Raw genomic sequence first — 60,948 nt, forward strand, 5'->3', positions numbered from 1 at the left:
AACCTCATGGTTCCTAGTCAGATTTGTTTCTGCTGAGCCACGACGGGAACGCCTTCTATTATTTTATTTTGATTAATTTTTTTTTTTGGTCTTTTTAGGGCTGCACCCGTGGCATATGGAGGTTCCCAGGCTAGAGGTCGAATCAGAGCTGTAGCTGCTGACTACACCACAGCTCATGGCAATGCCGGATCCTTAACCCACCGAGAGAGGCCATGGATACTAGTTAGATTCGCTTCCACCGAGCCACAATGGGAACTGTGTGTATATGTGTGTATATATACATAAAAATTGCAGAAGCCAATTGCTTGTGATAAATCTATGTATATATGAGATTTCTACAGCATATAGTATATAATATATATTATTCGGCATAATGTTATATGATTTTTATGTATATTTGGAGAGAGAAAGAACGAGAGCTATTTATTACAAGGAATGACTTGCACGATTGTGGGGCTGGTCGGGTGAGGCGGGAATCCGTAGGGTGGGCGGCTGGCACCACAGTCAAGGGTGGGATGCCTTCTTCTTCAGGGACACCTCAGCTTTGCCACTAAGGCCTCCCACTGGTTGGATGGGACCCAACCACGTCATCGAGGGTGACCTGCCCTTAAAGTCGCCTGACTGTAGATGTTAACTGCGTGGACAAAACCCCTTTACAGCTGCCCCTAGGTTAGTGTTGAGTAACTGGAGAGGAGAGCCTGGCCAAGCCGACACGTCAAACCAACCATCACACCCAGGTGCCAAGAGCCGGGGAGGTCCTGGTGGCCAGGGGCCAGCAGCAGTCAGCCTCGGTGACAATGGCTTTCAGGGCCGAGCAGCCTCCCCTAGACCGTTGCTGGTTCTGCCCTCGCTGCTCTGACCTGGCTACTGTGTGTGTGTGTGTGTTGGGGGTGGGTGGCAGGGGGTGTTGGGGCTGCACAGCAGCTCCCCGGACCCCAGGGCTTCACACAGACGCGTGCCTTCACTCCTGTACCGTCCGGCCTGGGGGGAAGCTCCTGATCGGGGCTGAGCTAACAGCCTGTGCTCAGAGCCCGTGTCTGACCAGCCCTGTGCCGTGGCTCCGGGCAGCGCCTCGGTCTCATGAACACAGCCCGGCTGCCGCCTGCCCAGGCCTGCACCTGCCCACGCAGGAGAGGAGCCCAGTTCTCTTGCCCAGGGCCCCGCTTCCTCGCTGCAGGTGCCGTGCGTGACCCAAGTTCTTTCCCCGCCTGCTGCCCTGAAAGTGAGGCTGGGCGGGAGCTCTGGGTGCCCATGAAAAGACGCCCCTGGGCACACGTGTCTCCTGCCTGGAGCTCGCTCAGCTCCCCTCTCTGTGGGCCTCACGTGCTTGAAGGAGGAGAGCCGGCTGTGCCGGTGCCACCTCCCGGCCCGACTGCCCATCCTTTCAAGGCCGTTTACGGGGTCATGCTGTGGCCTGGCATCAGACATGGTGGGAATACATACACCACAGAAATCGGACAAACACTGCAGGTCAGCCCCCCACCCTCGAGCAGAGAGCTGTTTGTAGAGCAGCACCCACGGGAGAGACGCAGAGGGAAGGCTGGGGTGCCAGGGCGGGGAGATGTTTATCAGTTATTGAGTATCCTCCCCCGCCCCAAATACCGTAGTGGCTTAAATGACAGTGATTTATTATTTCTCACGATCCTTCAGGCTGAGGTGGTCCTGGCTGCAGTCACGCTGGCAGCGGCACTCAGGCCCCCGTCGCCAGCGGACAGCCTGACAGCGTGGTGGCCGGGTTCCCAGAGGGCAGGAAAGCAGAGGCTGCCGGGGCTCCTGAGGTCGAGGCTTGGGACTGGCACGGCGTCGCTTCCGGCACCTGCTGTCAGCCAAGCGAGCCGCTGGCCTGTCCAGATGCGGTTTGGGAGGAAACCCAGAAGATCACGAGGACGGGGAGGTGGGGTTCCCGGGGTGTCGGCCACTGGAGATGAGAAGAGCAGGTGTCAGCCGTGATGGGGGATTAGGGCTCCCAGACAGCCCACCTTGCGGCGCCGCGTCCTGATGACATGGTGCCGTGAGCACAAGGGGATTTGTGCCCGTCCCCCTGCTGGGTGCCCACTGTGGCCCTGGGAGGCTGGCAGGACGGGCTTCTGTCTACAGATGAAGAAGCTTCGGATCTGAAGCTTCAGATCCTTGCTCAGAGGCTGCCGCTTCTGCCTGCTGGCCGGGGGGGTGGGGGGGGTAGGTGGAGGAAGAGATTTCCAATCCGGGTGCCCCTTAGAGGGACACTGGGTCTCTGAAGGGAGTGACAGCCAGCTTAGGGAATGAAGAGAAATGGATGGAAAGAAGAGAAAACTCATGGAAGCCAGAGAGCCAGTGCTGCTCCCCGGCCTCCCGTCCTGGACCGCTTGCTCGGAGGGCCTCGGGCTGCGTCTCTGTCCCCGCCTCCTTGCACTCACAGCACAGAGAGTGGAGGGGAGTGTGCTCCCCGGCTGTGTGCGTCCTGCTGGGGGCCCCACGCCCCAATGTCAGACTCGGTCATCCACACCATGGGACCACAAGCCCCAGGAGCAGGCTGGTGGCCTTTGAAAGTCACCTGCCCCGCCTGGATCTCGGTTTCCCGAACCTTCAAATGAGAAATTTTTTTTAAAAAAAGTTAATATTTTTTATTTTTTTCATTACAGTTGGTTTATAGTGTTCTGTCAACTTTCTACCGTACAGCAAAGTGACCTGTCACACGCACACACACATACATACATTCTTTTTCTCACATTATCCTCCATCATGTTCCATCACAAGTGACTAGATAGAGTTCCTTGTATCAAAGGAGAAATTGAAATCACTGGTCTCTAAGAGCCGGCCCGTCTCCATATTGAAAATGGTGAGTCCACAGAGGAAGCTCCTCCAGTTCCAGACACAACGCATGTCGGTTCCGGCTTCCTCCAACCCCGTGTTCGCGACTCCCTTCTAAGCCGGCTTCCCTTACGTATTTACTTACCAGGCCAGCCTCCCCGCCCCCAGGGAATCTGCACTGGTCCCACCCACTACAGGGCCACCCCGCCACTGGTACCCACCTCCCAGCTGGGCAGGTGCCAGAACGCTGCTCACCTTGTCTGGGCTCTGAGAGCCGTGCCAATCCCCCACCACGGGGGTCCCCTTCGCACCCTCCACCTGGATGCTGCCCTCGCTCGGCTCTGATGCTGCGCCTGCGCTGGGCAGCCCCACCACGTGGCCCTCTGCCGGGTGGCCCTGTCTCACTGCTCAGGCCCCCAGCCTGCACCGGGCTGTGCCCCCCACCCCGACCCAACCACCTCCTCACCCACCGCACGGTGGCCCTCCTTACCCACACCTACACTAGGCCACCGTGTCCCCAACCAGGCACAGATACCTGCCTTGCTCAGCCTCACCTGAGCTTAGGGCCAGAGGTGAAGCGAGGGTGGCGGGGGTGGGGAGGGAAGAGCTGTTAGTTCTCAATAGGAGAGGCCGGGTGCTTTGCGCGGGAGGGGCTCCCAGAGCAGCCCGAGCCGAGCTCGCTGTGGGCCCCGCACCGCCCCCATCTCGCGCAAGCCCGCCAGGTCGGTTTTATCGCGACTCCTGTGTTCAAACTGCAGAAACTGAAGCTCAGGAAGAGGTCAGGGACCACCCCGCCGCACAGCCAAGAGGGGCAGCACCCAGGCATCGGCTCCCAGAGTGTTTCTGTGTGTTTGCAAACACCACGAGGGTCCCTTTCTCACCTGTCCCATGTCCCCAACTCTGGCCCGCCTCACCCGGGATGTGTCCTTTCAAGCTCTAGATAAGAAGGGCTTCGCCCAGGGCCTGCGGTCACCTCCCCCGGCCCATGAGCCCCCAGGGGCTGTTCCTGCAGAGACTGGAAGGCAGGGAGAGGCCCAGCCCCAAGCTGGGCAGGTGCAGGAGCCTGGCCCGGGAGGGGTGGACCCGGAGGCAGCCCTGAGGCTCTGAGTCCTCTGCCAGCAGAGTCCCCAACTGTCTCAGGAGCACCTCCCCGGCCCTGGGGGCCTCCGCCTGGCGATCACGGGGTCTGCGGCCAGGTCTGCAGGCACTAGACAAACACAGGAGATCTGATGGCATCCCACGTCCTCGGGCCTCCACCTGGATGGGGGACCTTCCCATGACCCCGCTGTCCTCTCCGGAGGCTGGAAGGAGCCAGGGTGACCTCCCCAAGGTCCCACCCAGCCAGGGAGCTGCATGGGCCGGAGGCAGGGGTGGGGCTGGTCCCTGCATCCTCTGGGGAGGTGGCTTCTGCCCCCGAGGCAGGTGTGAGGGGGTTGGGACCCCTGTCCTCCCGCGTCCCCCACCCCTGCTCTGAGCTCCAGGGCCCAGGCAGGGTGTGGGGCTGGGGTCACCAGGCCCAGGTTGTCTGGTCCCTGCTGACCTGTCTGTGCCGCAGGCTCAGGTGCCGGAAGACCTGTGTCCATACCTGGGCCCGACCGCGCTGCCGTGGCTCTCTGGCAAAGCCCGTGTGCCTGTGTTGTCACAAGCCTGAAGGGAGGAGAAGAGCCATCATGGTCTGACCTGAGTCCCCTTGACAGTTGGGGACCCTGCTAGCAAAGGGGTGTCTGGAGTGTGAGGGGTTGGGGAGCTCTGAGGGGCTGTGACCCTGGGTTTGGGACAGTGCCCAGGGAACTGAAAGCCGAAGACAGAGGCTGGTGCCACCGGGAGTGTCCCGTGAGGAGGACCACCCCCCAGGGGGAGACAGCGGGTCCCTGAGCCCCGCCCTCAGCCCCGACGGCCACGTGAGCAGGTGTCCAGGGCGGGGAAGGAGCCTGATGGTGGAGGACAGGGACCGCGGGCAGGCGCTGGGCTCAGGTCCCATCAGCCTCGCGGTGCCAAGCTGGCTCCAAGGTCTGGCTCTGGCCTGTGACACAGCCCTCCTTGGGGGCCCTCCTAGGCTCAAGCAAGGAGAGGAGGGGCCGAGGAGGGCCCCGGGGCCAGCGCATGTGACTCCCGCAAACTTGGGGACCGGGACTCACGTGGAGGCCAGGGCTGGAAGTGGGGGAAAGGTCACAGCGTCGCGCCAGCGGTGGCCGTGCGCCAGGGCCAGAGGAGGAGGGCGGCCGGTGGCCAGCTGGGCCAGACACCCACAGGCCAGCCCCTGCCTGGCCGTCAGCCACCCGGGGAAGGCGGCCCACGCCTGGGGGAGGCCTGGCCAGCATCTGCTCCCCGGGGGCTACCTCCACCCCCAGCGCTGCCCCTGACCCGGGATTCTCCAGGCTCAGACCCGGCTTCCCAGTAGGAGGGTTCTGGGAACAGAGCCAGGAGGAGGGGGCCCGGGTGGCCTGGGTAGGGGCCCGGTCCAGGTGTCCTGCCCTCTCCACTCCCCTGGACGTCCCCCTCCCGATGCCCCTGAGCCTGCCCGACTGGCCCCAGGGCTTCCTGCCACAGGCTGCCTTCCGCCACTTCACTTCCTCGGCCTCCGTTACCACTTAGGTTGTTTCCAGATGCTTGCTGAGTTTGTTTCAAGCAGCAGATGTTAAGCCACGCTTCTGTTAAGTGCTTCCCAGGGCCCATCTAGAGCCCACCTGCTCCTGGCAGAGGCAGTGGTACAAACAGGATTCCAGTATCAGGGGGTCTGGGGGGCGGTGCCGGGACCGGGAGTAGAAGCAGGGCTGCTGGGGGAGCACAGGGCGGGCTGGAACAGGCTGGGGGTTCGGGCTTAGCTAAAGGATAAGTAGGCATGAGCCAGCTAAAAGGGAACTGGCCAGTTGTGGGAGGGGGGCTGGGCCAGGTGAGCAGCGGGGTAGAGGCTGGGGGGCTGTAGGACTACTGGAGCGGGAGGGGAGAGGGAGGGCCAGGTCTACTGGGACCTGGCCAGTGGCCTGTGACTTAGATTCGCAGCTTGGCGTCAGCTCCTGATGCTCGTGGGCTGGAGCTGTGGCTGTGGTGTAGGCCGACAGCGGCAGCTCTGATTCGACCCCTAGCCTGGAAACTTCCCTATGTCGCAGGTACGGCCCTAAAAAGAAAAAAAGAAAATAAAAAAAAGAAAGTATGACTCATATAAAGGCAAAAAGACCAATCAATAGAAACCATCCCTAAGGAATCCCAGACCTCGGACTCAGTTATGTGAAATATGCTCACAGACCTACAGGAAGCCAGGTCTAAAGAACTAAATGCACGAGGCTGACGTCTCATCAGACAGCACCCCTCTCGCAGTGGGCTGGCTCGGGACCACCTGCACAGGTCCCCCCCTCGCATCCTCGGAGGGCTGCCTGGAGATGGCTGCCTTTGGAAATCAGGGCCGGGGTGGGGGGGGGTACTAGATGTGCCTCAATGCCCCCACCCAACTCGGAGGGATCAGGAAGGGAAGCCGCTGGTACCGACCAAGGGGCACTGAGCTGGGCACACCTGGCTTGGAGCACAGACTCCACAAGAAGAAAAATGGGCAAAGAGTGAGCTTTTGGGAGCAGGTGGAAACTGGAAGGGCACAGCCATCTTCAAACAGCCTGTTTTCTTCTCTGTGAAGTGGCGATAACGACCCCCGCCCTCCCACCTCGCAGTGGCACCACCGACTCTAAGGGCAGATTCCGCCCCCCCCCGCCCCATTTCTCCCCCAGGGCGCTCCTGGAGCGGGGCGGCTGTCCCCGACAGCGTGGCCCTCAGGAGCGGCAGCCCTCCCGTCTGCGTGGCTGGCAGGATGTCTGCGTGTCCTCCTCACCCTCCGCTGGCACACACAGGTGCAGGACTCCGTGAGGGCGCCTGGCAACTGGGCCATCGCGCGGCTGCCAGGCTCACCGGCGCTCCATCCTCCCGTCATGGCTCAGCAGGTTAAGAAACTGACTAGCATCCATGAGGACGCGGGTTCGATCCCTGGCCTCGCTCAGTGGGTTAAGGTCCAGCGTTGCTGTGAACTGTGGCATAGGTTGCAAACGTGGCTCAGATCTGGTATTGCTGTGGCTGTGGTGTAGGCCGGCAGCTGTAGCTTTGATTCAAGCCCCAGTCTGGGAACTTCCATATGCTGCAGGTGCGGCCCTAAAAAAAGAAAAAAAAAAAATCCTGTGCTCCACCTATTTATTCATCGTTCCCTTATAAACCCTAGCAACCACTGATGTGTTTGCTGTCCCTACTGTTTTGTTCTTTCCAGAACGTCGTACAGGCGAAATCACATAGCACGTAGCTCTTCCCGACTGGTATCTTTCACTTAGTTAAATGCATTTCGGGCCCCTCCGTGTCTTTGCAGGGCTTGGTAGCTCATTTCTTTCTCGTGCTGAATAATACTCGACGGTCTGGATGCCCCTCAACTGATTTATCCGTTCACCTACTGGAGGACACCTTGGTTGCTTGCAAGTTGTGGCGATGAAGAAGTTGCTGTGAAGGTCCATGTGTGGGATCTGACGTGGCTGTGTTTGCAGCTCCTCTGGGGAAGCGCCGAGGAGCACGACTGCTGGGCCACTTCCATGGTAAGAGCACAGGCCGGACTCTCAGGGTGGCTGTACCGTTTTGCAGCCCGACCAGCCGGCAGGGGCGTTCCTGTAGCTCCACAGGCTCGGCAGCATCTGCCGCTGTCAGTGTTCTGGATTTCAGCCTCTCTAATAGGCGTGCGCTGGTATTTCACGGTTGCTTTATTTTGCATTTCCCTGATGACAAATGATGGGGTGCATCCTTTCACGTGCTCTTTGCCATCTGTATGTCTTCTCTGGTGAGGTGTCTGTTAGGGTCTTTGGCCCATTTTCTACATGGGTAGTTTGTTTTCTTATTATTGAGTTTTTTCAGTTCTCTGTGCATTTTGAATAAGAGTCCTTTATGAGATGTGTTGCTGCAAATATTTTCTCCCAGTCTGTGGTTTGTCTCCTCATGCTCATGACCCTGTCTTTTGCAGAGCCAAAGGGTTTTTTTTTTCTTTTAGGGCTGCACCCATGGCATATGGAGGTTCCCAGGCTAGGGGTCCAATCAGAGCTGTAGCTGCCGGCCTGCACCACAGCCACAGCAACGCCGGATCCTTAACCCATCGATGGAGGCCAGGGATCGAACCTGCGTCCTCATGGATGCCAGTCAGATTTGTTTCTGCTGAGCCATGACGGGACCTCCCTAAGAGCCAGTTTTCCATTTCAGTCAAGTCCGGCTGATCAACTATTTCTTTTGCGGATCACACATTTGGTGTCGTACCTAAAAATGCCCACCCAAGGTCCTCTAAGTCTTCCTCTGCATTATTTATGTTCTAGGAACCTGATGGTTTTATGGTTTACATCAGGCCTGCGATCCCTTTGGCTCTAATGTCTGTAAGGCCTGTGTCTAGACTGTCTTGGGGGGATGTGCCTGCCTTTGTTCCAGGGGTGAAAGGTGAAGGGCCCTTGACACTTTCCTGCCCCTCCTTGAAGGCACCCCAGGCAGAGCCGTCTGCGTGATCAACTGCCGAGTTCTAAGCTTTGGGGGCCAGAAGGGGTCGCGTGTCACCCGTGCAGAGTCCTTCGCAGGGAGAGGCCGTCCCAGGCCTAGGTGGCCCAGGTGGCTGGGCAGCATGCCAGCTGGGACCCTCAGGTGGTGTCTCCTCCCATAATCCCCCTGGTCAGCGGCTGCGGTCTTGACGCGTGGGGAGGAAGGAAGGGCGGGAGAGCGAAAGGAAGGGCGGGAGAAGGAGGAAAACCCGCAAAGGAAGAGGGAGTGAACAACAACTATCTTGCACTAGTTCGGTCTTTATGGTCTACGATTTTCCTGAAAATTAAGTGTGTATTTTTCAGGGGGCCACGCAATGAATGGAGAGGTGGTCAGATGCGCCTGCGTGACTCGCTGACGGCCTCGGCGGCTCCCGGTCCAGGCGCTGCTGTGCACTGGTGTGTGAGGTGGCTCCCTCGGGCTCTGGACTTAATTTCCTCTGAAGAGTAACAGGGGAACCCGCACGGCCAGGGGGAGAGGCCAGAGGGGAACGTCCATCCAGAGCCTTGAAACGCTCTTCCTTTGAGCGCCCAACGGAGCAGGTGCACGCTGCCTGGGGCTGGGAACACTTCCGGGGAAGAAAGCCAGATTTTCTTTCCTAATCACTGCAAGGAAACCCACCCAACCCAGCAGGCGCACTGCCCTCCGAAAAGGCTGCACAGCCTTGCACTGCGTTTTATACTTGAACGAGAGTGAGGTTATTTTTTCAAAAAGGGTGATTTCCCAAAATGGAAGAACGGTATGGTCTAAAGGGATGGTCTGTGGCCTCTGGGGAGTTGCACCTCACCCCTGAAGGGGCAAGGAGGTGGTTCCCGTCCCCAAGGGCACGTGTGGGTGGGGGGCCTCACGGATCCTCCTCCCAAGCCCTGCGGCTGCCCTGTCCCCGCAGGTGCACCCCGGGGGGCGGGGGGGAGGTGAGGAGGAGGATGCGTGTGGGTCTGAAGTGGCCGATACAGGTGCCAGCCTTTTCTGGAGGCCTCTGGAACTCACCACTGAACAAGTCAGACGAAACCCTTGTTCTGGTAAAAAGGAACATTCTAGCAAGGGAGGTGAACAATAAACAAAAACAATAAGCATTGTAACCAAGTATATGGCAGGTTAGGAAGGAACACGTGCTATGGAAAAAACCAGAAATCCTAATGGCTTACGATTTTTGCTTTTCTTTTCTTTTTTTTTTTTTTTTTTGTCTTTTTGCCTTTTCTAGGGCCGCTCCCTTGGCATATGGAGGTTCCAGGCTAGGGGTCCAATCAGAGCTGTAGCCGCCGGCCTACGCCACAGCCACAGCAACATGGGATCTGAGCCGTGTCTGCAACCTACACCACAGCTCACAGCAACGCGGGATCCGAGCCGCGTCTGCGACCTACACCAGAGCTCACAGCAGTGCCGGATCCTTAACCTACTGAGCAAGGCCAGGGATCGAATCCGCAACCTCATGGTTCGGATTCGTTAACCACTGAGTCACAACAGGAACTCCACAATTTTTTCTTTGGATGTGTCACATTTACAAAAAAATTTAAAATTTGGCTAAAAGATGTGAAGGGGGTGATGGCGGAAGGAGTTCAGGGCCAAGGGTGTATAGGGTGTGAGAGACGGGAGAGACCTGAACAGAGAAGGAACAGCCTGCGGGCCTGTGGTTACCCCACAGCTGCCATGACGCCCTCGCAGGAGGTGGGAGGTGTGGGTTCAAGGTCAGCTTGTATTCGCTGTATACTGGTGACCAGCATTTGCAGGTGAGCTACAAGATTTGCCAACATGAGATGACACAACCACGCTGTCCTTGCAGGGTGAACAGCGCCTGGAGGCCCCACCCCAGTGGGCCGCCTCCCCCCACCACTCACCTTCTCCTGTCACTCCTTCCCCATGACGTCCTGTCAGCCCCTCGAAACCACCTGTCCTGGGCACCATCAGGGGCTCTGCTCTCTGACTGCTGCCAGGTCGCATGGGTCCAGGTCCAGCCGCACTCATTTCTGAACTTCTAACTTCTAAACTGCCTCCCCGCTGATGTCTTGCAAGTGACAGGGCTCCAGGGCACCAGCCTGGCCCTTAATCACGGGGACAACCTCTACTGAGCACCTGCCAGGGGACTAGCACGAGGCTGGGTGCCAGGGATCCAGGGAGATGAGAGGCTGTGGAGGGCGGGCAGGTTTTGGCCTCATCGTGGGCTGAGTGCTGGGATGGGGCCCGGGCTCATCCAGCCGGGGGTCAGCGGAGACCCTGGCCTCCAGGGCAAAGCCAAGTTTTGAGGCAGAAGAGCTAAGGAATGGGAGGGGTGCAGACCGCGGGAAGGCAGGCAGCATGAGGGGGGCCTGTGCAGTGGTGGCGAGGAGAGGCCCTGGGAGGGGCCACACCCCGTGTCCCTTCTGGAAGCATTGGGTGACCGGGAGCCGAGGCTGCCCCTCAGGCGTTCTGACTTGTGGCCCAGGGATTGGAGCGAAAGGTGCACAGGTGCCACAGGAAATCCCTCAGGGCGCTGGCTTCCTGAGTGTGGCCTTGCGACGGTGAGACACGTCTCTGAGCGCCTACCACATTCAGGTCCTGGATGACCTGACGATGCAACAGCCGTCTGCCGTAGAAGTTCTGATGGACTGAAACAGTACTTGTAGATATTGTTCGGGGAGTTTTTTTGCTTACATCTGCAGTAAGCAACTAGAAATGAGACATCCTTCGGTGGCCCTCCGGGGTATTTACATTGCTTTTCTCTTCTAAGAAAGTTGATGGTTTTTTTTTGGCCACACCAGGCAGCATGTGGAAGTTTCCAGGTCAGGGATCAAACCTGAGCCCCAGCAGCAAGCTGGGCCGCTGCAGTGACATGCCGGATGCTAAACCCACTGTGTCGCAATGGAACTCCTACTGGTGCATTTTTATTTTATTTATTTTTTTGTCTTTTTGCCATTTCTTGGGCCACTCCCGCGGCATATGGAGGTTCCCAGGCTAGGGGTCTAATCGGAGCTGTAGCTGCCAGCCTATGCCAGAGCCACAGCAACTTGGGATCCGAGCCGCATCTGCGACCTGCACCACAGCTCACGGCAATGCCGGATCGTTAACCCACTGAGCAAGGCCAGGGATGGAACCCGCAACCTCATGGTTCCTAGTCAGATTCGTTACCCACTGCGCCATGACGGGAACTCCTACTGGTGCGTTTTTAAACCAAACATTTTCTATTAGGCTTTCAAAAATTAAGAACACTAAGATTTTTGGTATGAAGGCATCTGTCTTAAGCTTTAGTGGCTCAATTTTGGTAGCAGTTCAAAACATACTCAGGGTCCCCTCAGTTAAGCACGACTTGCAGCATTTCAGAGCCCTTTAAAGAAAAATTAAAAGGAGGGAAGAGACCCAAGCAGGCACGTTGGGGAGAAAAGGAGAAAACGCCAAGGTGGTTCGTTTCAGCTCTTCTGTTTTAGGAACTCGGATTTTGCTTTACTGAGGAATGAAAGGAAAAGGCCGACTGAGGAACAGGAAATGACATCTTACGAAATAGACATATAAAATTTAATCCCTTTGGTTTAAAATATGTCTTCAATGATACAATTAAAAACACATAAGACAAAATCGATTTCATAAAACACAATATAAAATATTGTTATATGACCCGTGTCCCATATCTTATCTTAGAAAACCAGCGATTGAGTTCACATACTTCATTCGAATCTTTTCATGGAAGAACCTAACTATAGATCCTACTTAGACAAATAACCTATTCTAGCTCTCTGAACCGAAAGATACCTGCGATTTTATTTGTTACAAAATTACACTTTTGCGTTTTCTATATACTGAACCGTGTACAAAACGTTCTCCTGCCATCCTAAGAGTCTCATAAACCCACGCGTGCTTTCGAGACTTGTTCTTAGCACACGAGGTCATCAGAGCTTGAAGGCTCTGAAGCATGAGAAAACAGGAACCCCTTCTCCTCCCGGGACGATGGGGAAGACGCCCCTGCGGCCGGGGCCACCTGGTTCACGGCAGCATCCCAGGGACCTCGGCTCCTCCGTCTCGCGCGCACACGGGGGACCCACGCGCGCGGACAGGCGCCGCGGAGGGTCTGTTTCTTCACTTCCTGCGTTAAGCTGGGCGGACCTCCGAAAGGTCACCTTCTCGGCAGTGCCCAGGGCGGCCGCTCGAGAAGGTTCTGCCCTGCGACGTCCACGGGCCGGCTGCCGAGCTCGGGAAAAGGCCCAGGAAGCGTCTGAGCGGGTCCCGCGGGCGCCCGGCGCGGCGGATGCGAAATAACCTCTCGAGAAGGTCTCCCGGGCAGACCCTGTCGCGTCCCCTCAGCCTCTGTACAGACCCCCGAATATCTCACCTCTTTAGCGGGGCAGCTATGTACACATTTACAGACGCGGCCCTCGCCACCTATTGCACTGACGCGCGCGCGGCTGCGGCTCCGCAGACGCACGCGGAACCCCCGGCGGCCTCCGGGACGGAGGGAGGCGCCTCGGCCCGCCCGCCCTGCTGGAGTCACCACCGACGGCGCCGAGGGGCCGAGGGGCCGAGGCCGACGACGGGGCGCCCTGGCCCCAGCCCGCGGCCCCCCGGGACGGCCCCGGGGAGCCGGCCGGGCCGCCAGCGCCGAGGCCAGAATGCGCTTATAAATAATGGAGCAGATACCCGACAGGTTCCCAGAGAAGCTATTAAGTCTCGGAACAAAGTTGTCCCCTGTGATCCTAAGCATTTCTATCAAAACGTTCAAATAGCAGAGTCTACGGTTTCTCGGTCATCGGCAAACGCCAATGCAACGTGTTCAAAGCCGTCTCCGGGCCAAGGGCAGCGCCACCACCGGCCGCAAAGGGTCCCCTCCGCTGCCATCCACCCACAGCCGGAAGGCGGCTGGCGGGGGCCCCTGCGGCTGCCCGAACCCAAGGGCCCATGGGACACCTTCGCGGAGCCCGCGGGGAGCGGGCCCAGGGCGCCCTCAGATCTCCGTGAGGGTGAGCCTGTAGGAGCCGGCGGCCTCCTCGATCTGCAGCTGGAAGGTGTCCTCGTTGGAGTAGTGCTTCACGATGTTGTCGTCCATGTTCACCAGGATCCTGCAGGACGGGAGGCCACACGCGTCCACCCACCGCCGCCCGCTCTGCAGTCAGAGCCAGACCGCCCCGCCTCCCCGCCACCTACCCGCTGTGCCGCGGGAGGCAACCTGTTTCAACCCCTCCACGCCTCAAGCTCCCCATCTGAGCGACAGGTACAGTAACGCTTTCTGTGAGTTCCCGTTGTGGCTCAGTGGTGAACAAATCTGACTGGGAACCATGAGGCTGCAGGTTCAATCCCTGGCCTCGCTCAGTGGGTCAAGGGTCTGGCGTTGCCATGAGCTGTGCTGCAGGTCACAGATGCGGCTCGGATCCTGCGTGGCTGTGGCTGTGGTGTAGGCCGGCAGCTGTAGCTCCGACTGGCCCCCTAGCCTGGGAACCTCCATATGCTGTGGGTGCAGCCCTAAAAAGACAAAAAGCCAAAAAATAAAAATAAAAATAATAGCTCCTATCTCACACGATTGTTGTAGGAGGAGGGATCCCAGCAAAGCGCTTAACACACTGAGCACACGCGTCCCTCAGCGTGATAAAGAAAACACACTAGCTTACTTGTTATTTCAGCACACGCGGTAGCTGTTCAATAAACAGTGTCTATTAAAATGAACAAAATAAGTCTACGGAAGGAGCACTTCGCTGGTCCAGCTTTCGCAAGCACATCGATGAAATCAATCCACGGGATCTAAGTTACGGCCGCTGACAAATTACCTTCCCTGGCAAATAACCCTCCGGGCTGAGCTGAACTACTACCGAGTCCAATCCCTGCCACTGGAAAATCCCAACTGCTTTAGAATTAAGCCACAAAATTCTTATTCTATACTCTGCTTATTCATGCCAAGCAGCACAGACACTCAAGTAAAACAGTGTTAAAAATAATCTCTGGACAAAGAAGCAACATCCTGCGACTGAAAACACGATCCAGGGCAGGAGGGCAGAGTGGACCGAGCAGAGGCTGGGCAGTTGGTCACGAGAGACCTTGAATCATGGCTCAGCACCAACCTACTCCCTGACCTTGGACAAGCCACTGAGGCTCTTTGTGCCCACCTGCCTCTCTATAAACGACGAGTCTTAGGGCAACGTGAAAATCAAGGCCACATGGAGCACCTGGTTTAGTGCCTGCCTCTAGATGAGGGCTCAGTAGGACAGGTGGCGGCTGCTGTCACCCTCAGAGAATTTCACCATGTGCTCTGGAATCTGGGGCCACTGTGCTGCTGCCAAGCATGGGGAGAACACAGAGTCCACCTGGAAAAAAATCCACAAACGGGAGTACCCATCGTGGTGCAGTGGAAACGAATCCGACCAGGAACCATGAGGTTGTGGGTTTGATCCCTGGCCTGGCTCAGTGGGTTAAGGATCCAACATTGCCATGAGCTGTAGTGTAGGTCACAGACATGGCTCGGATCCTGCGTTGCTGTGGCTGTGGTGTAGGCTGGCAGCTGCAGCTCCAATTAGACCCCTAGCCTGGGAACCTCCATATGCCGCGGGCGCGGCCCTAAAAAGACAAAAGACCAAAAAAAAAAAAAAAAAAAAAAGAATCCACAAAGGTGTCCTAGAAAGGCAAGTCAACTTTAGGTAGATAATTTCCTAAGGAAAAATGTCTTCTTCCCCCCTGTGCAGCCCAGGGAACAGCTGTGACTGGGGCGCCGTGCTGCACAACAGAACTGGACCAAACGCTGTAAATAAGCTGTACTTAAATAACGATGATAATCAAAGAAAAAACGTAAACTTGCATTGATGTTTCTATAACCGGTTCTCGACCAGACACAAATGCGCGTGAGAAACATCAGTGTCTCGTGATAGTAACATAACTGAGAGGCGGCGCTCAGCATGCCAGCCTGTGCTCACCCTTTTTTACACTTCTTGAATATTTTCCCGATCTTGTCTTGCGGAACATCGTATTTGTCTGAGATCTAAAAGAACAAGAGAAAACACTTACAAGATGCTGTTTTCATAGCTTGACAAAGACACACACATATTAACATAGTGGAACAGTCACTCCACTTTCCGCTTTTCACACAGGCACATGCAAAGCCACAGAGAGGAGCCCGGCCGTGTCCTGGGGAGGGGGTGCCGCCCGCCTCTGGGAGAGCTGGCATCAGGCGCTGGCAGAGGTCAGGAGGCTATGACACAGCCATGTTTTTTTTGGAATCAAGACTTCAGGAGCAGTTTCACGTTTAGAGAAAGCCAGCAGAAAGCTCGGCGCTGCCCGGCCCTCCCGCACAGCGAGCTGTCCTTGGGCTATGAGCCAAGGCTGCTGCTACAGGAGGAGCCTGCCCTCCCTGTCGGGTCCCCTCTCTGAGCGGCCCATTCCTGGGACCATGACACTTATCCGACCTGTCACAAGCACTGCGACTGGTGCAGAGGCCTTGACTGGGTCTCAGACAGCTGACCCGAAGGCAGACGCTGGCTTCACTTCCAGCTGGCAGGTGGCCTTTAAGCCGCAGCCTCGGCTGTAAGACGGCGAGACTCTCAGCTCACCCGCCACAGGGCGGCTGCGGGGTTGGAGCGCACGCAGCCAAAGCAGGAGTTAATCTCCCACACAGGGCGACGGGGAGGACAAAATTATTTACTATCCAACCGCCCAGAAGGAACCTCAATGGCCCTGATCACAGCAGGAGCCTCTGCGGGTCCTGCCCACAGCCTCTTGGGGGGGGGGGCGGCAGGAAGGCAGCCCCTCCCCCTCGCATCCAGGGGCGGCCCCAGGGCGTGATGACGTCAGCGCCTGTGAACTCGGGAGGTCTTTAAAAGTGGGAGAGGGGGCTGCTACAGGACCAGCAGCTGGTTCAGCCTAGATCAGCGCGTCATCAATCCTGGTCCAGACCCCTCCCGTGCTGGGGGCACCACGCCCACCCTCCCTCTGGAGAGCTCCCACTGAAGATGGAGTTCATTTCTTTTCCGTATCCCTGGGTAATAACTTTTTTTTGTCTTTTTGCTATTTCTTAGGCCGCTCCCGCGGCACATGGAGGTTCCCAGGCTAGGGGTCCAATCGGAGCTGTAGCCACCGGCCTACGCCAGAGCCACAGCAACGCGGGATCCGAGCCGCGTCTGCGATCTACACCACAGCTCTCGGCAACGCCGGATCATCAACCCACTGAGCGAGGCCAGGGATGGAACCGGCAACCTCATGGCTCCTAGTCGGATTCGTTAACCACTGAGCCACGATGGGAACTCCGATAATAACTCTTTTTCTCTTTATGAAACCTCGCCCCAGGAGACGCGAGACTGCAGTGAATTCCTTACGAGTTGTGAACAAGATGTACTTGGCACAGTAAGTCTCCATTTTTTTCACACTCTCCCCTCCCTCCGCAGTCAAGAGGCTGCATGATGCTTAGGAAGAGAGGAAGGCTTGTCAGAAGACAAGGTAAGAAAGGGGCGAAATCACAGGAAATGACAGAGGGCCGGGTGCTGCCGGTGGCGCTGGCTGCTGCGCAGAGGAAGGGCCTAAGGTGACCAAGCGGTGGCGTCCCCTGGCCGCGGCCCCGCGTTATTGTCCTTCGTGGCGTTTCTTAGTACCTGGCAAATTACACAGGACTCTCTGCTTATTTATGGTCTCCAGCTTCCCAACTGGAACCCAAACTCCACCTGGCACCATGTCACTGACTCCTTTAACCAGTGCCCAGAGTGGTGCCTGGCCTAAGGCAGGCCCTTAACAAGGATTTGTGAAATTTGCCGTAGTCCGGGGAGCCAGGTGACACCCACTTCCAGCCCAGTCTTGTACCTGCTTTGATTCCAATTTACAAGGCCAAGGCTGACCAACATCAAGGCGGAATGCTGATTCCCTGAACTTCACCCGGGGCAAAGCCAGAATGGGGAACCAGCTGGCACCCCTTTCACATCTCTCATGTCCCAAAGGGCAGGCTGGGGTCCGTTTACTCGCTGGCCCTTTGCTGAGATCTCGCTGGAGGGGCTTCTGGTCATTTCGGGTCACACCTCTGAATTCTCACAGACAGGCTCTGGGCGAGATCTTGACCCGAGCACCGTCATTCCCCAAGAACAAGAGTTTCAAAGGCAGACCGAGCAGCCACTGTCTCTACGGAAGTTTTGAAGATTTTATTTGACTGTTCACCTCTGAGAGTTTATGACGTGGCACTCTCCCTTCAGCCCTGGATGTGAACAAGAAACTATTCCACAGGTCATCACAAAGTCACTCCGTTCAGGGGACTGGACACAGCAGAGTGACTGCACCCACCTACCAGGTGACTCGGGGGGAGGCAGCGGTGTGAGATGGGGCGGCCCTGCTACCACCGAGGACCGAGTCGGGTGCGGCAAGAGTGGACCACGCCACAGGCGCAGACAAGGCGCTGGGGGGACTCAGGACGAGAATCCGGTGGCCAGGTGAAATCTGTTCCAACCAGATTCTACCTAAGTGTGATCTGACTTTCAAAAGCGGATCATAAAGGTGCTGCTACTTACAGCCTCCATCAAGCCTTTCAAAGACGGAGTCCTGAGCATCAGGGCATCAAAGACTTCTTCCGACTCCTTCCGCACATAGAGCAGCACTGGTCCCCAGGCAGGAGGAAGCAGGGAAAAGAAAAGCACAGCTTAGTGACCAGGAGCAAAACAGAACAGACCGTGGGTGCTGGTTAAAATGCAGAGAGACGTCCACAGCCAGGACAGCAAACACGAGCCAAGACAGCGTCCGTCTTAAGGAACGGCTTCCAGCTTCTTCTGCCTCTGCTCCAAGTCCCAGCTCGAGCCAGGGGCTGGGCTGACGGAAGGAACACTCGGGAACATCCGCGAGGACAGGACCTGTTTGAGCAGCTTACGCTTTCGGCGGATTCAGAGCCCACCTCCAATTCCAATCTCCCACTAGGACGCGGACACCAACGCACCTCGCTTTGGTTCTTCTATCCGGGAGAGCTTCGCGGGAGGCGGGATCCCAAAATCGTCCTCGGACCCGTACGGCCCCCTTTTCAAGTTGGACCTGTCAGGGACCCAAAGCACAGAGTGAGGGACCTCACCTCAAATCACTCGCAGAAACAAAAGGAGTTTGGGGCTGTCTCACGGAATTTTTTTTTTTTTTTAATGGCCTTCATTCTATATCTGGTCGGACTTCCTTATTCTGTGGATGAAAATCAGAGGCCTAAGGAAAGATGCGGACCGAACCAGGCAGGTGCCACTGGATGGCAGAGCGGGGACCACACTCGGGTGCCTGCCAGGCCCCTCCCTGCGCTTACACGGCTCAAGCTGCCCTCCCAGGAAAATGCGAATGGAGCAGGTGGAGCCGAGACGCACCAGGAGAGGGCCTGCCAAAAAGGGAGGGAAAAGCAGAGCCGGGCTGCCTGAGACAGAGCGTTCCAGGGGAAGTAAATCTAATCTGGAAAAGCCTGATCATTCAGCTCCGAGGAGTTTAGATTTTAGGTTGCAGATATCGGGGAATCTTTGCAGATTCTCCTGAGACAAGGACGCTGTGATTAGTGTGTGGCAGAGACCAGAGGGAACTCCAGGACCTACAGGTAGGAGAACCAGCTGGGGACTTTGCAGACAATCCCAGCATACAATTCCAAAGGGTTACAATTCAGCAGTGTCAGCAGAAGGACGAAGGGGGGAGTGTTTACAGGCACGTCGGAAGAAAGACACAAAAAGATCAGAGTGATTGGCTGTCAAAGGCACAGTTACAGCGTGTTTGGTGCTGTGAGGTTCAGAGGTGAGCAAGAAAATGGTAAAATAACTGATAAGGACGTTAAGTGCTTGTTTTTGAGCAGAATCATCACTTCCAGGACAGAGGTCTGCCTCAGCTTCCAGCACATCACCCGCCGAGGATGAAGGCACTGGCAGAACGTTGGCAGAACACAGAATTAAAGAGGCGGTGGTGAACCCGCCTTCCGAGAGGCGGCCGTGGCCGGCGTGGGAGCAAGGCTGGCCCGCGAGGGGGACCAGACCCTCTACGTGGCAGAGCGCAGAGCGGGAAGGCTGCCAGGGTGGGCAGTCGGGGCTAGGCGGGCTGAGGAGGGTGCCCACGGGTGTGGGAAGCAGCAGCACCTCAACAGCAATGAGCACCCGTAGGGGCTCAGTTTCTAAAGCCCAACCTGCACCCCAAGGAGCCAGGGCTCCCTGGAGAAGAGGCCGCTTTCGGCTGGAGAAGGGAAAGCACAGGTGCCTGGAACACATCATGCCTGAAAGCGAGGACGTGCTGGGGGCAGGGGGGCATGCCCAGGGCAGCCAGGAGCAAGCCTGAGGGACTCCGCAGCCCTCAGGGCAGTGGGAGCAGAGGAAATGATGATGCTGGGTCACGGCGGATGGAAGACAATGGGCACGCGTGCGTCCATGCTGAGAGGAACGTGTACAGAAAGAAATGCCACGTCATCGAGGACTGAACCACTGACAAAGCTGCGAAGCACTTCCTCGGGGAGGAGCCTGGCAGGCAGCACCTCAGTCAAGCCATCAGCGCCCGAGTGCTGTCAGCAAAGGCCGGGTGAGGCTCCACTGGGCCCTCCTTCGCCCAGTCAAGGAAATTCCTGGGACAACTGGCCAAGCCTGGCTGGGGTGAGTGGACTGGCTGGTACCAGGGTCGCAGTGGTAACATCCTGACTTTGCTCCGCAGGAGAACATCCTTGTCTGTGGGTACAAACCACACACCAAGCTACTTGAGGATGAGGGGTCAGCAGTCGACTCTCGCACGGCTCAGGAAAAAGTCAGTTCTTTGTGCTGTCCTTACTCTTTTTTTTTTTTTTTTTCTTGTCTTTTTGCCTTTTCTAGGGCCACACCCGTGGCATATGGAGGTTCCCAGGCTAGGGGTCTAATCAGAGCTGTAGCCGCTGGCCTATACTACAGACACAGCAATGTGGGATCCGAGCTGCGTCTGCAACCTACACAGCTCACGGCAACGCCAGATCCTTAACCCACTGAGCGAGGCCAGGGATCGAACCCACAACCTCATGGTTCCTAGTCGGATTCGTTAACCACTGAGCCATGTCCTTACTCTTAAACATTTGAGATTGTTTCAAAGTAAAAAGAATTTACTAAAAGAAAACAAAACATAAATCTTACCCTTCACCCTCCAATTCTTCCGAGGTAATGGGAAGGACCTAAGACCAAAAAAAATAAATAAAAAATAAAAAACTGCTGTTCAAGCATAGGCTCAAATACCTCAGACCTTAAATGAATTCTTCCTAAAATGAAAATCCTTTTTCATTTGACCGATCTCACATAAAACCCTTTAGCTGTATTTTTTAAGGACCAGATGCTTAGGGGTGTCTTAAACTCCTCTGGCAAACTTCGGCCCTGGGCCGAGCCTGGCCCAGTGCCCGCTGAGGCCAATCTGGTCTTTACGGGCACACAGCCAAGCTCACCAATGACGCGGTGTCTACGGCGGTTTTGGCAGAGCCGCAGAGGCGGGCAGTTGCAACAGAGAGCACCCGACCCCCGCAAAGCCCCAAAGATCTACTCTTTGGCCCTTTACGGCACAACACTGCTGACCCCTGCTCAGCCCAAAGCGTCTCTAGAAAGGGAATACCCTGGTGGCGGCTTCCTCCAGGAACTCAGAAAGTCTGCAGGAAGCCGCACAGAAGGGCAGGGCAGACGCCTTTGGGGTATTTCTTAGATCTCAGCCTGGAGGGGATGCCCCACCCCACCCAGGCCTACTGAACTTTGGCTCCAAGCAGAGTGGGACTGCGGATTTGCTAAATTTCACATCAGTTGCCAAGACGTGGCCAAACGTGTGCCAAGGAGGATCCACTATAGGAAGCCATGAAGCCGCCCGGAGGCCCCTTTTGCCACTGAGGCTCCCGCCCCACGTGTTCCTTGGCTTCCCATCCTGTCCAGACCCACATAAGTTAAATTCACAAGATCACAGACTCAGACTCCAAGTCACGTTACTATTCCAGTGTCTTTTTTTTTTTAAGGCCACACCTGTGGCACATGGCGGTTCCCAGGCTAGGAGTCGAATCAGAGCTGCAGCCGCCGGCCTACACCACAGCCACAGTGACGTGGGATCCAAGCCGCGTCTGCGACCTACACCACAGCTCAGGGCCACGCCAGATCCGCATCCCACTGAGCGAGGCCAGGGATCGAACCCCCAATCTCATGGCTACTAGTCGGGTTCATTACTGCGGAGCCACGACGGGAACGCCCCGGTATCTTTGAAATGAGCTGAGACATGAATAAATAAGATCACCCAGAATTAAGCTGCCGGGCCTGGGACCGCGGTTCCGAGGCCACAGCGCTCACACACCTGACTGCAAGGACGTTGCGTGGCCCAAACCAGGTACTCCCAAGAGCTGGCCCTGACACTGGTCATGGATAAGACCGAAGCCCTTCTCTCTGCGCAGCCGTCCTTCCCTGCGGCCACCCTGGGATCCTGGTTACCTACGTGAGCGCCTCGCTGGAGGTTGGCGAAGTGCACGTCGGGGATGAAGAGGACCGGCTGGGTGTCCAGGTCAACGAAGGGCTTGAAGACCGTGACGTCCATGCGTTTGTGCGAGGGAAGCAGCGGCACTTTGACGTCAGAAACTTGAAAAAGAATGAGGGCACCACAATCAGAGCTTACACACACAGCCCGGCGGCGGCCGCCACCCGGCGTCTTCCTCCCTGTTTGAGAAACTTAAATTGCAGCAGAAGACGAGATACGGGCTGAGCTGCCGGAACGGAGAAAAACCACAGCTTGTGGGAAGGAGTGTGCCGTTTGTATTTACACAAAGATCAGCCGCGGATCTCCGCAAAAGCGGGAGAGACAAAGCCATGTGTCAACACATACGGTCACGCAGAAAACCTGGATTGGAAGCAAAGCATGTTTGGGTTTTGTCCGAAAAGCAAAAACACAATTCAGAAGCAGTTTCCGCTTGGGCCTCCGAACTAAAGCACCTGGACAGTCCGCTCCAATTCAGAACACGCCCCTTAACCTCGGCGCTTCATCTGCAGAACCCAGCCTCAGGGAGTTAGGAGTTAGCACGACCGCCCAAGTTTTAATGTCCAGAATCACGGACTCCATCGTCCCGCAATGTCTGGCCCCGAAGGGCTCAGTGATGAGCCGTCTGGGCCAGTTAGCTCGGAAGTGACATGGCGAGGCTGGCCTGCGATGCCAGCAGGAGGGCCCATGGACCACTCACTGCCCACAAAGGGCAGCTTGCTTTTCCTCCATTAGCTGGGAACTAATGGGATTTTTGACCATGAATAATGGTCATTTGAAAAAAAAAGAAAAGAAAGAAAGAAACAAAAAAGCTTTCCCGGTAAAATGTCGAAAGAGAGGCCCTATAGATTCTACAAACATTGGAATATTTGAGCACAGAAAACTACACTCATTGGGAATTAATTAAGACCACCCAAATTCCAAAGGGTGCTATCATCATTCTTAAAATTCTAGACATGTTCCAGTTTCATCATCGGCTATCTGGGTGGAACTCGTAGTATTTTTCAGGACTGGAGCCAACGACCTGGGCCGCTGAGCCCGACCTCCGGGAAAACTCAGAATCCTTCCCGCAGCTCCCCAAGCGAAGCCCTGCGCCTCGCCCCTCATCTGTCTGGCGTCTGGCTGCGGTGAAACCTGTCCCCACGCCCCGTCTCTGCTCGAACCCGCGCCTCTGTCCTGCGGGGAAAGGGCGAAAACCCCTGGTGGGAACACTTCTACTTACAGGCGTTCAACTGGGAGCTGGGGTCAGTACACTTGCCTTTTCTTTTGCTCTGTTTTCGTTCTTCATCCCTGATCTTCCGCTCAGCTCCCTGGGTCAAGAGAAGACGAGACAGGAATTTATTTATCTGTGCACGTGGCCCCCTTGCAGACGGAGCCCTTCTCCTGCGCCCCCCACCCCCACCCCCGCCCCTGTGCGGGGGGCTCGTTTCTGGAGATGCGCTGCACCGCTTGTGTCATCCGTGGAGCTTATCGCAGTCGCCTCCTCTCAAAAGCCCATATGCTTAAACCATTTTTAATGACATGACGTCCCAGGAAAACAACACTCGTTCCAAGAACAAACAGACATTTGCAGCAACACGGATGGACCTAGAAATTATGCGAAGTCAGCCAGACAATGAGACACCGACATCAGATGCTCTCACTGCCACGTGGAATCTGAAAAAAGGACACGATGAACTTTGCAGACCAGACGCCAACTCACAGAGCAACTTACGGTGTCCAAAGGGGACAGTTTGGGGGGTGGGGGGATGCGCTGGGGCTGTGGGACGGAAATCCTATAAAATTGGATTGTGATGATCATTGTACAACTATAAATGTAATAAACTACGAAAAATGAACTAAAAAAAAACAAAACAAAAAAAGAACAAACAGACAGAGCAACCCCCCCGTCAGCGACAGCTACGGTTAAACGGAAACCTACCAAGATGGGCTGCTGTGACAGACGCTGGCTGCAAAGACACCAGTGACTTCTCCTGCGAGACAACCCAAAGGGACCAGCTCTGCGTGTATTTCCCTGTGTGGCCAGCGTGGCCCGAGAGCTGTGCCGCTGTCCAAGGACTTGGCACTACGTCAGTGACAGACAACGGCCAGGACGCCCCAAAGCCAACACCGAACTAGAAATCCGCAGTGAAGTCACTTGGGAAAGTGTGCTCCCAGGCCTGTAAAGACGACACACGGACACAGCCGGCTCCGACCAGACAAGGAACGGCAGGGCCACACGACTGAAGCCACAAGCGTGTCGGAACAAACACGACCTGAAATTAAGTAAGCGCAATACAAACAAAACGACTCAGTCGTCGCTCTGACCGACCTATCAGCCTTTATTTCTGGCACAGGTTTCTTTACCGAGATGTCCAGGTAAGCACGAGCCGGTGACCTTATTTTTCTACAAATAAATTCCCTGATAGCAAGAGAGCAGACAAAAACACCAGCCCACTGATTCTGGCGCGATCACACAAGAAAGCCACTTGCACAACGTGGGAAACAAAACCACCTCCTGCCTCCTTTAAAAGGGGTTCCGCTGCGGACGCATCAAAACCACACGACCTGCTTACAAACGCTGCTGTGTGGTAATGACAGAAACGTCACCTCCCTGACAGAGGACGCGCAGGTGTCGGCAATCGCCTAGCCAACCAGAGACTAAGTTCACGTAAGCGGTAAGTTATACCCCCTCGGAGGTATTTTTACAAAACAGGACAATTCCTTCCTTACTCATCAGCTGTATCTGCGAAGAATGAAAAGGGGCTTCTGCCTCCCCAAGGATGGATCACCCCAGGCCACACGTGCCCTCCGCTCAGAAACAACTGAAAAAAGACCCCAAAACACCTGCAACAAGGATGTTTAAGGCCCAGCCGCCAGGCAGCAAAGAACAGCAATTCCTGAAACAGGAAGCAGGCTAGGTGAGCCCTCCAGGTGCCACGGCCCTCGGGGGGCATCTGGGAGGTTCCTGGCCTGAGGACGCAGGGGGGCCACGGCAAGGCCATGGCCAGGCCGGAGCAGCAAAGGGAAAGGTTCGAGACAAAGCAGCCCAGAGGCCTTCGGAGGGCCCCGGGGACCCCACGGAGCACAAGGACGCCACCCGCAGGGGGAGTGAAGACACCCAAGAAGCCAGGAGAGCAGGGCCTGAAACTCACACGGGCCCACACAGTGCCTGTGCCCAGCGAGTGCCCGGGGCAGCGGTCAGAGCTCAGGATGCCGGGCCTCGGTACAGGAGTGAAACTGCCTGATGCTGAGCCCTGGCCCAGGCCCACCGGCCAACCTGCACACAGGAGACCTGAAAGGATGACACCGCGCCCAGGAAGATTCTCGGGGTTACAGAAACATCCAGCACCGACAAGGTAAACCTCAGAGGCAGCAGAGGGAAATGAATTTGACGGGCACAGGTCCTGGTGCGTCGGAGCTCAGGAAGGAGAGGATCACGGAGCCAGGGGACAGGGCCGCAGAGAAGAGGAGCTCGAGCCCGGAGAGACGACGCGCTTGGAGGCAGGAGCTGACAACCAGGGGCAGGAGAATCTGGAGTGGCTGTGGGGTCCCAGGGGCTGAAAGGCTCCAGGACCGTGAAAATTCATGACACACAGTATACACAGAATATTTTCTTCTCGTGCGGGATTTCACATGAACCCTAACGGTGGAGATAAAACGGGGGCTGGGGTGTCTAACGTCACCTGCTCTGTCCCCAGGGCCCCAGGGCCCCGGCTACTGCACGACAGCGCCACATCCTCAGGCCGGGAGGGCTGGGGGCGGGGAGGAGACCCACCGCCTCCCCCCGACGGGGCCCTCTCCTCCAGCCAATGCGGGAGGCAGGCAGGGCATGCTTGCAGGGGGCTTACAGAGAAGGCCCCCCAGAAGGCTGCAGGGAGCACCCCCACACGCAGGCACCTGGTTCCAGCACGGCTCTGTGGGTTCTCCTTCCACCACCACAGAGCTCACACCCCAGGGATGGAGACACAGCGACAGACTCTGGCCTGCTCACGGGACACGCCGGGCGAGACCCTGGGGAGTGCAGTCCCATCACACGCGCCCGAAACTCAGCGGCGGCCCCCAGACCTCACCCCTGCGACCCCGGAGAAAGGGCATCTGCTGCACAGGGCACGTCGGCGCCCGGGCACCCGGCACAAGGCTGGCTTCTACCCGCTGTGTGCCCGCTGAGTAAGAGGATGACGGGACAATTCCCGAAAGCTCTCCAGCTCTCCATTTCCTAAATCAGTACAGGGGTCCCCCTTGAAAAGGCTTCATATTAAAACCGAATTTGCTTAAGAGCCTCAATCAGTGCCGTTCCTTCTCCTGAAAACTGCTTACTCGGTTTTGACTGCCTGATGCGGGAAACTCGAGTCTCTGCTAACTTGTGCTGAAATCCCAGGCAAATCCCAAGTGTGACCGGCTCAGTCCATGAACGGTCAGAGTCTGAGGAAAGACACACCAGAAACTGGGCAAGCATTTGGAAAACAATTAGATTTTATATCTGTTGAGGCAAATAAAAAATCGGAGCCTATAATTTGTATGACTTCACGTTTCATTTCCTTTTTCTAATAATTCATCTGAATTTTTCTTGTATTTTATAGAAGCAGAAGCAGCTCACGACAGATGAGAAGTGAAAACACGGTCTCTAAGACGCCGTCCTGACCCCTGAGGACAGGCCCTGATGCGGGGCTGCCTCTGGGGGGCGCTGATGCAGGTGCAGGTCACGCCGGCCTGAGGGCCCCAGAGCAGGCCTCCTCCGTGGTTCCCATGTGAGGCCTGCCCAGTCTCGGCAAGAACAAACATCTTCAGTGCATTCAAAAAATGAACTTATGGAGCTCCCATTGTGGCACAGTGGACACGAATCCGACTAGGAACCATGAGGTTGTGGGTTCGATCCCTGGCCTCGCCCAGTGGGTTAAGGATCACAGCCGCGGCTTGGATCCGGCATTGCTGTGGCTGTGGTGTAGGCCGGCGGCTACAACTCTGATTAGACCCCTAGCCTGGGAACCTCCGTATGCTGCAGGTGCAGCCCTAAAAGGACAAAAGACAAAAAAAAAAAAAAAAAAAAAAAAAAAAAAAAACAAAAAAACCCAAATAGCAGATATGAAAATTTTTTAATTAAACCAATAAAATTTTAATTTCCCCCTAGATTTTTAGAAAAAGAACATGGATATTCAGATAGTTTTTCTTTGACTGAAAAAAACAAAAAAAGAGTGTGGTATGAAGGGGAGAAACCTGAGCTGCAGCCGCAAGCCGCGCTCCACCGCAGACACGACCTGGCATCTGCAAATCTGCGGGTGTAGACTAATGCCCCCCAAAGACGTTCATGCCTGATGCCCAGACCGTCTCCTGGGTCACCTGCATGAACCCAATCTAATCCCAAGTGTCCATCGACGAGGAGGGCCCGAGAAGGGGGGCGAGGACGGCCCTGAAGCTGGGGGCCCCGAGCCAAGGACTGCGGGCAGCCTGCGGAAAGCAGAGAGCAGGCGCCGGGTCTCCCCCGACAGCAGAGGGAGGCGGCCTGCCAGCAGCTCGGTTTCAGCCCAGAAAGACCCGGGACCTGCAGAACTCTAAGATGACGGGCGCGCGCTCTTCTGAGCCTCTGAGTCTGTGTCATCTGTTAACAGCAGCGAGAGAAAGCTACCCGAGCACGTCCGGGCACAGGGCGGGGCTGAGCCTGGCGTCTGGGGAGGCCTGGGGACCAGGCCGGTCTCAGCTCAGCCCCGGGGCCAGGCCTGTGCTCTGCGTCCCCAGAGCTCGAGTCGGACACCGGGCCTCTGACGGCAAACACCCGTCCAGCTTCCCAGTACCTCCGAAGGCACCCGAGTAACAGAGGGGTTTCAGCAGGATGAAGAGGGGCCGGCAGTGGGAGAGTCTGAGAGGGAAAAGTCGGTTCTTCCATCTTAGCTCTGGGACGGCTCCGCCCAGGGCGAGGCCCCGATGTCTCCAATCCCCAGGAGCCCGAGGGCCCCCGAGCGTCTCTCTGGATTTGACCCAGCTGAGCCCCTGGCTCTGCACCTGCCCAAAGCGCCCATCTCTCTCCTCTGCACATGAGGGCAAAGACCTGTCGCCAAAACCACGCTCTTGCCCGGCCTCCCGGCCGCTGTCAGAGGCCTGCGACCCTGTGACTCCTGCCCGCCGAGCTGGCTGACCACCTGCCGAGGGCCGGAGGGAGGTGAGCCGGTGGTGACTGTCCGCAGGGCCCGCGGCAGAGCTCAGGCACAGCTCCTCGACCCCGGCCACTGCCCGCAGGGCCCCGCGAGGGCCGGGGGCAGCGGGATGTCGCCCTCATTGGACCCGCCCAACAAAATGTGCTTGTCGCCCCTTCTGGCTTTTCAGTCGGAAGGAGATTATTTTGTTCCCCTGTGGGACCTAACTTGGCGTGGCCAGAACACATTTGTAGCTCATTGGCAAGAAGCTGTCTGTGTGACCAGCCAGACGTCCTTAGGGACTCAAACATTCCAAAGACGCTGGCCTTTTCCCGCGAGGAAGGCCCCGCCCGGCCCCTGCCTCACCTTGTCACAGAAGACCTTGATCTGGCAGTAGGCCCGGTGCACGGGCTTGTTGCTGCGGTTGTTGTAACTGTAGGTGTCGATCTGAATGTTCAGAGGCAAGCCCTTCACGCCCTTCTGAGAAGAGAAATCTGTGCTCAAGCAGTTCACCGAGATGAAAACCTGCAAGGGAGGAAAAGCTTCCGTGAGCAACAGGCCCCGAAGGCCGACTGTGCACAGCTTGTAAAACACCGGTGTCACCAACACTGTCCCCACGCGCCCTAGATGAGAGCTCGCTTCTCATTCAAGAGGAGGGTTTTGTTTTTCGGTTTTTGTTTTGGCTGCATCTGTGGCATGTGGAAGTTCCCAGGCTGGGGTCGAACCTGTACCACTACAGCAACCTGTGCCACAGCAGTGACAACACTGGATCCTTAACCTGCTGAGCCACCAGGGAACTCCAAAAGGAGGTTTTGAAAAGAGATTATAAAAGGTTTATTTTATATATTTGTTTGTCTTTTTAGGGCTGCACCTGAGGCATAAGGAGGTTCCGAGGCTAGGGGTTGAATAGGAGCTGCAGCTGCCGGCCTACCCCACAGCCACAGCAACTCCGGATCCTTAACCCACTGAGCAAGGCTGGGATCGAACCTGCATCCTCATGGATACTAGTTGGGTTCATTAACCACTGCGCCACAACGGGAACTCCCATAAAGGGTTTATTTTAAAACCACCTTTGATCATAGGAATGGCAGACTTTAAAAGGGAAAAATTAGATAGCAGCTTTGACTCCTATCATTCTCCCCCCCAGAATATTTATTTAATATCACACAGTAGATGAGACTGCTCGTCTTAACGTCATTTTAAAACGTTCCAAATGGCCTAGGTTCTCTTTACAGCTGTTTTATAGATTATTACAAATTGTTTGGGAATCTGCCTGTATTTCTGCCTATACCATCTCCTAGGAGAACCTGTAATATCTATGTTCTCATATTCTGGAATTTGTGAAACTAGTCTCAGTATTAAAGTGGTAACGAAGGCTGGTACTGAGACCCAGGTGAATCTTGTACGGAAAATGAACGTGCTCCATCCCCGCCCCCACCCCCAGATTTGTGATTCTAGATTCTAACCTCTGCACACACGGTCTCCAGGCCACTGAGCTCCCCTTCAAAGCTTTAGCGTTAGAATTTATTTCTGATGCACGCGCGCCACATAGCGGGTACTGCTGGAATTACAGTTTTAAAAACAGGTTGGCACGTTTCCAAGACCCAAGACTCTGGATTCCTTTGAGCCCACGAGTCGACAACCCTGTCGCCCTACCGACCAAGGACAGATCGACCACCGTCACGTGGAATGCCAGGGGCTGAAGTGAGACCCAGAGAGGGAGAAGCTTACGTCAGAAGAGGGGAAAACCTATAAAAAGGCAGCACAGAAGGGAGTGGGAACAGAGGGTGACGAGGAAAAAGTTAGGGCCACGAGGACAAAGAACGCGCTCTAGAAGGTTCGCAAAACGCCGAACCAGGGTTTCCCCTCTTGCTCTGGTCTCTATGCTGTTTATGAGGAGGAGGAGACCAAAGCATCCTGAGGGGCTGAGACCTCGTCCAAATGCACAGATTTAGATTTAAAAGTCGCCTCTCCCCTGCTGTCCCTTCACCAGCTCCACTCAGCCGGGTCCACGCACCGCGCCTCCCCTCCGTCCTCGTCCCTCTTCCTCCCCCGCGGCCTCCTGTCCCAGTCCTGTCGCCTCCACAGCTCCTCTCTGCCTCCGCCTCCAGGCCCTCGTCCAGAAAGTCCCCAAGCATCCCGCACTGCGACACGGGGCCGACGGCCGTGAGCGCGTCCTGTCTGGGGACCTGCGCCGGGCCCCCCCCTCGCACACACCATCCCACCGCACAGCCACCGCCCGGGGAGGGCGTGCTCTCCTGAGTTTACACGTGAGGCCTGGAGAGATTTTTTTTTTTTTTTTTTTTTTTGTCTTTTTGTCTTTTGTTGTTGTTGTTGCTGCTATTTCTTGGGCCGCTCCCGCGGCATATGGAGGTTCCCAGGCTAGGGGTTGAATCGGAGCTGTAGCCACCGGCCTACGCCAGAGCCACAGCAACGCGGGATCCGAGCCGCGTCTGCCACCTACACCACAGCTCACGGCAACGCCGGATCGTTCACCCACTGAGCAAGGGCAGGGACCGAACCCGCAACCTCATGGTTCCTAGTCGGATTCGTTAACCACTGCGCCACGACGGGAACTCCTGGAGAGATTTTTTTAAACCGTCCCCGGGTAGAGAGCAAAGGGCTGGGATCCACACCCAGGACTCTCGCGGCTCTCCTGCCACCTCTCTTCCCAAGGCGAGGGCTCACCCCGGACAGATGCCCTGGCGTTGCTTTACTACCTGGAATGGCTTCTCATTTTCAGTGTTTTAAAATTTTTATTTATTTATTGGTTTTTTAGGGCCATACCCACGGCACATGGAGGTTCCCAGGCTAGAGGTTGAATGGGAGCTACAGCTGCCGGCCTACACCACAGCCACGCCGGAGCCGAGCTGCATCTGCGACCGACACCACAGCCAAGGCAACGCCGGATCCTTAACCCACTGAGCGAGGCCAGGGATTGAACCCGCATCCTCATGGCTCTGAGTCGGGTTTGTTAACAGCAGAGCCACGACAGACACTCCTGGCGTGTCATTTTCAGAGGGGCTGTGTCTTATATCCCCGACCGGGCGGTAACTACCGAGCAGGCTGCGTCCATTTTCTCCCTCCTTTCCTGGTACTCGGCAGGGCTCCTGATTTCGGAGGGCCTGATCCAGCCTGATTTTTCTTGCCACTTAACTCATTTTCAGCAAATAAGCAAATTGCTTTACTTTTTAAAATACCTAAATCTAGCTATGGAGGCAAAAGGGACACATGAATTTCAAATCTATTACAGAAACTTACTGCTTTAACTTTATATCGTTTTTCTATTTATTTTTTTAAGTAACCTTTCAGGAGTTCCCTTTGTGGCACAGCAGATGTGAATCCAACTAGGATCCATGAGGATGCGGGTTTGATCTCTGGCCTCGCTCAGTGGGTCAGGGATCTGGCATCGCCGTGAGCTGTGGTGTAGGTCACAGACATGGCTCGGGTCCCCTGTTGCTGTGGCTGTGGTGTAGGCTGGCAGCTGCAGCTCTGACTGGACTCCTAGCCTGGCAACCTCCATATGCTTTGGGTGCGGCCCTAAAAAGCCAAAAAATAAAATAAAATAAAAAATGAAAAACATTTCATGTACGATTCATAAATTGAAGTTAAAAGACAGCAGACAGAACAGATGAAAAGAAGGACAGAAAGGCAGACAAAAAGCCAGAGACAGAAAGACAGACAGAGGGCCGGCAGTCTATGCAGACAGCTGAGCCCACCCACGCAGCCACACCACCGCCTTTCTCATTTCACAACCAAATAGAAAGCCGGAACGGTTCCATCATTCTAGGCCCCACGGCTCCATCCCTAACTCAAAAACAACTGCCCCCCGCCAACAACTCCAGGAGGTCTCTGCCCAAAGTGAGTTTCCCCTCACCAGAGGATTCCATGGTAATCCAGCCCCACACCTCCCCTCCCCTCGCTCCCCAGGGTCAAGTTTCTAGTCAAAGCAGCAGGAAGCAGGAGGCAGACCCCAGGAGCAGCACAGACTTGGAGCCTTCGGAGAGACGTGAACGCCCCTCGCCGCGACTCAGGATTCTCTGCGAGGCGTTCTGTGCGTCTAGGTCTCATGTCAAGTCTTTCCAAACGGGGCGGGTCTCCACCTCTATTAGAGACCTTGCCAGCATCGAAAAGCGCCGCCTTGTCTAGACAGACGCGCAAACCCAGCGGTGAGGAGTGGCAAGACGTGTGCGGTCCAGGCCCGGGGACGGGAGGTCCAAGGACAGTGGGCGGAAGGCCCACAGGAGAAAAACAGGGGGGGACAAGAACAAGCCGGACACTCGCAGGACACGCTGGCCCGGAGGGGGACGCGCGCGCCGTGCTTACGGCTGGCAAGGCTTGCGAGGTCTGTTCCAGCCGGAGTAAGGGGGCCCGCAGGAAGGGCTTTGCTCCGAAAAGCAGCACGTCTAAGTTCTGGTCCCAGCCCGGGTCACCGGGCAGGTTCGCCTCGTGTGGACAAAAGGAATGCTCAGGCCGTTCGCACCGGGCAGAGGCCACTTGAGAAGGAGATCACGGGACAACCCGGTATCGCCTCCAGGGAGAGGGTGGGAAAGAGAGGAAGAGAAAGACGGGCCACCTCACGGGCAGCTCCTCTCACCACAGGTGCGTGTACGCACACTCGTGCACACGCACACACACACGCACACACACGTTCTCAAGTCTGAGAGGAGGCTCCTTCTCGGAATGATGTAAAGAGCTTTAGGAACTCAAACGATGCCCTCTCTCTATTTTCATGCTTCCTCGCCACTGATTTGGAGGAAATGTTTGATTTCATTCAAGCAATCGGAACATAAACCTCCAAAGATGAGCAATTACTGTTCCCACCCAAAACCACTAGACAGAAAGAAGCTAACCACAAAAAAACAAAACAAAACAAAACAAAAACCTTGCTAAGCAGGTGGGAGACGCTCAGCAAGATTCCTCTTTAAATGTCCAGCCCGTTTTGCTAAGACGGTTCCTCATTCTTGGCCAGGAATTCATGCCCTCCGAACTCTGCGAGAGATTTCATTTTGTTTGCACACCTCAGTTTGGAAATGCGAAGAAAAGAACAAAACGCAGACGTGCACCGTCAGAGGATGAGCCTGTACGGATCGTGCGAGCGCGGAACCACGGAGACAGCAGACCGAGAGCTCGTTTGCGGCGGTTCTCCCTGGAGCCACGACGTGGCCCACAGGCCTGTTCACCCCGCTGGCTCCTCCTCAGGTGGAAAAACAAACAAAGAAAACAAGACGGAAGGAACCAGGACACGCTCAAAACACAGGCGGCCATCGCGCTTCATCTCCCAGCCAGCACGGCAAGAGCAGCCAGGAACCAATTTCGTGGAGCCCCCCAACTTATCTCCGCCAACCTACCTGCCCCTGGGGACTTTCCTTCCCATCAATACCACAAACCAGGGGGTTCCCATCACGGCGCAGTGGAAACAAATCCGACCAGGAAGCAAGAGGTTGCGGGTTCGATCCCTGGCCCCGCTCAATGGGTTAAGGATCCGGCGTGGCTGTGGCTGTGGTGTCGGCCGGCGGCTGTAGCTCCGATTGGACCCCTAGCCTGGGAACCTCCCTATGCCGCAGGTGCAGGCCTAAAAAGCCAAAACAATAAAAAATAAAAAAGAAATAATAATACCACAAACCAAGGCCCAATTCCAGTAAAACCTTTAGACTAGAGGGAGGAATCGGGCATGTGGCTTTAACAAGTGCATTTCACCCGTGGGGAGAAATCATAGGAGCATTTTTCACCCACCTAATTCACAGAAAGACAGCACTGACAAAGCGCTCAGAATTCCTCGGGCAGAAGTCGCAGCAACCATAAGCTGCGGAGTCAGAAGCCAAGTGACGAAACCAACTTACTTAAATGTACTGTATTAGGGTAATTTTCACGAACAAAAAGGCTGTTCCTTTTTGCAGATTTACCACAAGAGGAATACTTGTTCTGTATTATCATTCACGTTCAAGAAAGGAAACTGACATCAAAATAAGAGGCTTCATTTTCTTCCCGCTGAGAGATTTAGGTGGAATCTTACCCAGTATTTTAACACTGTTGTTATAACGCGTAAAACACTTGACCATCAATACATGGTTTTCTCAATGAGGGGATGAAACATTTTACACACAAACAAAAAAACGAAGTTCCTGTTGTGGTTCAGCAGAAATGAACCGGACTGGTACCCATGCGGATTCGGGTTCGAGCCCTGACCCTGCTCAGCGTGTTAAGGACCCGGCGTTGCCCTGAGCTGTGGGCTAGGTCACAGATGTGGCTCAGATCTGGAGGTGCTGTGGCTGTGGTGTAGGCTGGCAGGTACAGCTCCGATTTGACCCCTGGCCTGGGAACCTCCATGTGCCGCGGGTACGGCCCTAAAAGACAAAAATACAATTTTTGTAAATAAAATTAAAAACTTCTTCCAGGGTTGAGTATACTTTTTGTGATTCTCCAAATGCCCATTACTACTACATGGGGCTGCACTGAAAGCTGGTCATGAGACCCCGAAACACCAGGGGTAGAGAGAAATCCACCCATCGTTCCAAATCCTACCTTAGGAAGTTGCGAATCCTCACAGAACGGTAAACACCCACAACCGTGGCCCTCTACAAAATCAATCAAAACACTCGATAACAAAAGAGCTCATGCAAATGTACACAAACGAACCCTTCTTTCTTCCAGCTGGAGGCGAGGGCCCTCTACACAATCAAACGGCTACAAGCCGGGCGACAGCATGGAAAGGGGGCAGGACCGCTTCCCTGACGTCAGGCACTGGCCTCACACCAGTATCGCCACAGACACAGTCATTCACTCTTACGCCGCAGTTTCCCATCACTCACCACGGTCTGTGTGATGGACTAAATTCTCAGCACTCACACACAGCACGCGACACACCCCACCCTGTCAGCCCCAATTCCTACCACCTACAGCAGTGTTTCTCAAAGGAGAATAATGCAGACATCCTTTTTCAAAGAGAAAGAAAGTGGCCGAACCCACAAAGACATATCCAGATCCTAGTGTGAGAAATACTACTCTAGGAGTTCCCGTTGTGGCTCAGTGGTCAACAAATCCGACTAGGAACCATGAGGTTGGGGGTTCGATCCCTGGCCTCGCTCAGTGGGTGAAGGATCCGTCTTTGCCGTGAGCTGTGGTGTAGGCTGGCGGCTTCAGCTCTAATTAGACCCCTAGCCTGGGAATCTCCATATGCTGCGGGTGTGGCCCTAAAAAGACAAAAAAAAAAAAAAAAAAAAAAAAAGACAAAAAAAGAAATACTACTCTAGTCAAACAGCCACATAACATTGGCTCACACAGCATTGGCCTTTATCGGGCTCCAAGCTAGCACCTGAGCATAAACATTAGCAAGGAAACCTGCCAGCAAGTGGCAACCAGAATACACATGTGATTTTTAAGTCTTATCACTGAATTGAAAACAATATGAAAACTCTCGAAGAAACTCTACCCCCTTGGTCCACAGATGCCAAGGGTCTGAGACGACCTGCTGGCGGGGCGAGGGCATGACAGGGCCTCGGGATCCGGGCCCTGCCTCCTGCCCAGGCGTCCAGCTCCCCTTTAGCTCTGCGCGCACACAGCTGGGGTTCACAGGCGCGCGCGCGCGGGGCTCTGGGTGCTTGGCTAGGTCTTCCCACCCTGAGGAGTCACTCGGGGTCACCTCAAGGAAGTGTCTCTGATTCTCCTTTTCTAAAGTGCCTTTTTTGTGTATCTTTTTTTTTTTCTCCTAGGGCCGCACCCACAGCACATGGAGGTTCCCAGGCTAGGGGTCTTATCGGAGCGGTAGCCACAGCCACGCAGGATCCGAGCCGCATCTGCGACCCACACCACAGCTCACGGCAGCGCCGGGTTCTAAAGGAACGTCTATTCTTCATGTTTACGTCTGTCCCTGCAGGTGCCACAGCGGCCACCTCCTCCGCTGCATTTTGAATTTCCTGAGAAGGGGGCCGTGTCCTGCTCACCTGCAGATTCCCAAAACACCCTGGCAGTGCCTGGCCGCTGAGAACACAGGTTCGCTGAATGAATGACCCCAAACTCCAGCCACACGAAAACGCAGGCTGCCATGACATCCGAGTTCCGTCTGTCGACTCCTACTACCGTGGACCTGACTCCTCGGCCCTCAAAACCACCCATGCGATTGGTCCTATTCTGACCCCACTTCCCAGATGAGGCTCAGAGGTTAGATACTGTGTTGCCCACGTTCACAGGTTACTTACGTTCATATCTTTCCTCCAAGCAGACCTGGACACCTCAGTCACCCTGCTGAAGCCCAGACATCGGCCTCAGCAGCTTCTCTCTTTTTCTTTTTCTTGGTAGAGCCATACCCACAGCACATGGAGGTTCCCAGGCTCAGGGTGGACTTGGAGCTGCAGCTGCCGGCCTACGCCACAGCCACGCCAGATCCGTGCCATGTCTGCGACCTACACCACAGCTCAGAGCAACACCGGATCCTTCACCCACGGAGCGACACCAGGGATCGAACGTGTATCCTCATGGATACTAGTCGAGTTTGCTATCGCTGAGCCACAACGGGAACTCTCCCAGTAGTTTTACACACAGGGGACATTACAGAAGTATTTGTTGAATAAGTAATTAGGGTGGCCACATGTACCCCTCAATCTGGAAAAGACCATGGTAGTGAGAGGCTCACTGATGCACCTACAGAGACCGCCGTGCTAAGTGCCAGGGCACAGGCAGGTCCCCGCGGCGAGCCACGGGGGAATATTCTGCATCCATTCCCTTTTGTACTTCGAAACGTCAGCGACAGTGACCAGCCTTCCTTTACAGGAATGTCAGGCACCTAACAGTCTGTATTTAATCATTAAGCTTGTCATCCTTTCACTCGTAGCTTCGGGTCGTACGGACAGGGGCAGTCATTCTACCACGTTCTTGCAAGATTCAAGTTTTGCAGAAGACAAGTCCCAACCCTGTTCCCTGCACCCCAGACACCAGGACCTCAAGGCATCAAAACGCCTGCGTGGACAAAGCTGTTCCAGGCACCTCTTTCCCACTTAAATTCACAACAGCTACCCTGTGGAGGAAAAAAGGTCCAAAGAGCCTTTGTGGAATATTCCACAGCTGCAACCTCCCAAAGCCGGTGGCCAGTGTCATCTCTTCCATGAAGCCTTCGACTCTCAGAGCTGGAAGCACCGCTTTTCCCGGAAATCTCAGGCGCATTTTTAAACCTCACTTGTGACCGGTACCGCCCCACAGAGTGTCGCCTCTTCTAAGGACAGCCTGGATGCCCGCATTGCTTTTCACTCCCTCGTGGCACTTGCGGGGAGCAGCACCGTCGCTAGTGTGCTGAAGGAGTGAACAGCTGAGAAAGCCAACGCTCTGCAGCGGGCCTTCCAGGCGGTTCTTCCGCACGGTAGCAACACAGCATCTGCCTTGCGCAGAATTTCCTGGGAGGACGTTAGAAATGAACTGAATTGATCGATAATGACAGGAAAAATTTTTCAAGGGAGAATGGTGTTCTGTCCTTTTAAGACAGATGATATACACCAGGCTCTTGGAAGTGTCAGCACACAGGGCCGCGAGCACGCCTGACCACCTGTGGCAACTTCACACGCGGTCACTGGTGTACCCTGGTGTACAATGAGACAGTTCAAGTGAGTTCTAACTGCCTGGTAAACATGTGCAAGAAAAAAGAAAAGAGATGGGAGTTCCTATCGTGGCTCAGCAGTTAATGAGCCAGACTAGTATCCCTGAGGACATGGGTTCAATCCCTGGCCTCGCTCAGTGGGTTAAGGATCCCGCATGGCTATGGCTGTGGTGTCAGCCGGCAGCTGTGGCTCCAATTCAACCCGTAGCCTGGGAACCTCCATATGCCACGGGTGCGGCCCTAAAAAGACAAAAAAGAAAAGAGATCTAATGGAAGGAGGAAAAGAAAAATGGGCGGATGTCATTACGAAGACGCTTCAGCAAGGTGGGAACTTGTTCCATGTACACGGCGAACGTCCCGCAAACATTTCCCTTTAACACGAGCATCCCGCGGTTCGGAATCTGGAGACTCGACAGCTTCCAACCCAAGAGAGACAGCGTCCAGCTGCGGCCGAGAGCCCGTCAGTGAAAGACACACGGCAAACAGACCACGAAGCCAAAGCCAGGCCTGTGCCTCCTGCTCCCCGTTCACGCTCTCGAACCCACAACGACACAGAAAGCCTGAAGAAGTACCTAGCGCCTTCCTGGTGAAGCAGGAAAGCGGAACACGGTCACCCCCAGACGGCTGTGGGCAGCAGGTTCTTTTCTGATCACGAGGCAGGAAGGGAAAGGTCCCGATATTCCAAATCAAACAGGAGTCTGTGCCAATGTCCCACCTGACTTCCTGTGAGTCACGAGATTCGCTGTCGGCTCGGCCCCGTTAGACGGCGGCGGCCCAGGTACGGTCCCCGCTGCCCCTGGGAGCATCTGTCACTTTACCTGTTCTCCTGTCAGACTCCCACTTAGTCCAGCAAAGAGATCATATGCACAACCTCTTTCCTGGACTGTAACTGATCCATTACACTGAAAGGAGAAACCCTAGAACAAATCTGAACTTACCCCTCCTCCCCATCAGCCAACAAGACCGCTCTAAAACACGTCCAAGTAGCTTTTCTGAGTTAGAAACCCCTGACAATGGAAACTACAACGGGAGGTCAGTGCCAGTGTCTTCTCGCACTAATTAAAGGGAATAAAATCACCATTTTCCTGGTATGTTCACATGCAGTTATGTCAGCTGAATCCGATGCAGCAGGAGACACTGCAAAGGAAGGAAGGAAACCAAGATCCAAGTCTGAAGTCTAATTAGATGGCAACGCTTACTCAGCACTACACGGCAGACCCTTTAAACATTTTTTCTATTGTAGCTGACTTACCACGTTCTACCAGTTTCTGCTGTATACAGCAGAACCTTAATCAACATTCCTGGAGTTCCAGTCGTGGCACAGTGGTTAACAAATCTGACTAGGAACCATGAGGTTGTGGGTTCGATCCCTGGACTCGCTCAGTGGGTTAAGGTTCCAGCACTGCTGTGAGCTATGGTGTAGACTGCAGACATGGCTCAGATCCCATGTTGCTGTGGCTGTGGCGTAGGCCGGCGGCTACAGCTCCGATTAGACCCCCAGCCTGGGAACCTCCATATGCCGAGGAAGCGGCCCTAAAAAAGGCAAAAAAACAAACAAAAAAAAAAACCCCCAAAACAAACAAACAAAATTCCTACCTCCAAAAGCCAAAAAAAAAAACCAAAAACAAAAAACCCAAATCAAACAAACTGTGATTATCTTAGTTGTGTATGAGCCTCGTCTTTCCCCTACGAACTCCCGGGAGGCAGGCCTCATTCACTGATGAAGCCCAGGAAGGTATCGGAGACCCAGGCACAGACTCAGAGGCGGAACCTGACTCCACCACTGACTCAGCGGCTGATCCCAGGAAAGTCGCTTCCCCTCTGCTGGGGATGGGAGGTGATTAGAAAACCCCATGACAGAGTGACAGTGGCATGAAGCGAACGCCTGCCAACGGGCAACGGCGACGTGCGTTCTTTCTCAGACGATCAAGCTGGAAGGCGGGGGCGGCGAGGGCGTGGGCAGAGGGAGCGCCCCGTGAGATCTTCTCACACCAAGTGGGGCGTTGCCCTGAGGAAATAACAAGGAGCCAGTCCAGTCACCAGCCTTCCTGCTGCCACGGTGCTGCCGCCCACACCGCCCGCACGATGGCTTTAGTCTCTGCAGGGAGCTGGGGACAAAGGCCCCAGGAGAGATGGGGACACTCTGGAGGACCTGCCTCCACCTACTCTCTGCCGCATCCTGCCAGCGGCACCTGGGGAACTTAGGGACACTTGGCGGGTACGGTGCTCTGGCACCTGTTGTCCCAACTAAGGAGAATGCTTGTTTGCAATATGCAGATCGGGACGCAGATGTGACACCAGGAAAACACAGACCTCCTTCCAGCATCTCCTGGCCCAGGACAGGGGGCGCGGGGGGTCACAAGGGGACGACCTGGCGGGCGTGCTGACTTCCAGTCAAAACGTCCAATTAGATACTATGACCTTTCAGAAACAGCTCCAGAAAAAGTCCCAACTGAGTACAGAAGGCAGGGCGCGCTCGCGCTGCCCGCAGGACTTGGAGTCTTGCATGAAGCGCTGCCCTTTCACACGGAAACCTCACTGCCCGGCGGACTTGACCACAGCTAAGGACGTCTGGTCGGGGTCAGGGCTGTCTGGTCCGGCTTACAGGGGGCCACTCTGGCGGAAAGCACAGAAAACTGCTCCAAAAGGAGACCCCAGGAAGGCCCCAGGAGAAGGACAGTTCACGGGACAAACTGTCAAAGAAGAAAGTTCTAGAGAGAGGCTGACTGTTTCATGACCGTGGCAGCAGGGTGGTGGGGGAAGGGGAAAAATCTGACCGACCAAAAAAAGAATAAGAAACACGTTGAAGTGGCAGCACAAGTGGTGACCGCCTGACTAGACGCGGTGCCTCAAACCCGTGTCACCAGGCGCAGGTTCCGCCGCCCAACGGAGACGCTCCTCCGCTGCCAAGTGTCCCGCGGGTCCAACGGAAAACTGCCCGCCTCGGGCCTGCGCGCGGCACACGTGGGCGACTGTCACCGCAGGCTCTGCGGTCCCCCGCATGCAGCGCCTGTCATTTCCTTCGGGGAAGGACCTCCGCCCAGACACCGGCGGACCCGCCAAACGCTTCCGGCCCGAAGCCCCAGAGCCCCGGCCTTCAACGGAAACCTGAGGAGGCGCAAGGAGAAGCCTCCTCCTCGTGATCAGACCCCGAGCCCTTCCTCCAGGGCGGCTGCCCACGGCCAAGCACGCGCCCTCGGCTCCCGCTAATCACAGGCGTTCTCCCAAGTTCCGATCCAGAAAGATCTCCTGGCACCAAACCCTCTCGCTCAAGACCCTTCGTTCCCTGTAAACGAACGTGACTATCTTCCTGGCGCCACAATGACTCTTCTTCCCTTTGACAAATAGGGGAAGGACACCCACAGGAGGACAGCCCTGGAGTCGAAAGGGGGTCAGCGCAGAAGCCTCCTGGGCCACCTCGCGTCTCCCTGGGGTCCGAGGACAGGACCCCCGGGGGTGGGGAGGTGGTGGCCAGGTCGGCGGAGTCAGCCTGCACCTGTCTGGTCTCCAGCGTCTCTTACCTTCGTTTGAAAAGTAACGACGCTGCCTGGCTACCTGGCTTCCTTTTCGACGTAGGCCAGGGAGGATACGCCTGCGTTTAGACCTCCTGCCCACACTTAATGGCAACGGCAAGCAAGACGTTTGACTCACCTCCCTCCTCCCATTCACACTGGAAATTTAAAGTTGAGAAACAAACCAAACCTGTCCCTGCTTCATGCAACCAAACTGGCAACACCTTCTTTTACTGGAGCCCTTGACTGATGCTTCACCAGAATGGAATTCCTATAAATGTGAGCAATACGCTCAGTGCAAACAAATTAAAAATTACTCTCACAATGAATTCCAAATATTATGCTTACACAAAACAACAAACTGTCATTAAACTCATAAACCCGAAGCCCGCAAGCACTCACTCAACGTCTGAAGTTCAAGTGCCCGGGATGGTCACACCACCCCCGCCTCAACCCCTCGACTCAACTCTGCGACAGGAGCTCCATACACTTGGCTGAGACCGGAGACCACGGGGAGACACCAGGGCTCCGACCCAAGCCAGGCGCTCGCGCTAAAGCCCCTGGGTGTTGCTGCCGCCTCCACTTTCTACTTTAATCCTCTTTCTTGTGTAACACGAGCCTCTCCACGACACACAAAACGTTCGGTCCGAGGGGCGATCCTGCAGAACAATCCCCCTCGGAGCCGACGGATGATAATGAAAAGCGCGGAGTCCTCCCACTGCGAGTTGTGTGTCCCAGTGCGTGGAGTCACGCTGCTCCCAGGGTGTCCTCGCCCTTCCCACAGGCCCAGGCACCGCACTGACGGCGCGGTGGGTGAGGGAACAGAACCGGGAAGAGACACGAGTGCACGGACACTGGTTCTCTCGCCCCAGAGCCCAGAGGCTGCCACGAGGAAAAGACGCAGGTGCACCTGCCGGCGAGAACGCTGACCACACCGCAGCGCCTCCTGCTGCAGGTCTGACCAAGGCACCAGAAAGCACGCGGGGTCCACAACCGCACCGCCCGCCAAACACCCAAATCCTTAAGCCACAGACGTGTCATCCAATAAACGAACTCAGGCTCCACACGGAGCGGCTGCCCTGATACGGCTCGCTCCCGCGGGAGCCTGGTGCTGGTCTGCAGGCACGTTCTCTGCTGTTAATGTTTAAAACACAAAACGTGCGCATCCAAAGGCAGCTGTACCCCGATCCACCATCCAGGAAGGACTCAGGTCACCTCTGGGAAAGACGTGTTCGATAGTTTGTACCCCTGGGGTTTCATCACATCTTTGGAAGGTTGGCTTGATGTGCACGAGGTCGCAGCCGTGTTCGAAGCAGCAAGGACACCGTGCGCCCCGCTCTCACTGTACCTGTGTTCCCGGTTCCCTACTGTGCGCTTGGCGACACCAACTGGTCCCTACACCCTCAGCGGACTCCCCTTCCACTGGCGTTCGCCTGGCCCACGGGGCTCCCTCACAGCTGGCGGCCCCGTCTTCAGCGGAGGCCATGCAGCTGTTTTTTGGTTTCTACCTTCCACTCCTCTGCAGATAAACCTCACTCACCCAACCACCAGTGTCAAGTCTCCCTGTAACAGGGGTGCTCGCCTACTAGAGGGATTCAGAGCGACTCCATCCTGCTGCTCTATGAACGAGGACTTTTCAATATCCTCCCCTGTCAGCACTTTCCGTCCGTTTCAAGGGGGAGTCTTGCCTCCCCCCACCCCGTGACCTCGTTCCCATGACCCAGCGGCAGGTGTATTTCTAACTGGAGGACTAAATGCTTCCTCCTGGGTACTGAGCACCAGCACTGCCTCGGTAAAAAGTGCAAACCCAGGGGAGGCATCTCAGCACAGTGCCTGGCGTCAAACTGGCATTCCAAGGACTAAACTCTCTCTCCCTGACTTCCTTTTCTTCTATTTATTTTAGCTCCTCAGGGTCTGAGAGGCCCTTGCTTCATATCGCCCACTAAACGTCACGCTGTTGTAAAAACCCTTGGATTTACAATCTAAGCAAAAAAATTAAGCCCTAGGCCCTGGAGTGGAACCTACTCAGAAGTACTCACTTGGTTCTGGAAACACTGAGACTAGCGCAGAAGAGATAGCCCAACCTCTAAGTTACTTGTGTCTCCAAAGTTTATCTGTACAAGCTTCCTCTCCTTAGAAACAGGATGTTACAGACTTAGCATGTCAGGCCACGAAAGCCTACTTAACCCACAGGACAACCGACCTCCAACACCGGTGTCTCGGGGCAGCTCTAGCACAGGCCACGGGCACAGCCAGCGCGTGGATGTTTGCTGGACAGCGCCCTGAACGCCTGCAGGTGGGGGCAAGGTGCGCAGCTGGCCCGGGACGAGATCTTTGCATCGTCCAAGTCCGCGTTTACCTCCCCCTCCCCATCTCCTAACCCTCGCTCCCCAGCTGACTGGTGTCGCCCTCCAACAAATTCTGAACGTCAGCATCTCACCAGCGCGCCACCTTCCAGCGTCGCAAAGGAAACTGCTGCTTCTCACCGCCAGAAGGACCTCAAGCAACTGATCTCAGCTGTGAACCAGGAGGGAAGACATCGACTGGCTTCTCAATGAGATGGGAGTGTCAGGAACCTGAATTGTCTATGGATTTCTGACCCTTGAAAAGACGCCCGACTACCCAAACAAACCTAATTTTGTGAGGAGTACGGCAAAACGAATGAAATAAATCAATACAGTGGAGCCATCAGGGCCAGTGGGGGGACGCTTCTAAGAAATTTTTGCTTTTCAAGGCAGCTTCCTTCTCCCCTGCTGCTGTAAAACCTAATGATTTTTCTTTTACAAGTTTCATACCGGCTTCAAGTTTCCGTGGTGACAACAAGTATGCGATTATTCGGATACGTGGAGTGTTTATAGGGACAGGATGATTCTGGCCTGGACGGCGCTTTTCCCAAACGGGAACACGAGCCAGGTGTTCAAGATTCAACCCGAGGAGTTCCCGTCGTGGCGCAGTGGTTAACCAATCCGACTAGGAACCATGAGGTTGCGGGTTCGATCCCTGGCCTTGCTCAGTGGGCTAAGGCTCTGGCGTTGCCATGAGCTATGGTGTAGGTTGCAGACGCGGCTCGGATTCCACGTTGCTGTGGCTCTGGCGTAGGCCAGGGGCTACAGCTCTGATTCGACCCCTAGCCTGGGAACCTCCATATGCCGCGGAAGCGGCCCCAGAAAAGGCAAAAAGACAAAAAAAAAAAGACAAGATTCAACCTGAGATGTCCTAAAAGCAGTCACCTCCAGAGAGTGGCAGAAACTACAGATGAGATTCTCGTGTTGACACGGGGCTGGAAATCTGGCCTTACTCCTCCTGGCCTGGCCAAAAAGGTACATTCAATAGCTTGAAAAAAACCAAAAAAGTGTGGGAAGAGGGGAGTGACGCCCCCCTCCGATAATCCCTACGTTTGTGGGAGAGGAGGAGCTGGAATGAAGAATCCATACGGGAGTTCCCGTCGTGGCGCAGTGGTTAACGAATCCGACTAGGAACCATGAGGTTGCGGGTTCGGTCCCTGCCCTTGCTCAGTGGGTTAACGATCCGGCGTTGCCGTGAGCTGTGGTGTAGGTTGCAGACGCGGCTCGGATCCCGCGTTGCTGTGGCTCTGGCGTAGGCTGGTGGCTACAGCTCCGATTCAACCCCTAGCCTGGGAACCTCCATATGCCGCGGGAGCGGCCCAAGAAATAGCAACAACAAAAGACAAAAAAAAAAAAAAAAAAAAAAAGAATCCATACGGGTCCTCTAATCCAGAACAAGACAGTGGGATGCTCTCGGGAAAAGAAGTTCAAGAAAAATTCTATACAGGATCCTGCACGTACCTTTGTTCCCCCGAGTTGCCCTGGGGCATCAATTACGTTAAGTGTAAAACAGAAAACATCAACTTGGCCAGGGAAAGCAAAATACCCACAGACTTAATTTCAACACACACTTGAAGCGGATGCCCGATGCCAGCTTCAAAAGGCAGCAGGCTCATTAAGAAATGACACGAGCCCCATCTGGGAGCCGGCAAAGGCTTTAAAAAATCCAGTCCGTGCTGGGGGTCTGGAAGGGGAAACGAGACTGAATCTACCTGCACCCACTCCCAGGGCGCTTATGGCTACTTAGGACCTGCCTCCAAATAAGTTTCTCTTTAAGACAAACACGCCGAAGGCCTTCGGCATAAAACTGGCCATTATTCCCGCCCCCCCAACACCCCGCCCGGAGAGTGACACATCCAACAAACAAAGCACCTGGCCCACAGGCAGGCCTTGCCGCCAAGATCGCCACGCACTGTGACAAGTGCCTATTAGTCCCGATGACGCTCCAGCAAAGAAGAGAGCTGGTCACCATGGCCTTTTTATTCTCGGGGGACACGGGGGAACAAGGAGCCAGTGCATCACGGCGCCAAGCCCAGGTCACAGCTAAGTCAGAAGAGAGAACTCGGCTGAGAGGCGAGGGTCCCTCCTCCGCGGTTCTCCACCGGCCCCTCAGGGGAGGGGGAGGCCTGTCCCTACTCGGACTCAGGAACAGGCAGCTGGGGCAAGAGAACCGGCTGTTCTCGCAGGCCGCGTGCACACGGTGTCCTACCATGAGATTTAATTTCCAAATAACCGTAACGACAATTCTCTAAAATGAAAAGTTTACTTGTCCTTCTACCGGCTTCTCCGTGGTGAATTCACTGTTTAATCGAGCTCCAAACTCTGAGGTATCTGCGTGGGATGGAGGTGGTCGGCCGGAAAACCCTGAGGCAACTACAGTGACTAAAGCTTCCTTTACAGACTGGCGGACCCCACTCGCCACAGCCTGCACGCTTTCATTTTTTTGCCTTTTTAGGGCCACCCCGGCGGCTTATGGAGGCTCCCAGGCTAGGAGTCGAATCCGAGCTACAGCTGCCGGCCTCCACCACAGCCCAGCAACGCCAGATCCAAGCCACGTCTGCAACCTACGCCCCAGCGCACAGCAACGCCGGATCCTTAACCCACTGAGCGAGGCCAGGGACGGAACCCGCAACCTCATCGTTCCTCGGCGGATTCGTTTCCACTGCGCCACTGCGGGAACTCCTCTCCTGCACTCTTGAGACACACTGTAGCCTTAGACACCACGGCCACAAAAGGCAAGGAAAGCGATTGCAATACAAACGTAACGTGTTTTCTCAAGGATCCAGCCACATGATTTTTAAAAGCCACCCTAGGCAGTAAAAAATTCTAAAGTACTTAGCACCAAACGCAGGGTCTTACTCCACATTGTTAAAATTCTTACTGAATAAATAAATAAAAGAGAGGCTGAGAAGGGACAAGAAGGCGGCGGTAACTTTGCGCCTGGTCCTGGATGCAGAAGAGTATTCCCGACACCACAACAGACGCTGAAGGGACCTTGTCACCAACTGCCCTCAAATGAAGGGTTCCATGGCGTTGCCCGAGCTCTCAATTTTCAAACTAATGCTTACTTTTTCTGAAAAGGTACCAAAAAAGTCCCCAGTACAAGTATCCAAAGACCCTCTGAGCTGGAGGCCAGCGCGCTCTTGCCCGAGCCTGAGAGTCAGGAGCCTCGCAGGAGGGTACCTGGAGGGTGGCGCCGTGGGGCCGGGCACTGCCACCAGGACAACCCGTGCTCAGGCCCTTCCGCAGACAGCCTGGCAGCGTCACGGGCGCAGCTCCAACCGCGCTCCGGGGGCAGCGCCGGGGGCGAGAGGAGATGGGCATCACCTCCACTCCGCACAGGAGGAGACGGAGCCCCGAGAGAGAGACGGACAGACAGAGCCGGGAGCCACGCTCCGGCCCAAGACGCCGCACTCTCCGCAGCCGTGGCCTCGGGGAAAGGTGCAGGCGAGGCCGGCCGGCGGAGGAGGCGCCCGGCTCGGGACAGGCTGGGGAGACGGGCTGCTCCTCCTCCCAAGCCCTGTCCTGCTTCGAGCCCCTTGTGTCTGGGGCTGTGACCTGCCTTCCCAGCCCTGCACGCTCTCCCTACGCCTTAGCAAAGGACCGAGAAATAAAAAAAAAAAATCGGGGCTCAAATCACTGAGCTCCTGCCACTCCTGCCCAGAGAGCTGGTGCTGCCCCCGCGCCGCCTACCTTTGCTTCATCGTTGATGTCCCACGTGAAAGAAATGGCGTTATACGCGATCTCCTCGATGTTGCTGATGGTGTTGAAGCTTTCTTTGTAATCGGCTACACAAGCGATGGGAAAGAGAAAGAAATTTGTGATTTCCAGCTTCCGGCAGGAGATTACAGCAGCTCAAGGTGAGAGTCAGCTCTTCGTGGTACCACCGCTGGGTAATATTTTTTGGCCACGCCAGAGGCATGTGGAAGTTCCCTGGTCAGGGATGGAAGCCTCGCCACAGCAGTGACCAGAGCCTCGGCAGGGACAATGTTGGGTCCTTAACCCACTGAGCCGCCAGGGAACTGCATTGCTGGAAAATTTTAATTCACATTTTGCTGGGCTGAAAGGAGTTCAAGAGATGAAGAAAAAGAGTAACAGAGGCAAGCTTAGATATATTTAATTTTATCCCATTGAGTAAAAATTAGGACAGTGAGGTCTAGAAAAGTTTAAATAATTGTCCCAAGGCCACAAAACTAGTCCAAGGAATCAAGCCTGGAACTCAGTTCTTTTAATTCTTCTGCGAGAGAACTTAAACATTTCCAAAGGCAGAGAAAAGAAGCGACACAGATTCAGAGCCATCTCGTGAAACGCACAATGCTTCCACGTGAAAACCACATACCCGCCAAGAGGAGCGGTCGTCACAAACCACCTGACTGACCGTGGAGCTGCACAGGTCTGCGCTGCGCCCCACGTGACACACCTGCGGGTCCATTTGCACACGGAAGAGACTGGCACGCAGTTGGGCGCGTTAATGGGGGAGGATCGTGCGACGGCACCTCAGCAGGATTTTCCTTCCCTCGTTTTTTTTTTTCCTCCACCTTATTATCACCTCCAGATAACCAGAATCTCTTAAAAACGACGTTACCCCTCAAAAAAAAAGTGTCACCCTGGAGTTCCTGTTGCGGCAAAGCGGGTTAAGGACCTGATGTTGTTTCTGGGAGGACGTGGGTTCAATCCCTGGCCTTGCTCAGTGGGTTAAGGATCTGGCGTTGCTGCAAGCTACAGCGTATGTCACAGATGTGGCTTGGCTCCCTCGTTGCTGTGGCTGCACACAGACCGGTGGCGACAGCTCTCCTTCGACCCCTAGCCCTGGGACCTGCCATATGCCATGGGTGTGGCCCTAAAGGGGGGGAAAAATGTGTCGCTTGACAAGCAGGGCACTTGATGTGAACTGGCTCTACGGCCCCTGGCCCCAGGGTCACATGGGGAGCCACTGCACGCGGCCCGTGTCCTCATGAGGGAAGTAAGACTGAGAGCCCTGATTCCAGGAGCCCAAGGACAGGGCTGGGAACACATCAGGGGCTGGCACAAAAATTCAAATGCGTTCGGCAGGAAGCGGACGGCTGCCAAAAATAATTGGACGGAGAACACGGGATGCCTGCAGCCCGGGAACCGAGCGGCCGGGCCCTTACCTATGTCAATGCACCTTTGTTTGGCCGTGTGCTGCCGTGAGTGCCAGTACTTCCAGTGCCGCAACTGGTCCTCTCGGCTTTTGTCCTCGGCAAAAACCACCATGACGACACTCTGCGAGAGAGGGGGCCGCGGAGTGGCGTGAGGACGCGGGGGCGGGGGCCGCAGGGAACCCTGCCGGGGTTTCGCCTTTGCCGGGAGGGCCTCGCTCAGGGGGGCCTCCGCCCGGGGGCGAGGCGGCTCTGCCCAGCTCCCCCGACGGCAGGACGGGCAGCGGGACTCACCCGGACTTTGCTGATGGGGTGGTGGATCCCCTCGCTGCTGCTCACTTCCTTCAAGGTCACGGGGTAGAACTGGCCCTTGTTCAGGTAGGTCATGGTGCTGTCTCCCGGCTTCTGTCGCAGCGACTTGGAGGCTTCCAGGGTATACTCGAAGTTGTTCCTAAAGAACAAAACGGGGTCACGACGCCCTCATCCGGGCTCTCGGGAGCTTCCCACACCAAGCGTGCGCGCCAACCTGAAAGGCTTCCGTGTGGACGGAGGCAAAGAAACAGCCGACTGACCAGGTCGTGTTATTAACAGCATCTGCTGCTCTTCCCAAAATACACAGAATCTCAAAGAGCCCCCAGTGCTCAGAGATCTCAGATGCGGGCCCACCAAGTGCCCAGCTAGAAATTCTCTGAAGTGACGTTAACAACGGAGAGTCTGGAGGCGAAGGAGGCCGAAGACACGGATGAGCCAAAGGGCTCTGGAAGAGGACTCCCGGGACGGGCTGCCAAGCTGGTGTTTGCCCTGCGAAGGCTGCAAACGGCAGGCGGGGAGGCCTCTGATTACATGGGAGTTGGCCGGCAGAAACAGCCCTGTTTGAAACTGTTTTTGCTCATCAGTTACCATCCCCAGATGGCATTCGACAGTCTTCGACCGTTTCTATGGTCTTATAGCTCCGGGTATTCATCCCCCGAGGCTGCTTCATGAGGCCAGGGGCTGGTGAATGACACTTACTTTTATAAATAAAGTTTTGATGGAACGCAGCCATGCCCTCTGATCACACATGCTCTGTGGCTGCTTTCGTGCCACAGTGACAGAGCGGGGCAGAGCTGGGCAGTTGCGACAGAGGCTGTGTGGCCCGCAGAGCCGAAAATATTTCCTATCTGATCTTTTACAGAGTTTGCTGACCCCTATCCTAGATCCCGAAGGCATCTGAGTCTGTGACCCCTGTCCCTCGAGGCAGGTCTTGAAGGAAGTCTTACTCCCCATAAAATCCTAGACTTTTCAATAAAACTTATTTGAAAGCATAACACACATAGGAATGCATAAAACAATTACAAAATGAAATCCTAGACTCAAAAAAAAAAAAAAAATCTGAAGACATTTAAATATAACTTGGAAGAGGAGTTCCCATCATGGCTCAGTGGTTAACGAATCCAATTAGGAACCATGAGGTTGCAGGTTCAGTCCCTGGTCTTGCTCAGTGGGTTAAGGATCCTGCATTGCCGTGAGCTGGGGTGTAGGCCAAAGACGCGGCTCAGATCCCGCGTTGCTGTGGCTGTGGTGTAGGCTGGCAGCTCCAGCTCCGATTCGACCCCTAGCCTGGGAACCTCCATATGCCGTGGGAGCGGCCCAAGAAATGGCAAAAAGACAAAAAAATAAAATAAAATAAAATAAAATAACTTGGAAGAGATGCATCTTCCCAGGGAGAGGTGCAATCTTGTGGCGTATAAAAGAGGGGGTCAGCGCCCTACAAGCGGACTCCATTTATTTTATCATCAGTGAGACTAATACAAATATAAAAGCCTCTATCCACCTGATGCCATTCCTAAAATCTCACACGATTATACACTTGTGGGAACACAAGGGGCCTCCGGGCTCTAACCGAACCCCTGGATCTCGTCTCTGAGACTCCAGTCTACCACCGTCATATACAGAAACCAAAGGACAGAAAAAGCACCAACACCAAGAGTCAGGGAAGCGTGAAGCAGCGCTCAGAGGTCACAGCCGAGTGCACCAGAGCCGGCCCTGCGCAGCGATGCCCACAGGAACTGCAGGAAGACAAAGCTGAAAGGCGAGGAAGCCACCTCTGATTTTCCAAGATCGAATTAACGAAAAAGAAGGGAGTCGTAAAAGCTGAAAGGTACAAGTCAAATTAAAAGACAACTGTTACCCAGAAACACTGTCAAAAACATAGTCCTCTGAACTCATGCCAGGCATCCGCAGACTGAGATCCGAGGGGAAGAACACCTGAAACATCAACGCAAGAGGCCACAAGGTGCAACTGGTTAGCGGGCTCCCCACAGACCGGCCTCTGGTACAGCCTCAGAGCACGTGGCTCTCGGCAACCCACCGCCCCGTCCACGCTCGTCGAAAAGAAAAACTGGAGCTCTGCACACAATCTTAAGAGAAAATGAAAAGGGAAACGACAATGGATTTTCTATGCCACCCGATGAAACGAAGACAATCTGGGGAGGTGCCCCACAAAGCGCTTCCTCAGCCTCGTCCCTCGTCTTCCCACACACCCCCATTCTGTTCACAGGGAACGTGCGACCCCCATCTCGGGCCTTTCGGGAGTCAGCTCCATCATCAGCTCTAAAGAGGCACCAAGTTAAAACACCGAGTCGGGTTCGCACCCTGGCTGGCTGGACTGGTGCACGCTCTCGGGAAGGGCGCCTGGCCTACTCCTGGCTGCCTGGGGGAGTCATTTGCCCGCTGGTCCCACGAGTCGCTAAAGACGGTTCCAAATGTCTTCTGTCCCCGACTCGCACCGAGTGCCGCGTTCGTCACCACAAAACCCTCGGCCGTATTTGGCATTAGTTTGAAAGTGTCACACGATGCGTGTGTCATCAGGACCCCCCTGTGCCTCCCTGACAATGCTACCAACCAAGAGACACCCCGCAGATACCGAAGTCATTTTAGAGAAAGACCAGTTGCACAGAGCTTTGGCTTGGTCTTGGACAAAAGCTGAAAACAGACCACGTGGAGGTATCTGCTGTCGACGGCAGATTATGTACGCGGCTCTCTTTCTCCAGCAAATCACCAAGCTGAAATCACGACTGTTAATTCAGCTGCTGGTAAGATGAGCCATGCGCTCTTGATAATAATTTCTGGTTTTATAGGTTTCGTTTACAAACGAGACTCATGGGCCTTTTTTCTTAAAAGAAAAATCTTTTGTTCCCCATCCATTCACTTGGGGCTGAGTTTCAAGCTTACATAACCGGGAGGAGGCGGAACCCAATACTTATATAAACACGCGGCGTCTCAGGAGGATGCTCGGGCTTCCTGTACCTCCTGCACGCCTTCCTTGAAGGTCTCCGAGAAGGTGGAGTCTGGAGTCCGCCTCTGAGCGTTCGGGGGCTGAGCGCCAGAGCTGAACTGGTCGGTATTCAGGTTCCGGTCGAACACCACCACCCGCTCGGGGGGCTCCGGATGGTACACGGTCGGGGGGACGCCCACCGCGAAGCCGTGCGGCTGGGTCTCCGTCTTGATGGAGTGCGTGGGCATCGCGGCGATGGAGACGGTGACCGTGGTGTCGGGAGCCGTCAGGTGGCCTCTCTTGTCCAGGCCCAGCTGGCTGCCGTGCGGAAGGACTATGTTAAAAGGCACGTTTTTCAGCACCTGCACTCTGTTCTCCCCGGCGGACACGAGCGGCTGCTCGCCCACGTTTGGGACGCTGCTTCTTTAAGAGAAGAAAAGAACACCGTGTCCGGACTCAGGGCTGATGCGCTACCTGGACGCTTTTTAGCCTCCTAGTGGCCCTGGGTCCTGCGCAATAACAACACACCCGGTCAAACCCAAATACAGAGGAAATGGCACAGCGACCAATTACACAGAGAAAACAACAAACCAAACCACTCCAGAGTTACAGGTCAGGTGAAATCCCAAAGCATTAAGTAAAATTTCCTTGGACATGCTGAGAACGCAGAGCCTTTCTCAACTGTATTTTACGTCCCCTAATCCTAGTAAAATGATCATATTTTATCAGAAGTCTGAAGCTACAGATGCGATTAGGAGCCATGCAGGCTGGTGCTTCAAGTACAGATTCTAGCGTCAGGCAACGCAGGCTGAAAATCTCTCCGAAACCGAGTGCTCTTCCGTAAGATACGGCTAACAACGGTACCTAACCTCACAAGGCTGTGGTGAGGATGAATCGAGGACCCCCCGAAAGGCGTGGAATGATGCTCAGGAAGCGTGAGCTGCTGGTACTCAGCCACCATCTTTCTCAGCACGGGGCTCAGACGCTCTCCCTTTCACCAAAAAACCCCCTCTGAGGACACTGTACCAGCAGAAAGCGTTGCATAAAATTACTCTTGGCTTAGTAAATACCCTGGTTCATAGAAGACAATTTGCAGTTCAGGGTAAAATTAACAAAACTTCAAAGCCCCCTCAAATCATATGGGCTGATGCCCACAAGGAAGAAAAAGCAATTGCGCACATTTCAAGATCAATAAAACACTCAAACCTTAAACCATAAATTCACTCCCAAGACTTTGCCTTAAAGAAATTTCTTTAGAGAAAAAGGGAAAAGCTACCCAGAAAGCTGTTCATTATTGCCTCTGTAACAGCAATGTTCCTTAATGTTAAGGATAGCTAGGGTCTGCTTTCAAATACTCCAGCAAAAATAAAGGAAATTTAAAAATGAATCAAAAAGTTGGAAAAGAAAGAAGAGTAGGTCAAACAGGAGGAATGAGATTGATGATGGTTGAAGCCGAGTACCTGCTGGCTTATGGTATTTCTCTACTTTTTATTATGTTTGAAAGCACCCGTAACAAAGCGTAAAAAAATAAAAGCCACAAGCCCTTTTCCAAATCATAAAGAGTAAAACAGCAATATGGAAAACACTTAGGAAACACACAAGGTAGAAGAAAGCCTACTACAATTCCTGTCTGTGAACACAACCAGAGCCACATAAAACGCCCCCGCACACCCCAACAGTAAGCAAACGAACTGTTAGGCTATCAGGACTCTGAGTGATCATTCTTTCTTTAAACATGTTTTAGTCCCGAGTTCCCTGGTAGCCTAGAGGCTAAGGACTTGGCATTGTCACTGCTGTGGTCCAGGTTTAATTGCTGGCCCGGGAACTTCCTTATGCTCATTCCTTTATCACGAAAAGAATGCAGGGCAATTTAAAAGGTATATTTAGCTTTTTTCCACGGCTATAAAGTCAAGCCTTAATTTCACTTGCTGAAAGTCTTAACCTAAAATACTTCAGAAATAACTTCAGTGGAAGTTTGGAATACAGGTGACCATACTTTCAGAAGTCTCACGTAGGTGGGCAGTTATTCAGGATGATTGGTACTTTTTTCTTTAATGGACCCGCACCACTGCCTTACGCCATATCCTCCTTAAGAGGACAAACAAGCCAACATTTCACCTACATTATTACTAAAAATATCCCTTTGGATGAGGAGAAAGTCATGGTTTTCTTAGAAAAGGCCACTACACCTAAGGAAACTGGGAACTTCTCAGCCATAGAATCCTAACTAGTAAGAGGCAAATCCGTAACGAAATCTGAATGCAGATACTAAGGGTCCAGCCCTCCCATCTCTTCCACTAGCACCTGCTCATTTAACCCAGCTCAGGCCTTTCTCCCCCCACCCGGAACCCTGGCATTTTCCAAGGGCGCTGTTTTATGCTCCAGAGTGAACCTTACCTTTTGCTGTGATCTGGCTCGGGGAGCTCCACGTCTGGCTTGGCTGCTGATGACCTTCTCTCTCTGGGAACCTTGACATCGACACACAGGACCACACGTGAGTTCTTGCTCCCGAAGTACGAATCAGTCCTCACTTCCCCGGGGAGCGCAACCGTTCCCAGGGCCACCGACTGCCTACCGAGCCCGGGCCCTGAGCATGCATGGCAGTAAGACCGACAGCGCCTGCCCTCAGGGAGGCTGCAGTCTGGTCGCCACGTTGATATGTAAAACCAACTTTCATTTAGTGGCCCAATAAACTCGGAACACCACCCATTTGCTGTCATTGCTTTGTTTGGGTTTTCACCGCTTAAAAGAAATACCTCTGGTCTGGTTTTACCCAGTAATCTGCATAACGTAATAGAGAAGCAGCTACTGGAAACACAACGGGGCTCTTGCCACTTCCCCCCTGCTCTTCTCGGGTCCCTTCCTTTCAGATCGAATGCAAAATGAGAAGGATCTGCCACACGAACAGTTGATTGACTGCCAAGATCCGAACGCTGGCTTCAGAGGAGACATCGCTTCCGATGCTTTGGGACTCACACTGTCCGTTACCCAAAGGACACATCGAGCTCGGCTGGTCCCCCTCTTTTTGGATTCTGCTCTTCTCTGCATGGGGGCTGACAGCAGGCCGGCGTCGCTGAGAGCACGGCAGGCAGCAACCCAACCAAGAAAAAGGCCCCACGCAGACGGCAAAACTGCTACAACGTCTGAATTCTATTCCTACCTTCTTGTTTTACCCTCAGAGGCAACATAAATTATTGCTTCATGTACGAACAACGCGATTTTAAAGCTTTACCGAGGTTATCACGTAAAAATGACTGGCAGCTACATCCAGAGACTTGGAAGGAGCAAGTCAGTTTATTTAAAGAGGAAAGTAAATAACCCCGTGGCTGTTGCAAGAAGCCTGATGGGGAGTCAGTCCCTTGAGACTGCCGCCCCCAATGGACAGCCCTGAGGATTTACCTCTTCCTACGATGTAAGATTCTTCTAGGTCCCTTTATTTAAAACACGCACACATACAACCACTGCCGTTAGTGTCATTACATGGATCCTTCCGGCACTAAACTCACCGAATTCTCCCAGGTTTCAGACAAAGACAGGTAACTTCACACTTCATGACTAATACTTAGGAACCTGCGGTTTTTACACAAAGTCCATGAAACGAGTCACGAGAAGAAGGGATGTGTAAGTTCCACTTGAAAGAAGCCCGGTTTGCGGCCACAGTCAAGGGAAAAGAACTCAATCCCTCCAACCCCACAAGCTGGACACATGACCTCGTCCCAGAAAATGATGAAATCTTTTCTTTAGGCCTCCCCCTCCCTGATTTTGATGATCAAACTATCTTCTTTGCTTTTCTCCCCTCTGCAGGTCTGGTATGCAGAAAAGGAGACAGCGGCAGGATGTAACAAAAGGCGGGTAATTGGCGAATCTGGGTGAAACCATCTAGGAGTTAACTATCTCCGCGTTTCAAGTTTTCTAGAGGTTTGCAAGTTTTAAAAACAGAAAGAGGGTAACAATAAACTGTAATATATGGCCATCCCCACGTACCAGCGGTTGGTCAGAAAGAAGGATGCCAAAGTGAATACAGCAGGCAAAGCCTGTGCCCCAGGAGGCAGCAAGGCGCCCTGAGAGGGGACACGGTACAACCTGAAATCCTGGCTGTTACACGCCTGGGGGCTGTGACCTGAGAACTTTATTTTCATCATCTGTAAAAGGGGGGTGACACCACATTTTTTGCAGGGTTCCTGGAGGCATGGGAAATAACGTGCACCCTGGTAACAGGTCCGGTGCCACGCAGATCATCAGCCAGAGGGAGCCAGTACCATGAGGATAATGACGATGACACAGGGAGAGGACAGAGCGCATCTCAGTCGGACTAATCGGGACCTCCACAGACAGGCAACAAAACACACCCTGATCTTAGAACGGGAGAGTCGAAGGCTAGAAGATACAGGTTTGGGGTGCGTTTTCTTTTTTTCCTTTAGGAACCCCACAGTCAGATCAAATGCTCTGTACAAGCATCGAAGGAAAAGGAAACCCCTCTGACTACAGAGGAATAAAGGTCAGAGCACAGGGGAACGAGTCCCGGGCCCCTCCCGGTGGTCCTGAGAACCACCTCTGGGAAAAGCATCCATCTCATTAAGACACAGCTCCCATCTTCTTTTGTGGCTGCTTCACCTTTCAGCTAGAGCCAGAGCAGCTGGCTGCTTCAGAGGGTTTAAAAACAGCCCTTTGATTCTATGATTGCAGATTTTCGGCTTTGAACCACCGTAGGTCAAAGCATTCATTAAACTATTTATAGTCACTACAGAAGCACCTTGCATCACGTTCTCCCAGCAGACGACTGTTTTATATGCTGCTGAATCAAGCGCATCTCGGACCGCGGTGGAGGGTTTTTAGAGGGCAGCCGAGCCTACCTTGTAGTAGTCGTAGAGCAAGCCCAGCGCGGCGGCACTGTCTTCATCCCCGTTGATGCTCATCATGGCTTTGGTGGCCGCCGTGAGAGGGTTTTCCAGGAACGACTTCCAGGCTTCATCCTCGCTAGTGTAGGAGCGCCGCTGTGGATACAGTGCTTCATTCTGAAGAACCAGCACCGGCCGTTTGCTTTAGAGGAATTTTTTTTGAAAAGAAAAAAACACACCTGTAGCTCTCACTCACATCTTTTTTCTGCCGCAAGCCGCCATAGGCTACTTTTTAAAAAAAGCGAACCACCAATTCCTTGAGTTCCAATAACCCCGTCCACCATCAGTCCACCCATGACCCTGGGAGAGTAAGTGAAGACGAGGCCGGAAGATGCCCCACGGACATGCAGCCCGGTGGGCCACCCAGGAAAAGACAGAAGGTATCGAAGCAGCCAGGGAACGTGCAGTTAACCCAGGCATGGAACCCAGGACACCTGGGTTCACGAAACCCCAAACACCAAAAGACAAAAACCCACCCAAGAAATGAGCAGGCTACTCAAACACTTTGACACACACAAACACAAGGGCAGAGGAAAGCAAAACTGAGCATTCACTCTCCCCAGACCTAGACACCCACGGCTGCACCCTCTTAAACAGACTCGATACGGTGCAGTCGTCATGCTGCTACACGCTACTTCCTGCTTTGTCCTGGTGACACCAGGCCTTAGAGGCGACCAACAAGGCGGGGAGGAGGAGGGGACGGGGGAAAACGGGATACTTGGTTCAATCCTCGGGGGTATATGAGAAAGTTAGAATATTCTACTGATTGCCAGCAGATCGAGCCTGGAATGTGGCCAAAGGGGACTGTACATCAATACGGAGGCACAGGTTTCTGGCCTGGGAGTTACCTGTTTATCTTGGAGATAAACACTGAAGAATCTACGACAATAAATGAAGCCACTGAACACAAAGGGATTTTTAAATCTGTGTCTAAGACTCTTCGCTGGTGTTCCACACGGGGCAAGAACCGTCTCACTTGGACATGGCAGCTTGGTGGGAAAAATCCAGCAAATCCACGGAGAACTCCGTAGAGTCTTACAGAAGATTTAACTTAAAAGATGAAAGCAAACAGTGCTGATTCCAAAAAAACTTGAAATGTAAACAGTCTCAACCACTGTTCAGCTGGTTCTGTGTGGTAAGTCAGTAAAGAGAAAAAGTGGAACACTGCCTCCAGCAAAATCGAGTAGGGGTGTGTGTGTGTGTGTGTGTGTGTGTGTGTTTTAAGGAAAAAAAAAATGTTAGATATTCAGAACTACGCTGAATGATCACCATTCTAAGAAGCAAACGAAAGGCGCAGTTCTTATTGCAACACACAAATGAAATATGTAAATGGCCTGAAGGTGACCTACCCACTTTAAAAGTGAATGTAGAAAGATTGATTATCTTCACAAGTAATCAACAAAGGTTAGGGTTTGGCAGTCACCCTGGCCCTTTACAAACAGATACGGATTTAGAAAAAGGAGAACATTTTTGAAAAAGATGGTTGGGGAGGGGGCGGACAGCCAACAACGTAACTTATCCTCAGTCAAAATTAAGTTGCACTTCAAAGCCAATGTTTTCACTGAGGACTAGGCTTTAGGTCCTAGGAGCTCACGTTTGGTAAGAAAAGACGTCTTGAGGGGGTGCGTTATTTTGTCATAAAACAAACGCAATGGATGGTCCAAAGCACGTGGCTGGTTTAAAAAATCCAGACTTTCTACAAATCTCTAATTAAAAAAAAAAAAAATAGGAAATAGACAAAGGGTCATTCCCTGTGTCATCAGAAGGAGAGAACAAAAGCTACTGAACCAGTGGTACCTTGGGGTGATTTGCTGGTGTCCTGCTAAGCTATTATTAATAGGGTAATAGCTGCTTCCAGAAGATTATGACAGCACTTGGCTCATTCGATTCCCGTAATGCTAGTTTTTCAGCTTCCCTTCTTCTCCCACCCCCATCCCAAATCTGTGCGAGCAACAGAAAATATTTTTTTTTTGCAAATGGTTTAGTTTGCGATCACCCTGAGGTGTCTTCCATTTCCAAACTGCGCCTGAGGCCAAAATTTCAGCTCTGGAAATATGCCTTATCTGGACTCTAGGTCAAGAAATAAATACGAAACCAGGTGTCTTTTTCAGTCTACTTCCTCATGACAGTCAGGCTGGTGCTGGTCCCTAAAGGTGCATCACTGCCTTCTCTGTGTCGTAAACTTTTCATCAATGGTCTCTACTGCGAAGATGCCTGAAATACATGTCAAGCCATACTTTATCTGCGTATTCTACCGCACAAGATGAATCCCTTTAAATGAGTCCACACATAATAATATTTGAACCTCTCATCCAGAAAGAGAGCAGCCTCAACCAAAATAATCCTCAGCAAACAATTATAAAAACAGGGCAAGCTCTGCCCTGGATTTGCTGATCTGAAATATACTGAGTGGTTTGGTGTGATTTACTTTTTGTTTTTGTTCTTGGAACCACTGTAAAGCTGCAAAGAAAATACAGAAATGTCCCTCATCCGGTGTTCCTTACTCTTCACATCCTACATTACCGCCCTACACTTGTCACGATATTTCTTTAATCGCAAAGGCCAAAAAGCCTATTAGGAAGCACAGTGCTTTCTAGCTTACCGTCCTGATTGCAGTTTCATCCTCTTGATATTTTCTGAGCATTTTTAATTACAGTAATCTGTAATTACCATCAATGATGCAAGGGACAAAATAACTCCTACAACAATTTTCTCACTCTCAGAGCCAAGCCCGGGAAAAGAAAATGCCGGGACAGCAGAGCACTTCAACTTTTCCCTAAATCTCTCGGAAGTTCTAGCAGGCTGGCCGACTGACACGGTTGAGCGACAGGAGATTACCTGAGAAGTCTCCCTTTACAGCCGCGGAGTGCGTCCCAAAGAGCCCCATAGGCTCCACGGAGCAAAAATCGCCCCGGCTGGGGACACGAAGCCGTCGGCGCGTCAGAGCCACAACCCGCGAGCGGGGCGCCCCGAAGCTCCCTCCGCGTCCCCGGGGCCACAGGAGAGCGGAACCGGGGCACGCCCGTGGGGTGGTGCCCCTGCCCAGGTCGCTGAGGCCGGGGCCCCCAAAGCAGGGCTCTCCCAGGGGGCTTCGGTGGAACAAAGGCGGGGCAGGGGTCCCCAGGGGCAGAGGCCGCGCCGTAGATGAAAGTGGACGGCGAGACGCGCGTCCCCCGCGCTCCCAGCCTGGCATGGGCGCCCCTCGCCTGGCCTCGCACCCACCCGGCCCTCGCCTCGCGCGCCGGGCCTCGCGGCAGGTGCGGCCGGCCAGGCGGACAGCAGCGGCCCCGGCCGCACGACCCGACTCGCGCGCCGGCGCCCTCACTCACTTGTCGTACTCCTGTGTCATCGCGCTCGCTCGCCGCTGCCGGGCCGCAGAACTGGACTTTCGGGTTGGGACAGTACACCCGATCCGGGGGGAGGAGGCGGCGGCGGCGACGGCGGCGGCGGCGGCGGCGGGTCCGGAGCGGCGGCCCCGACGGGTTGGGTTCGCTTTTCTCGCTCTGAGCCGGCTCCGCGCGGGCAGCGCGCACTGGGCGCCCGAGGAAGGCCTCCCATTGGCTGGCGGCGCGCCCGCACGGGGCGGGTCCTCGGGGCCAGGAGGCCGGCGGGGCTGCCTGATTGGTCGGCGCTCGGGGCGCCGGGGCGGGGTCGACGGGGCCGAGCGGCGCGGGCGGAGGGCCGCGGCGCCGCGTGGCCGCGCTCCGCGTGGCCGCGTCCGTGTGGCGCGCCGGGCGTTCGCGGCCTCCCTCCCTCCTGGACAGGCGAAGCCGCGAGGCTCCCGGCGCGCGCCCGCAGCCCCTCCGCGGGCCTCAGCGAGCCCACCCGAGGGCGGCCAGGCGCTAGGTCTCAGCCCCGCCCCGCGGTCACAGTCCCCCGCCGCCCACCTGCGGGACCGGCCGTGGCCCGGCGCCGCCTTCCCGGGCGCTGGGCGCGCTTCCTTCTGCGCTCGCCCACCCAAGCCCTCTGCTGCCCCGGGGATGGAGCCTCCCCGGCCGGCGTCTGCGCCCCTCCACGTGCCCCGCCGTCCGCCGCTCGGCGGCCTCGGCCACCGTCCCGCCTGGGATCTGCGAAGCGCCCCGCCCTCCTCTGCCCCATTTCACCTCTCAGTCCGCGGCCACTTACTTACGAGGCGCGGGCTTTTCCCCGGGGAAGCTCAGATGTCCCCTCCTTGTCTTGCCCCCAGAAACTGTCCGGCTTCAGAACCACCTGTTCATCCATTTCGGATTGTCCACTAGGTGACAGTCCCTGGAAAACTGCCACAGTCTCCTAACCCGTTTCCCCTGGCGCGGCCAGGTGGGTGCCCACGGAGGGGTCGCCCCAGCCTGGGCTGACCCGCCTCCCTCCGGTGCCTGCTGCCCCCATCCCCCACTCCCCCCGCCCACCAGGCTCGAACTTCCATCTCTGCCTAGCTCTTGGCCCTCTTAGTAC

General features: G+C 54.8%; 1 protein-coding gene across 7 annotated transcripts; it reads right to left on the reverse strand.

Moving 5' to 3' along the window:
- Positions 11,793–60,032, reverse strand: GRHL1 (grainyhead like transcription factor 1). 7 transcript variants are annotated; one of them, XM_021087852.1, is made up of 16 exons: positions 59,847–60,030; positions 56,473–56,659; positions 54,017–54,087; positions 51,652–52,042; positions 50,534–50,610; positions 48,658–48,814; positions 48,376–48,487; positions 46,937–47,031; positions 28,167–28,325; positions 22,913–23,000; positions 21,655–21,794; positions 20,334–20,371; positions 18,176–18,267; positions 17,757–17,842; positions 15,189–15,253; positions 11,793–13,349 (listed from the first exon to the last, which is right to left on the reverse strand). In XM_021087852.1, the coding sequence occupies exons 1-16, from the start codon at positions 59,864–59,866 to the stop codon at positions 13,235–13,237; spliced, it is 1,893 nt and encodes a 630-aa protein (XP_020943511.1). In that variant the 5' UTR covers positions 59,867–60,030; the 3' UTR covers positions 11,793–13,234. The 7 variants fall into 7 exon arrangements, 6 of the variants coding, with proteins under 6 accessions (XP_020943511.1, XP_020943512.1, XP_020943514.1 ...); XM_021087853.1 differs by having other exon boundaries at positions 13,214–13,349; positions 51,652–52,039; positions 59,847–60,031; XM_021087855.1 differs by having other exon boundaries at positions 13,214–13,349; positions 51,652–51,937.

Source organism: Sus scrofa, chromosome 3 (assembly GCF_000003025.6).
Source record: "Sus scrofa isolate TJ Tabasco breed Duroc chromosome 3, Sscrofa11.1, whole genome shotgun sequence".
Lineage (NCBI taxonomy): Eukaryota > Metazoa > Chordata > Mammalia > Artiodactyla > Suidae > Sus > Sus scrofa.

Coding starts and splice junctions, on each gene's coding strand:
- GRHL1 (XM_021087852.1), bottom strand. CDS start 59,866: ATGACACAGGAGTACGACAA. Junction 56,660..59,846: donor ATGACACAGGAGTACGACAA/GTGAGTGAGGGC, acceptor ATTCCTCTAAAG/CAAACGGCCGGTGCTGGTTC. Junction 21,795..22,912: donor CAGCTCCCAGTTGAACGCCT/GTAAGTAGAAGT, acceptor TTCTTTTTCAAG/TTTCTGACGTCAAAGTGCCG.